This window comes from Pterocles gutturalis, unplaced genomic scaffold (genome assembly GCF_000699245.1).
Source record: "Pterocles gutturalis isolate BGI_N339 unplaced genomic scaffold, ASM69924v1 scaffold1403, whole genome shotgun sequence".
Lineage (NCBI taxonomy): Eukaryota > Metazoa > Chordata > Aves > Pterocliformes > Pteroclidae > Pterocles > Pterocles gutturalis.
The window spans coordinates 1-59,594 of NW_010117656.1; the positions used below are offsets into that span (position 1 = coordinate 1).

Genomic DNA, 59,594 nt, shown 5'->3' on the forward strand with positions numbered 1-59,594 from the left:
CCTTTCCGAGCAGGAGCAAAAGGCGCAGCTGGAGAAGGAAATATCCCGCAGCCGCATCCCCCGTTTGGTCCTTCGGCCGCAGCAGAAGGTGTCCCCCGCTTCCGAGTCGCCCTTTTCGGAAGAGGAGAGTCGGGAATTCAACCCACTCAGTTCCTCCGGGGGTTCCGGCAGGACCGTCAGCAGCAACAGCTTCTGCTCAGGTACCGCAAACAGACCCCCCGCATCCCCTCGACTCGGTGCTCCTCACCCTGGGGGTCACGGTGGGACCCACCAAGCCAAGCCCCGAGGTTTCGCTGTCACCCCAAAGGCGCAGCATCCCTGTGTCGAGCCCTGCTGAGCATCCCGCTTTGTGCATGAAGAAGGGCAACCATTGATTTTTTCCAGGGAAATCCAGTATCTGTTCTTTTCATACGCGTCCGTAAGTGACACCAGATGTTTCCACTTCGAGTTCTGCTGTCCGCAGCGAAAAAGTTGGCGGTTTTACTTGCAGCAGAATAGTTGCTTTAAAGAGAAAGATTTGCCTTAAAAACTGCAGAGTGGGTTTGAGGCATTCTGAAAAGCCCGTAAGCCACAGAGTCTGTAAAACAGGGGAGGTGCTATTAAGGGCATCAGATGTGAGTCAAATACTGCAATTCCTTTTGGGTTTTTGTGACAATGATCTCCATGCATGAACCAGAACAAAATATGTAGGTGAAATTTTCACCATCATATTGAAGTGAGTTTTGCTTATTAGAGAATTCAGACTCCTCCTGACAAACGTGTTGCTAGGCATGAATTGGGGATGATGTCATCTCTATAGAGAGGGCAATGGCTAGGTGACGTACCAGAAGTAAATTTCTACTCTCCAACTGCAGACTGCAGAAGCGTCATTTGCTTTTCAAAATGAATGTGTCCCTTTACATCAGGGACAACTTTTTATGTTAAATATTTGTCCTGTGTGGAGCTTAGCGCAATTTAAGTCCCTCAGCTAGCAGTGAATGACTCGGATACCTACTAGTGGTGAGTAATCCTTTAATTCAGTGAAACTCTTCACGGTGTATGACATTATGCACGTGGATAACAGCACTGAGGGTCACATCATGAACACCTTGGGCTTTATATGAGAGCGCTAATTTTAAACATATTTTTGTGACTAAAAATTTGGTTTTAATAGTATTTTGGAAAGCATAACATTCTCTAACTAAAAATTTGAATTACAACAAATATTTCTATAACAGTTAATATCAGAGCAAGTTCCTCAACTTCCCTTTTGTTTATTCATAAAGTGTTTAAATTACCAAAGGCTTTCCTGGGACCAGTCAGAAACATCCATATTTATCTTTGACTTCACTACAGTGGATCAGATTATTATTTTATTTAATATCTTTAACAAAAGCAGTGTATTGTACACTGTACAGTCAATTTTCCTAGATGAGAAACACATTATCCATGTCTGAGTCTACCATTTCCTTCTTAGCTGGGATAGATTTTGCAATTCAGGCTCAGTGGAATGATCTATTTGGTTATTATTTAATGAACAATGCAGAGCGTTAAACAAACAACATAGTATTGTAAGAATGATGAATTCTTTTTCCCATGCCTTTTGAATTCCTCCACCATACCTGTCTGAGTGCCTGTTGGCTCGCAAGAAACAAAGAAGTAAAACGTTTTGAAGTTCTCTAGAAATACATTATTTTTATGATCTCTCCCACCCGGCTGCTTTTTATCCTGATTTTTTTTCCCATGTGTGTTGACAGGCCTTTCATCTTGGTTACTGAAATTCTTTTTTATGATATCTTTTGGGTTTGTGTTGTGTTTCTCAGATCTACTCACCACAGAACTGCCAAAGTAATGCCCTTGCTGTTCCACTGCACTGCACGGGCTGTGTCTGGAGTCCCGGCAGCGCTTTGTGTTTACTCGGGGTGTGTCTGATGCCATGGCTTGACAGTTTTAAGGCGCTTTTCACAGGGGTATTCAAGAGTGCGATGCTGATCTCTTAACCTGCCTCTTAAGCACAACTGTGCATATTTTTTATTTCCTTTACACATCTTTTGTTCTTCCATGAATGCTGCATTGATTTAGTTTGATTTTTTTCCCCATACTGAGAGCTTTGTGCTTCTCAAGCTGCCTGCAGCAGCCAGACAGGTTTGCACCTCCCAGTTTGACTGTTGAGTCTTCAAACCTCATGCAGCCAAGGAAGGCACTGTCCTCTGTCCCAGCAGGCGGTTTTGCTGTTGATAGGATTGATGGATTTTTCACTGTGACACAGGTATGGTAGCAGTCACTGACTTGATTTCCTCACTCTCTGACGTCTCTTCCCTGTCTTCCACTTACAATCCTTCCTGATAACGGTGTGTCTGATTTAGACTGAGATCCCCCAGAAGCAGCAGGTGGCTGCTGGCTCCTGTTTCTGGGGAGGGGATGGTGACAAGCTGCGCGGAGAGGTGAGTGGAGGTACTGCAGCCTCTCCTGGTGCCTTGCTGGGCACTTGCCATCTTAAGCGAATGGCATGTGCACAAAGTATTTAAAATTAGCCAGTAAGGAATTTAGAAGAGGTGAGCAGATGGATTATATGATCAATGATAGTGTGATGGCAGTATGAAAGGCTCGTAATGCCTTTTTTGTAACTTCTTTGGAGCATTGAACTCCAAAAGGTTCTCGATAAGCAGCAAATAGTGTGAGTCGGCCCCTGGAATAATTCCTTTCCTCTTTACCCTTCTCTTGACAAGTTGCTGTCTAACTAACTTTATTATTGACACCAAGTGGTTATGATCAGTACATTTCTTTTTCCCCGGGTAGAACCATTTTTTTTCCTAGTCCATTTAAATATGTATTTCCTGGTTTGTTCCCTAGAACTTCTGAAGTTGTTTTCCCTGGGTGCTTACGTTGGTTCTGAGGCATAAATGAAGGCTTGGAGTTCTTTCTCCCTAAATGAGAGCAGCAGGGTCTTGTAGGTGGTGTTCATGTTGGTTTAGGTAGGGGGAACCTTTGGGAACCGTGGCAGTGCTGTGAGCACGGCAGCAACAGAAAAAAAATATCACTTGGCAACAGACAGGAGACACTGTGCTTTAATGCTTAGTTTCTTTTGAAGAAGTTGTTAGTTCTGTCTAAGTTTTAAATTTATGTTATCATCTCGCTCTCTGTCTTGTGTGATTGGATCAGAGACTCAGTCACGTTGGTCAATTATTTGCAGTTGACTTTATGTCAGTTTTGCTTTGTCAGTCCATACAGAATCATAGAAACATAAGATGGATTGGGCTGGAAAAGGACCTTAAAGATCATCCAGTGCCACCCCCTGCCATGGGCAGGGACACCTCCCACCAGCCCAGGTTGCCCAAAGCCTCATCCAGCCTGGCCTTGAACCCCTCCAGGGATGGGGCATCCACAGCTTCTCTGGGCAACCATATGAAACATGGTGAGACTGTTCATCTGTCTGTCTGTGATATTCCTGACAAAATGTCTTTCTAATATTCCATGTTTCTGCCAAATGAACATGGATGCTCTCTGGGTGTTGTGCAGCCACGCTGAGGCTTTGTATCAGTATTCACTCTGCACAATCCTTCCTTAAAATCTCGGCGCTTCTGGGATCCTGTTTGTCATCTGATACGGGAGCACTTCTCTTCCTTCAGCCGCTGCCCTCCTTCGGCTTGGATGTCAGCCACGGAACTCGCGTGATGTCAAACGATGAAAAACACTCTCCCGGCAGCTTCATCTGGCTCGGCCGCTGCTGAGCCCTTTGCCCATGTCACGCGTGTTTTCCTCATAAGCAGCTCTTGGCTTTGCAGGCACTTACCTTGCCAGCTGGGAGGAGAGTGTGACTTTAAACATCGCGAACAAGCCACCCGCTCACGGGTCCGTGGCTGCGCGGCTGCTGCGCTGCCTTTGGTAGTTCCAGCTGCAGGGTTTGCCTTATAAGAAACAAGACACTTAGGGCGGGGCATTATCCTTGATTTTTGTGTACGCGTCCTTTCGATACCAAGGCAGCTGCGTGTTGGATCGAAGGCAGCCTGGATGTGCTGAGCTCAGTAACCGTCTGTCGAGCTTTCCATTTTAAAAGGAAGCTAGTTTGGGATATACTGTTCTTCTGTTTTCTGCCTCTGAATAGCTCAGCTTTTACACTTCTCCTTGTGAAGATGACTTGAGACATGCTACCTTTGTAACGATGCCCAAGCTTTCCTTCAGCCTTTCTTCAGAAGCCAGCCTCCCGAATTTCTGCAGGTAATGCCGTGGTGCTTTGTTAAATGGGGTGCAGCTTTGCAGGAGGCACCTGTGCATTTGTGAGCCAGAGGACCTGTTTTATACCCATAGCAAATGATTCCTCTTTTCTTGGGCTTACCTGCAAAGCTCCTTTTTAACTAGACTGTGTTGTACTATGGGCTGTTGCAAAACAGCGGCGTTTCTGTAGATGAATGATTGTGGCTTGCTCCAATGAAGTTTTCAAAAACAGGAGTTGAAGCTTCTTTTTTGCTTTTTCTTTCAAATTCAAGATCTGGATTCGGTGCTTATTTCGTAACTTGTTCTTTTCTGGTGTCAGATTATTTTAAAATCTTGTTCTTTATGTGTGTGGCACAATAAATGCACCCTGGTACCGTGGCTGCACCGGGAGCCCTGGGGCGTAGGCGCTGCCACAGGAATCTCAGCGTTACCGTTCCCTGCTCACTTGCTCCTGTGCACTGTCCCCTTGAACTCTGAGATTATTTGCCAACTGGACCAGCTGTTGGTGGATGCTGGGGCTGAGTTCGCAGTGTGTATGTCAAAAAAAAGCACGTAGGCTTTGGGCAGGCTTATTTAAATCAATGTGAATGCGCTGCAGGTATTGCTGGGCACAGACCAGAGGAGAAGGGAATTTGTGTGGATGTCACTGGATGAAATGCTGTGCCTTCTCACGCGCCGGTAAATAATTCGTTTGCTAGAACATTGGAGTAGGTTGTATTGTAAACCAGCTAGCCTTGGAGGCTCTGCCGTTAAAATGTGTATACTTAAATATATATTTCTGAATAGAAGAAGGTAGAGGAAAACAAATTTGTAGTAGCAGTCAGCAGATTGAGATTGGAGAGTTATTATGAGTTACTGAAAATAATTACCGCTATTATTTGTATATGTGTATATATGTATTATTATTATGGAAACAATGAGCTCTCCCATTTTTCTTGTTTCTTGTTATAAGAAGAAGTATTTTGTTTAAATAGCTCCGTACTGGTTTATTTGTTGTTTTTCTAGTCTGAGTTTCAAATATCAAAGAGATATGCTTAAAAGTGCTCAAGCATATGATGCAGAAAGTTAGCTTCTCTTTCCTGCGGTCCTTTATGGCATGCTTTTCCACAGTCCTTTTGTGATTTTTTCAAACTTCTGAAGTGGAGGTGCACATTGGTTTGCAGCATTCTGTAAGGCAGTTCAGTAATCACTGTGATATTAATTTACAAAAACGTTGAAGCAAAATCCGCTTTCAAAAATGCACGGATGGCCTTTGCATAGGGGCAACACTGGTGACATGCTTCCTTTCCTCGCTGCTGCTTCCCTGGAGAATTTCCTGATGGTCTGCCTTACACGCAGTAATTTATATTTGCTTTGTGTTGTTAACCACCGGTTCTGTTTCTGCAGCACGGAGATCTGTTCCAAACATGGAAATGGGAAAAATGCCCAGGTACTGAAGAGCAAAGCCTGCCCGTTCCTCAGTTTTTGGCCTTTCCCTGCTTTCCCTTCAACTTCGCTATTTATTCTCTCTTACTAAGTAACAATCCTTTTGTGTCTGTGCCACACAACAACATCTGGAAGCCAAACTATTCAACCTTTTGAATGCTTGTTGTCACCTTTTCATGCATCTGTCAGCACTGTAAAGCTCTAAAGCCTGACCCAGAGCCTCCTGGGGTCAGCAGAAGGGTTCCTGTTCCCTCTGGCACATTTTGGATGGTGTCCTGAGAACAGTCAGTACCTCACCCTTTCTGCTGCCCTGTTTGTCGCAGCTTGCTGTGGACTACGGGCTGAATTCTAAATGGTGTAGTGTATTTTCTTCACCATCAATGTATAATCTTTTGTTTTAAAGTGCTTCTCGTGCAATTTTCTATTGAGTTGAATATTATCATGCATGCTGAAGAACATCACAATGTGCAGAAAACTTTAATCAGGAGTCTTTGATTTATTTTGTATTAAAAGAGAGTCTTGATATTTTAAAATAAATTCTACATGACATGTTTTAACCCTACATTTATAGGGCTACTGTATGTCCTTGAAGTTTTTGAGCAGTGTTTAGATGTGTATGTATCACCAAATACAGCGAGTGAGTTCTGTGGTGATGCTGAGTGCCAGTCTGGGTTTGCTGGCCATTAAGAAAAAAATAAAATGCATACATCAACAATGGATAGAATATATGTGGTTTCCAAGCATAATAGTAATGTAAACAGTGCACCGTTATGAGGGGATGTTGAAGCTGTGGGGGTCACAGTCATGTGCTGTCAGCCACAGAGGCAGAGCTGTGTGAAAACAAAGGAATATGATGTGTTCTGCCACTTGAGGAACAGGTACACATTTCTGTGCGGTCTGTTGAAGGTGCGTATTTCCGAAACCAGTACCTTCAAAATCAGATAGAATATCTAAAATTTCTTCATTTGCTGCACAAGTGAGTTACGCGTGCAAAACCACTCACACAGAAACCCATCTGTATGTACATACCTTTCACATAATGTTGGTATGAAATGGGCAGTATTTCTGACCCTTGGTGTAGGCACGGCTCACCCACCAGAGGAAGCAGCAGTGGCTCCACTTCCAGCTGAGGTCTCAGGAAAGGTTAGTGAGGTCTATAGAAGTGTTTAAAAAAACCTACCTAACAGTCAAGACTACTTTTGTCTCTTTTTCAGGCTCCTTCCTCTCCTGACCTTTAGTTAAAACTTTTCTTTAAAAATTTCAAATAGATTTTCAGTCCTTTATCATCTTAAACACCTAGTCCAAATGTTATCTGTGATGTGACAGCAGAACTCGAGGAGCTGTGCTGTTCCTGACCACAGCGCTCCCCTGGTAACCCCGCTATTTTTATTGATATTTTTACTGGGGGGCCGTGGTGCTCTTGTGCTGTAATACTGATACCATTAGTGGTGCTATCAATGCAGTGACAAAGCCAATGAGCCACAATTATATAGTCCTTTTTTCAGATGGTTTCCCAGAACACGCATCAGTCCTGCTTATTAGTGTAATGTTCAAACAGAAGGAGGATTAGTAGAGGCATCATTTGCTGCCAAAGTCAATTAAAATTTGCTGCTCCAGTGTCTCTCAGCTGTTGTACAGTCAGGTGTCACGAGCTGATGACTTTAAGGACATGTTTATGGGAAGCACTCCACGGTGAAGATGCCCAAGCTTTGGGAGTGGGTCAGTCCATCTCCTGTCACCTTCCCCTCCCCTCCTCTGTGCAATCCCACCCTACCACCATTGTGCCATGCTGTGTGTGAGCAGAGAGGACCTCTTGCTGAATTCAGTGAGCAGCTCCTCTACTCAATTTCCGGCAGGGACTATTAGCGATCAGCCTCTGGGTGTGACAGAAGCAAGGCCAAAGGTGCTGGGGAGGAAGAGGTGTAAAATTTTCCTGTATATTAATGATAGGAACCTCAGCAAAAACCAAAAAGAGTCGAAGATGTTTCATCTTGATTTTAGTGACTTCACTGCTGGGTTACATTTTGTGACGAGACCATTAAAATAAATAGTTCCAGCTTGTAAGATGGACTGGGAAAAACAGGGTGGTTCACAGCTGCGGGATATCTGAAAAATGTAAAGGAGAAGTGTGATCCTAAGCATGTGGGTTGTACGGGACCTCTGGAGACCCTTCCATCCAGCCTCTTTTTTGAAGCAGGAGTGTTTCCGACACTACGTCGCATCAGCCATGGCTTTGTCTGTGCCACTCTAGAAAACCTCCAAGGACGAGAGTTTGCACAGCCTCTCTGGGTGACCCCAGGGAGGGGTGGAGCTGCTAGCCTGCCTTCGTTCACAGGCAACGTGGAGCACAGTTAGTTCAGGTTCTGTCTGCAGAGACATAGAGATTAAATGTGGAATTAATTTTCTTAGCAGGATTTCATATAAGCTGGCCTTGTCAAATAAACCTCCTCTCTTCCTGGCTCGGCTGTAGTTTTGGTTGCTCTGCTCTGCTTTAGTGCGCTTGACTTGCCTCACTAGCACATGATATTCTAATAGATTTTATTAAATACTAACCCAAACAGATCTTAAAAATAGGTGTGAAATGAGTTTAGGATTGATCAGAAGGACTGAAACTAGTGGCATTTTTAGGACTCTACTTTTAGTGAAGTTTTAAAATATTTTTTTCAATGCTTGGTGTGATTTTGCAGGTTTGACAAATGAGTGATCTCCTAGAGTATATAAAATCACCTACCAGGATGGCTGCAGTAAAAATGAAATATTTTAGTACAAACAGGAGCTGAAGAGAATATTCCCACTTTTTACCTTCAGCTGTGCTCCCTAAATGGTTGCTGGGCAGGTGAGGGTGCCGGGATGGAGGAGGAGGTAGACTCCAGCCTACTGAGAGCCTGCTGCTGCCCATGTGGGTGTCCTGCACTTCTGCCTCCTCATCTTGTACTGCTGTGTTTCTTCCTGCTGCTTTTGCAGTGCTCTGTTGTTCCAGAACGGTTCGGTGAATCTCCAGCCAGCAATGGCTTCTGACTGGCGGTGGGCCCTTACACCCCCCTGGTTCAGCTGCCTGAGTCGGAATGCGGGTTGTCCTGCCAACGGGGAGAGAGGAGATCCTTCAGACGGTGACTCGGAGTGGTGGGATGGCTGGAGAAGCCTAACCTGGGCCGTCATTCGGACTCATCCTCCCGAGGAGCCTCTTTCTCTCAGTGTAGAGCAGGAGGCCCCTCGGCAGGTGGACGGGGGTGAGCGGTTCCCTCTGGGGTCTGTCAGTGACCTTCATTAATGCATCCAACACCCCTCTGCTGCAAGACCGGTCACGAAAGCAGACCGAAGCAACACGCAGGGGGTCAAAAGCTGTGCCGCAGGCAAGCAGATCGGGTGGTTGCCCTGAAAAACTCTGAAAGGCCCTTGGTGGTGCAGCAGGGTCAGCAGCCAGCTCGCGGGGCCTGGGGTGAGCAGAAGGGGAACCAGCAGGAGAGGTCAGGAAACAGCCTTTGCCCTGGGACACTGAACGGGTAAAAGTTCATTGGAGGCACATGTTCAGTTCTGGAATCTGCATTTCTTAGTGGAAGTAAAGGGTATGTACAGCCTGAGCACTGGTCAAAGGAACCTTGAAAGAGGATGGCAGTGGGGCAGTCAAGGAGGGATCGGTTCAGACCCATGAAAGCGTACAATGAGGTCTGACAGCCAGGAGTCAGGGTAAAAACGAGTCAGTGTTTCCTCAGTGAGAGCATCGTTAATTATTTGCATGGATTATACAAGGAGGTTGTAAATTCCCTATTTCTTGAAGTATTCAGGAAAAGGCAGTATTTTTGTAAAGAAAGCTCTAAAGTATATTATAGTGAAACCTCTAAAGACTCTGTGCCCAGAAAAATCAGTGAACATTATCAAGTCACAACATATGGCCTAAAAGTCTACAAGGATAATATTTTTGCCAGTTGTTAGAGTGTTATTATCTTCATCTCTGTTGTTTATACTTTGACTTTACTGTTTGAAAGTCTGTCAGTATATGCAAATGTCAGAGTGCTCTGAGCAGCTTTCCCATTTGTTTGTTTGAGGAGACACTACCTCGTGTTTGGCTTTGGAACTTGGCAAGCGTGGCTGATCTGGGAGAGGGGCTGGACATGAAGGTTCAGTGATGGGATCCAGCTGATGTTCAAAGGGAAAGTCCACTCCCAGAATGCTCTTAGGAGGCCACTGTGAAAAAGAGACACCATGTCTATTGCTAAGAAAGCATTGAAACTTGTGTGTTATAAAGTTGTGTGGTTTTCCCTCTTGTGTAAGCAAATAATACAGGCAAGATCAGAAGTATGGACTTGCACAACAATATTTGCCAGCTTTCTCTCTTCTATCTTCCTGAGGCTCATGTGTCTGAGGAGGTAATTCAGGTCTGTCTGTGTTCCTGAGAAGTCTGGACCTGAAATCTTTACTGGGGCAAAACTCTTGCTGAGTTACAGGATTGCATCCTTAACAGAACTTGCTGAAAACCCCATTCACATCATGTCTCCAGGAGAAATCGAGTCCCATCACGGGCTCGTCTGCCCCCATTGCCTACTTTGGAGATAGATTCCTTATCTTGGCCCATTTCTAGGCAGGTGGATGTCTTCACCTTCTTCCATCAGAGCTGTCAGCAGAGTTTTGGAGGAGCCTACAGGTCAGCGGGAAATACTGAACCCACGCTGCCGTGGTTGCATCCCTCGCTGTGCGGGCACGGAGCAGAGGTGTTCACTGGGGCAGCGAGCGGGGGGGCAGTCAAGCTGCCGAGTCATCAGCTTCACGCATGGTCGGGGTCCATGGGAGGGTCTGCTGCTCGTCTGCAGGGATTCCAGCTGCAATATTAAATAAAATTAAATGTCCCTTTAAGGCTTCGGGAGCAGGGAAGAACAAAGATAAGTGGAGGCAATTTGGCTTGCAGCGAGCAGCTGGATAGCACCCCAGTGCTCACCAGTACTTCTCCTTGTGCCAGAACGGGGAGTTGCAGGTCAGCTGGGAGATGCATCCCACCCGTGTACAGCAGAGCTTTGCTTGCCTTTGGTGGTGACCACTGGCATTTCGTGTGCAGCTGTTCCCTTCCGTGGTAGTAAACATTTTGATTCTTCAAAAGGCACTGCAAAAAGCTGATACAGAAAAATATTTCTCTGCAGCTTGCCCTAGACTTGGAAAATTTATAATTTTGTTCACATTTCTGACTACTACTAGGAAGAAGGAGTAGAATTTACACATTATATAAAAAATACCAAACAATCAAAGGAGAGGGAGTCAATAAAGTAATTAATTTACTTAGCTGGAGTGGCAATGCTTACCTGGTTTTTGGTGTGTCTAGAGGTCACAAGGGCTGTGAGTAGAGAAGAGCAATTGTACATTGTGCCACACTCACTTGTTCCTTTAACAGATGCCCTGGTGCAATGAAAGCTGAAGTCCTTAATGGTAAAGCGAGGATATGTAGATGTGACATAATCTGATCATACAGTGTCAGCAGTGTGATATCAGAGGCTTGGGGGGGGGGCATTAATTAAAATATTTAAATTTTATGCTATTTTTTGTATGCTTTCTTTAGCTACTCTATTTCCTTATCTCAATTTGTTTTACATAGTTGGGTTTTTTAATGCCCTAAGTCTTAACACTATAGTTTAGTTCTTTCCCTGTTTAAAGATTTTGTCAGCTCCTGAGGTTCTTCCCGATAGCATCCCCATAGCTTTGAGAGTTATTTGGAGATCAAGTCTCCTGTATAAACACATCTGTGAGGTCTGCAGAACCTGTCCAGCTGTTGCAGTGATTTTATTGGTGGGGAGATGAAACAAATAGTTTCTTATCTTTAAACACAAAGTGTTGAAAATAATGCCACACAGAGAAATATCCAAGTGGAAAGGTCATAAGAAAAAAAATAAACTGCACGAACATGCACTTTTTTCTGAATATATTTGATTATAGATGTTTGTGTGCTTCTAAAGAGAAGATGCTTTGGACACAGCTAAAGGAGCTCCCTCAATGCAGTTCAGAAGCTTACTCGGCCGTGCGGATCCCCTGCCCTGTACGCAGTATTCATTCAACGTGCAGGAGAGACTCTGGACCCCTGAGAGAAGGAAATGGGTGCTGATCTGGGAGGAAATCACCACCTTCTCTCTTCTCTCTCTTGTGTTCTATTGTGATGCTGATGGAGTTTTGTGGGGATGGTCTGAAAACCTTACTAGTGTTCTTCCCATTATTTTTCTGGGAACTAATTCTGAGTTGCAGAAGGCAGCAGCAAGATGGCAAAGGGAGATGCTCGTAGGCTTAACTGAGCTGGTTTGGAGGAATCAAATACGACTAAGCAGGGTGAGGTGCTTTGCAGCGTTACTGCCCCTCGTGCGCTGGGAAGTGATTCTGGCAGGAGGCTGGGCTGCCCCCGTGGCTCAGTGGCAGCGTGCAGACCCTGGGCAGCGGCACCGCAGGCTGCTGGCTGCGGTTACGTGCTAACGCATATAGCCAGCTTTGGGTGGGCACCACTTTTTGGTGTTTGCTCAGTACTGAAGGCCGGGCACAGAGAAATGAGAAGAGGGACATTGGCACAGGTAAGGGTGGGGTAACGAGCCAGGCAGAAGGGGAAAGTTGTTCGCATGAAAGGATGAGGCTGTTTCACTGTACTGGGGGAGCGATGGTCAACAATAGCAAAAGCTGCTCTTTCCTGCAGAGAGGAGGTGGGCAGGGAGGGGGTTGGATAGTTCCGGGAGCCCTTTTTGCCTGTCAATGCATTGTCCTATACTGGCTTTATTAAACAATCTGCCCATGCAAAGCTGATTGCGAGATCAGGCTTGACCTAAATTATGAACAGGGTGGAAGCGGTGAGTGCAGTGTGGTCATGCAAATGATTTAGCTCAGTTGCACGCACTTCTTTGAATTTCATATTAGGTAAAGATAATGCACCAGGAGCACGGTGCAATTGCATAATTAAGAGGGCAGCTCTCATTTTGTCCTGGGAAAGAACAATTACGTTTCTCCAGGAGGGTAAATGTTCAAGGTTTCCCAGTGTCAGAGCAGCCTGTTTGGTTTTGTCGTGCATCTCTAAAACCACCACGACCTTAGGGGAGCTGTGATTACTCAAGATTACAGGAGACGTGATTAGATGAAGGAGATGTTTGATATGTAGATTTTACCTGGACTCAGACTTCTTATGTTGCATTTAATGGTTAAGCGCTGGAGTGTTTGTGTTCCTGGAGGTCAGGAACATGGGTCTGTTGGCGAGGTGGCTGCTGATGCCACGAGGTGCTGGTGTGCCCGCAGGAGGAATTTGGCTTTCAGTCAAAGCACTCTGTGTATAACACACCCTCTTCAGAACTAGGTACCCCACAGCCACTTGTCCAGAATGGAAGAGCTCTGTGATCACAGTTGCTTTAAAAGGAAAAACAATTTTGAGAAACCTGTATTAATTCCGGTTAAGTAAAAATTCTGACTTTGTGCATCTGGCCTGTAGGTTGTTCCCTTGTTTTTCAGACAGGAATTTCTCTTGAAGGAGAGCATGTGGCTCCTGCTTGCTTTTCATCCGGTGTGCCCTACACAAGCCATTCCTTCATGCCATAATATTCCCTAACCTAGGTAAATCCAAAGAATTTATCTTCGATCTGGGTTTTCATTATGTAGCCCCTGATTTTGTATTGTCTCAGACAGTGAAACAAGCACTTGCCATTTCAGTCTGCTATAAAATTTCCAAGACTTCTTCACAAAATGGGAGAAACTAATAGCTTCTCACCAGGTTTCACAGCCAAGGTTGTGCATATCAGGTAACTGACTGTAAACAGTTGTAGTCCAAACACCTTTTTTTTTTTTTTTTAACTCTGCTAACGTTCATGTTAGTTAGAAATTTTGGTGTTTTCCCTTTTCTCCTCAGATGACACTGGCTGTCCTAGTAGCCAGTCAGTATCTCCAGTTAAGACTCCCTCTGATGCTGGAAACAGTCCGATCATTTTTTGCACTGGTAGCGATGGAGACTTCTCCAGGAAGAAATTCAGTCCAGGGACAATGAGTGAAGGGAACCTGCAGCTGTCTCGATACAAGAAGGAGACAAAGACAAGCCTTGTAAAGCCCGGTGAGTATTGTATAGTTCCTTTCATTTCTTTAATTACACTTTCTAATTGACTAGTACATCTATAGGTGTCTACATACATTGTGTTGTGCTGGCTGTGATACCAACTCGTGCTGATAGTAAATAAAAATGTAGTTGGGTTCTGTCTATGGAGCCACCTGTAAGATCTGAAAACACTATTGGCATTAGCTTTTTAATTAAATGTAATTAATTGACCTCTTCACTTTCTTTTATGAGGCTCAGTGGTGATGTCAAACAACTGAGATGGATTTTATCCTATTTCATGGTAATTGCACACATATTTCACTGGCAAAAGATAAATGACTCTTACTATCAAAGGAAAGAATTATAGTCTTCTGATGTTGTTAGATTTATTGTTGGATCCCGCTTAAAATTGACGCTGCCAGGCTGTGATAGCTCTGGGGCTGCAACATGCCAAGCCAAGGCAAGATAACGGGCAGGCTGCATGTGGGAGTTGGGCAGAGGCAGATCCATTCTGCTCTGGCTGCATCAAGAGCTTGTCTCCCATCGCCTCAGGCTAACGGGCCACCTCGGACCACTGGCTAAATCGGCACCTGCTTGTGCGCATCCAAGACTGAATATCCTCGTGTGCCACTGGCTGCTGTAATTTTAGTTAGTAGCTAGAAAATATTTTTCTGATTCATGTACAGACAGCTCTTGATTACAAATGGTCAGGATATTTGTGCTATTACTTAACTGATCATGGAGACAGAGGGGGTTTTGACCCCATACAGAGCCAGCTGCAGAACTGACACAGTTTATGAGCTCAGGTACCTCTCCTGGCTATCCTGTTTCCAGAGTCAATTTAACTCTGGAAGCAATTTACGTACTTTCACACGAAACCAGCTCGGATTTACCAGCACCCTGTTTAATCCAGAAGCAACAGAGGATCTGTTGCAAAAACACTGAAAGGGCTGATTAAATCTGATTTACCACCATCTCTGTGAAGTTCCTAAACTCATTTCATAGCACCCGTGTTACTTGGGGGCTCCCAGTCTCCCCTTATTCTGCATAATGGCAGATGATAATATATTTTCACTGTTGGTTTTCTGTTCCATTAAAAGCAAGGAGTCTAATGCAGGTGGAACGCAGTGAACATGGTATATGACAGTCAAATCCGCAGCCATGGCTGTCACAACCATTTTGTATGTGAATATGGATATAGCTTAGTAAAATGCGGATAAAGGATTTTGACAGTTTTTTGTACTGAAGAATCCTATACACATGGAAAAGAGTTATGCACTTGTTTCAATAAATTCCTTCATGGATTTTGATTATTACACTTAAATTGACCTAGAATATTGAATTAACAGCTTATTGCTGTAATAGTCCGAAGTCATCTTCATTTTAGTTGATGGTATTGTTTCAAATCTCTGAATTTAGTTCAGGTATTTTAAAAACTATAGTTTTAAAACTATGTTTCTTCCAAATATTAGGCTTATGTAATCATTTGACCTGTGTTTGCCTGTGTCTCCTTTCTTACCTCCATCACCACTAAATTCTTTTGAATTTCCTGAGCAATTTCAGCACAATTTGAAAAACAGTACAAGAGTCAGTAAGGTTGCAAGAACATAAGTGGAAAGGCTGAAAGGGAGAAACAAAGGGAAACTGAGTAGAATTTTAATATGCTTCAAGTGGGGAAAAAAGTCAACACAGGAGTCAAAAGCAACCTGCTTTATTAGTGTACTGCTTATGGAGCCGCCTTACTGCTATTCTTTGGGCAGACAGATACACTGACATCCTCGTCCATTCGTTTCTTATCTCTAGCTTTCTCTTAATGTGGCTTTATTCTTGTGGATGGGCCCTTTTCTGTAGCCATCGGTACCCCTGCATTGACTGGTCTCTACGGCTGGAACACTTGTCTCTAGAGCTCAAACGTATCGCTCCTGGGATCCATCAGGACTCTCAGAGCAGGAGCTGGGTCTGATTTACAGAGTACTTCTAAGCTCCTACTGACAAATATCTCACACCTCTTCTAGTGGGAAGTTGTCAAAAATATCATAGTCAGTGGAAGAGCTGACACAGGATGGGGACGTTCCCAAAATGGAGAGCATGCCAGGGGACAGCTGGGCTTCATTTTCCTCACTGCTGGCCACAGGGATTCGTGTCGTTCTCTCCCATTGCTATTGCTCGGCTTCAGGTGGATCTGGTCCCTTCCCTACTTGCGCACAAATTTCTGGTGGCTTGGTTGGGAAGATCCAGCCCTTGTGCAAAGAGGAGACATCGTCACATAGTGAAACGTGCAGGGGAGCAGCAGAAGGGAAGTGGGATGCGGGAGGAGGATAACAGCAACGCGCCCAGCCTGCCACTCTCTTCTACAGTCTCTGTTCTGCACGACGTTTTTGTAGGCGAGCACATCAATTGGTGTGCACCTTCAAAATGCCTGTCATTTTGCTGAAAATTTATCTTTTTCCAGGATTGTTTTCTTGGGACATGCTGAATCTCAGAAGTAACACTCACACAAATATTTAGATAATTCAGGAAATGTCAGAGTGGGATAGCACTGAGAATGAACCCTAAGACGTTTTCAGGCTGTTCCCAAGCTCTGATTCTTTTCTGCTACTCTAGCAACATCACTTCATCTTTCTTTTCTATACTTCAAAATATGAAATACAACATAGCTTTTTTCTCTCTGTCAGCCTAAGGCATTGCTATATGATCTAAGTCATCTTCACCTCTTGAAGTAGTAACAAACTAGATTTGGATATCATTCATAATTTATGTTGTTTTCATGGTGAACCTTTCTTAATCCTGGAATGCATTATCACTGTGTCTTGCTAAACATCTGAAAGATTTATAATCATGAAGAATTTGAGATGGTTGGTAATGGGTTTTATTGTGCATTAAGTCCAAATCACACCGGCATTATAGATGAATTTGGCTGAAAATCTGTGCGTGGTTTCCGAGGAAAGGATGGGGAGGACAGGAACAACATCCAATCCAGGAGAAAGTTGCAAGCCTTTTAATTTCAGGATTGGAGAAGTTGTTCTTCTTTTGGATGTGATTCATTTATTCAATATTAAAAGTAATAAAAATGTGTTGCAGAAAATGCCCTCGCAAAAAGGCACAAAAGCCTTAATTAAGTCTTAGTTTTGTATCAAGATGCTGTGCTGAATCCTACAGTTTCTGTAACTGAATAAACAGAAGCATAAACACGTCTACATATTCACACACTCCTCCTGCAAAGATCCATCCTGAATTCCTGCAGCTCCTGTCCACATCTTGCTGAGAACTGTGGGAACTGTTCTGCTTTCTTTGACAGTCTTTCTCATCTTGTTTTCTGACTTCCATCAGAATGCTTAGTGCAAGGATTCAAAATCTGGATCTGCAAGATGCGAAGTGCTGATAAACTTCCAAAGACGTGGATAAAGAAGGGAATCTTGAGCAACAGTTGTGTCAATAACTTCTAAAAGGCTTGCGTGTTTAAAGTGACACAGAGATGTGCTTATATTTAAATGTCTGTGAGCTTCTCGAGTCAAGAAGGGCACCTGATCGTGTTCAGCATTTCTGGCAAAAGTTATGGTCTTTACTTTCTTGCTTTTGGTGTCATGGGCACACTTGGGACAGTTTACTGGATGAGCTGAATGAATTATGAAGATATGAGATGAAACATTAAGAGTGTCCCAGACGTGTCCCTTCAGGAGCCTGCAGAGCAGAGGTGTGAGCACCGCTGCAGGGAGGGAGCCCTGGGCGAGCCACAGTCAGGGTCAGCTCCCAAAACCTGCGGTGACCGGCTGGCTGCCAGCCACAGCTCAGTTCAGCGATAATCCTCCCAGGGAGCAGCAGACCAGGCAAAAAAGTTATTTGTTTTCACTGCTGATAAAATATCTGGCCATCTATCACTGAACCTGGCTAAAACAGTGACATTTTGGATTACGTGGCAGTTGAACCGCAATGGATTGTCTCTCAAGGAGGGCAGTCATCGAGAATTTGGGCATTGAGACTTCAGCCTGTTCAAACTAACGGGCAAGCCTCAGAAGCTGCACCACATAGAGCACACGTTTGTTGGACAATAGGCAATGAGCAGAAATTAAGGAATGTGAAATTCCATAAGAACACTGTGACAGTGGTCAGAGACTGGCGCAGGTTGCCTAGAGCAGCTGTGGGCAGAGCCGCCAGCCATGGAAGTGCTCCAACCGCAGCTGGACACCGTCCTGGGCAGTCTGCTTCAGCTGGACTTGCTTGAGTGGGGAGATGGACTTGGTGGTCTCAAGAGGCCCCCTCCACCCCAGCAATTCTGAGATTCTGTGTTGTCCAGACATTTTTTCCTTTAAGTAGTACATCACTCGGGTCTGTAGTTAAGTAGTCGCGAGGCACCATTTGTGCTTTTCCTGCCCTGCCTTTCGTGTCTGTGTACTGCCATTCCACTTATAATGAGCTCATGGAACTGAAAGAATAAGAAAAGTGACTTTTAACAATCACTGTTCAATTCAGAATGACATTTAGCTTTGAGCTGTAATAAGTAATGCTGTATTCGGCATGTGTTGCCAGACGATCTTTTCTACTTCTTCTGTGTGAGTTTGTCACGTCACGAGTGAATGAGCCTTGGATGTCCCAGTCTGGACACGTTGATCTTTGATGGCTTTAGGACTATTAGGATTTTTAGGAGAGAGACAGGTGGAGCAAACTGTATTGGCCTTGAGTTGGTTGTGAGTACAGTGTAGGTGCAGGTGGTTTTTAATCAGCGTTAGAGCTGACAATAGTTATAAAAAAGGAGGCAAGGGAAATGACCCTGAGCAGTTGGGAACATTACGGTTAGAGCTAAATGAGCCAAACAGATTAGATAGGAAATACAGGTGTTAGCTGCAGATTATGTCTAGCTGTTAAAATGTAATGCTCTTCCTGCCGATTTTTTGTGCTGTCTGGTGTGTGGGGATTAGATTCCCAGGATACTAAATGTCCAGAAACTTTTTCTAGGAATCCCCCTTTGCACCAGAGAGCAGTGACTAGTTAATCCATTAGTGTAAAATTCACAGATACATTTATCTGTATTGCTACTCTACTTCCATATGTGTCTGTATTCTAAAGGCAGAGTTACTTTGGTTGTTTTAAAAACAAAACATAAAAGCTCTGGTTTAGGTTCTATTGCTGACATCTGGCTGTATGATTTTATAGATCTTTTTTCAGCTTGCTCCCTCTCTTCAGTATGACAGTGTGGGAATAACAGTGTCTGACTCTGATATATGCGTATGTGCTTCACTTGAAAACCAGATCAATAGGTGTATACATTCTGGGAAAGGATTGTCTTAGAGGTAATTCTGAAAATATGCTTCACGCTCAAGAACTTCACCTTCCTGATGCAGAAGGACGCCATGATAGGATTTTGTTTTATCTTGGGAGGGCTGACAAAATATTAGAAAGACGTGTTTTACCGATGCATTTGTCCAAGGACATTGTATCTTGTATTTGCATGGGTTTTGTTCGTTCTCTGTACTAAATTTCTACAAGCAGTGGGAAAAATAAGAGCACTGTTGTTCCCGTTGTTCAGGAACAACAGTACAGAATACAAACCCCAAGTTACAGAATGTGCTAACTTGAATAGGTCCTATGGCATGCAAAGAGGTTCATTGTTCTTTATAGCTACTACTGGGTACTTCTGCCTCTTATGTTGAAATAATTTTTAAAATGCTGCTAGTGTACTATGCATTGTAAGGCAAAGTCACACTGGTTGTTTAAGAAAAACAAAACAAAACAAATAACAGAAAACCTGAATTTAGAGGTAGTAGTCTGCCTTGACTGATGCTGAAAATAAATTGGCATGCTTTATTTTAAAAGCAGGATTTTGCAAAGGTGGGAGTGATGAGAAGCCTGGTAACCTCGGTGTAAAGTGTCTCTCTTTCTGCTGTGATTTATTTAGCAGTACTTCGTAACCCACATTCCAAGACTGCACCTTTTCTGGGGGAGGGATAATGAGGAACAAGGGTATGTCACAGAACATCTAACCAGGTTACAAGTGCAGGATTTAATCAGACTGCACCATGCTCCCACCCTGCAATCACTCATAACCTTACTTGTGCAGTGAAGTCAGAAGATTCGTGCTTCTGTTCCTGAGAATATTCAGATAGTTAAAGGTGTGGTTGGCGTCACGTGCATAAGAATGCTGAAATTGGGAAATGAGCTACACCTGATTCCATGTGCTGTAAATGGTTGGTCGCAGAACAAAAAAATGTCCTGAAGGTGGATCGAGTGAAGTAAGTCGATAACAAACGATGGAGCATCTTGCCTATGACCACAAGCTCTCCATATATTTGTTTGGTTTGTACCTTCTTAAAGCGTTTGAATTAATAATAAGCAATCTCTTGATGTGTCCATGTTTATTGATAAGTGTAAAGCAGACATTCTCTTGAGGGGTGCAGAGGAGCTTGCAAAGGAAAAGAGGAAGAGCAAAAGCCCAGATTCCCTGAGTAACTTAAGCCCGATGAGGATGGCTCTAACTTAAGCACTAGATTTTCACGCAGCTCAGTATTTGGCAAAGAGCAGAGATATACCGTGGTCAGTTACACGTGCTTCTGGAAGGCGTTCCATCTGCTTTTTAAAACAGCACCTTGGCAATGAAAAGGGAAGAATTACTTGAGTATGTGTCATCTGTCCTAGGTGTAAGCACATATTCGGAATGCCTAACTTCTGTCCCACACCTGACAGCAGACAACAAATGTCAGACATCCTGATGTTTGGCTCTGACAGTGCACAACATTTATCTCCTGTACAGTTTTAATCTCATTCTTCTCCCTTTCTTGTATGTGGGCTTCATCATTTTATTTGTGACAATAAAGTTTCTGAGATCTGCTCTAACACAGCGTCTAATAAACACAGTTGTGGCAGGTTTTGGCCCTATTCCTTTTTCTCACTGACTTTTGCTTTTCTGCCCTCTCTTCGCCTTTCATTTGGGGCTTACACAAAAGAGCTACTGCTGATTTTTTTAAATAAACATGTTTCCGGAGAATAATTCTGTATGCACTGAGCCCTCCTGCATATTTTGCTGATGGGATCTGCTTTTGAAGGTTTGCTGTGCTGTAGCAGTCGGTGCTGTGAGGTCTGGTGTATGGCGGTGGGGTGGAAGCTGTTTGGGGGTCTGTCATTTGCACAGCCCAGTCCCCCCCCAACCCGCTTCGGAATGTCGGGGTCTCCAGGGCAGTTTTGGAACCATCCCTCCCAGTTGGGTCAACAGACCCAGTCCAGCCAGGAGATACCGTTGGAGCTCCTCTGTCTGGCAAAAATTCCTGGGTATTTGGGATTCAGGAGAGGTGAAATTTGGATCTACAGGTCTCTTTAGATGACCTTCAGGAGCCGTGGGTGGCGGATGGGGACTGGCTCACTGTCCCTGGTCCAGTGACTGGTCCCGTTGCTCGCAGGAAGTGGAACATCTTCAGCACGTGAATCTGCCATTTCCCTTCTTCTGGGGGTTACGGGAGCTGCTTCAGAGGTGGGGGAGATGCAAATTCACAGTCTTAAGCCAAACTGGATAGAGCAGAGGTGGCTGACCTCAGTCCTGTGTCTGTGATGTAGTTGTAATCATCTCCACCTGCACAAGTGGACCAGGGTCCTGCTTTGTTTTAAAGGAGATAAATGGATGAAGTCAGTGAATCTAGTGTGTTGTCTTTCTGACCAGATATATAAGCATTTACTTTAGGGTAAGATAAACAGTACCTTGAACTCACAGGTTGTGCTGACTCACTCTCCGTTGCCTAAAACCAGGACCAAGGTGGGCTCGGACGGGAGTGTCCCTGTTAGAGACATCCACGGTTGGTCACCTGAGTCCCACCCCGGTCTCCCGTATTCCTCATCAGGTCTGTGACAGCTCTGCTCTCAGCCCTTACTGAAGCCAGGTACAGTTCCCATCTCTTTTATTTCTCACTCTCTCATTTTTTTTTTTTTTTTTTTTTAAACAGAAAGGAAAGTCAGTCTTAAACATTCAGTTGTGGAAGAAAGTTTGTGTTTGAAGATCACGCATGGATCTTCAAGTAGGTCTAATTAGATAAGTTTTCCTCTTCTGTTCATCCCTGACGAGCTGAGGCAGTCTTTGTTTGCCCTGTTTTGAGGACCGCTGCCCAAGGCACCTGGCATTGCCCAGGGAGGTTCTATATCTCATTTCGCACCATGAATTCAAAGCAATTAAGTATTTTTAGGGTGTAAGCTAACTGAATCACACTGAAGAGAAAAAGGTGCTCCGTAACTTCTGAGAGATAATACTGGAATATTATCAGAGTATGAATATTTTGAGCAAAAGATGCTTAGGAAGTTAGGTAAAAATTATTAGCATAGCACTATTTTTTTTAGTTTGGATTTTCATATATTTTAGATTTAAACTTTGGATTTAAACAAATTTGCTTGAATTGATTGGAAAACTTGTTCAGATAGCCAAGTATTTATTTCAAACAAGAATAAGCAAAGTAGCAGCTACAAAGAGTGTTTTGGCTTTAAAATGTTTCATATTTTTGAACCGAAATCTACAAGTTCCTGTTAAATTAAAGTGGCCTAGAATGCCACAAATTTTATAATCCAACCTCTTCTAAAAAATTATTTTAGATCTTGCTTAGTAGAGGTGTAGGCAATTAGTGGTTGGGCTGTGGCCTCTCAGGACGTACATCTCTCTCTGTTCAGAAGGCTCGCAGCCTGCAGCAAGCGCCCAGATGTCACAGAGAAAAGGGAGAACCCAAAGAAGAAGCCAGCAAGCTGCAAAGGAGGAATTGGCAAGCAAAAGGTGAAAACCTGGGTCCCACCTGTCCTGGTTAATGACCTGCCTGGCTGTGGGCTGGTGCCACGGGCCACCTGCAGTTCAGAGTCTCGGGCATAAATCTTCTGCAGTTCGGTACCTATCTCCTTCCTCAGGAAGGAAAAAAAAAAGAAAGAAATAGAAGGACATCCCTGCTACTTAGTTCAGTAGATGGAAAAGAAACATATATAGTTATATATATTAATAATATATATCCAGGCATATATAATATTTAGAAGAGTGCCCGGTGCCGGGCTGCTGGGCAGGCGGGGGTGCAGGGGCTCTGCTCCCAGGGCAACTGTGCCACTTTCTCACTGGGGGTTTGCAGCCCAGTTCCCAGCAGGCACACCGTAACCCCTTTCTGTCTCTCTCTCTGGCCCATTAATTGTCCCAGTCCTGCTCCAGACGTACAGAAAGTGGGACAGCTGCTGTTCGAGGGGGGTTCCGACCGGAGGAGACCTGCAGCCTCCAGCTCAGCCCAGCGCGGGGTCCGGGAGGGGAGGCAGCCATGGCTCCAACTGCAAATTGGAGCAAAGAGGGGATGCAGAAAGGGGACTTTTGCAGGGAGTGCCCAGGCTACTGGACAGGGTGAGACCGGTGCCAGCCAATTCATCTTTTAGCTCCAAACGCCTTTTGATGGAGATGCAGGTCTCCTGGGGACATGCTCCTGCGTCTGGAGGAGGTGGCTGAGTGCTGGCGTAAGAAGGGCACTGGGGTTTAGAGGACAGAGTTGAGGCAAGGACAGAAGATGGTAATAGCTGTGATATTTAGTTAAAAAAAATATTTTTTTTGTATGTTCAGTGAGGCTTTTTTCTGTTCCTCTACTAATCCAGAGTGGAATCTGAGCCAAAAAAGAGAAGCTGATGCTATACACACTGCACACTCTTAAGTCTTTGTTTGAAAATATGCATAATGTCAAGCTAGAACACGCTTTGCAATTTATATAGTTACTGCAGTGAATCTTCTGCTCCTCCTGGCTGTTTTCTGTGGTTTCCAGCCTGCTTCACCTCCATGGAAAGAAGTATTGTGCATACGGAAGAGGCCATTATGAATGCTCCCTTAGGAGATTTTTTTTTTTTTTTTGTGCTCTGCTTTTAAATTACAATCTGTATTATTTATGCCAGTGTTTAAAATAGCTCTCTGATTCCCTGGTTAAAGTATTCTGACCCTACTCCAGCTACGTTTTACTATGCACAACTCCCACCAACCATCAGTTTTTATTTCAAGTAATTTTTCATGAAATAACACACATGGCAGACAGAGTCTTGTGTTACTGTTACATGGTTTCCTTTATGGTTTTCCAGCTGTACTCCTCCTCTCCATGATGAACAGCATTGCCAGTATTTATTTTTATCTTAGAATACACAAATTGCATTCTCTTAATCTCCCTTCATAAACAGTGCCCTGTAATCCTGTTCTCATTATTGCTGACCTTTTTTTGGAATTCCTCCAGGTTATTAATGCCTTTTTAATGAGAATCCTGGGATGTTTTCTGAGCAATGTTTACTCAAGAATTGATAGATTATTTCCTTTTCTATTTTCCTTTACATCCTGTATTTCTTTTTTGTCTGACATCTTATTATGTTCAAAGTGGAGCTATGCAAATAACCGATTTCGGGGTTCGCTGCCAAATCAAAATGTTAAAGAAAACCTTTGTTTCAGACTGAACAAGGATTATATCCAATCTAAAATATTTAGAATGCTTGGGAAGACTTTTTTAGTGTTTTTACCCTCTTTTTAAAAGAAGAAAGAAATTTGACAGTTTTCAAAATTAAAATTAAAGCATCATTTCAAACAGAAAGTCAAAAATTCTGGTTTTCCATTTTCTGTTGGTGTTTGACTTTAAATCAGAAATTGTTTCAGTGTTCTCTGAATTTTGGTTTTTTTGGTGACCAAATTGCTGCCTAAAAGTTTTTGTTTCCCTCAGAGTGATTGCTTTAAATGCCTTTTGAGCAGTATTGAGTAGATATGTCTATATATTCCTTGTGTTTATATATCTGTATTTACATGTAGGCGTGGGAAGCCAAGGGAATGTCTTTATTTTAGTCATTTAAATCTCACTTATTTGGTCTCACTGTGGTATAAAGACATTGGGTGGGTTGGTGGCTCCTGGGCTCAAGAGCGGCAGCTCGAGCACGAGCAATGAGGCAGGTGTTGGCCCGGCTGGGCAGTGGTCTTTTGCTTGCTTTTGTGTACCTAGATATCTAAATCCTGGTGAAGCTGTGTTGTAGATGCCTGCACTCTCTTTTGGTTCTCACTTGCAGGTATGATCCTGAGCTCGGGAAGAGCCCAGGAGACGGTAGAAATGCACGTCCAGCCCCTGTTCCAATACGTAAACCAAAATTAAAAAGCATAAAATAAAACCCAGCAACCAGAAGAGCAGCTAGACAGAGGTTGCCCAACAGTGCCCCCAACTCGATTGTAGAGTTTAATTTCCTTGGGTGTGCTGGGCGCAGGGGTGGGGCAGGGGCTCCTGATGGAGGTGGGGGCTGCGGGAAGCTCAGCCTGTTGGGGTTCCTCCGTGGAGCAGGGGGTAATGAAGACAGGCGGGCATCCTCAATGGGGTGGATTTACGGAGGAGCTGCAGAGGGACATGATAAGCTGAGAGGATGGGAACCCGATCTGTTCATCCAGTTCTTCCTGCTGGATGCAGGGTGTGCTCCAGCTGGTGTGACGGGGAGATGCTGGGCAGCCTCCGCCCCGTTCAAAGCTCAGTCTGGCTCTGCAGTTCCCAGGTGGGTCCTTCCTCTCCCCAGTAAAGCTGACAGCAGAAGAGAGCTTTCCTCGGGCTGCTTTTGTGTGGACCCTGATGTACTGGGTCTAGTGTGAAATGCCCACCCTGGTCCTTAGACAGGAGCGAGGCACCAAACCGTCCGGTGCTTTTAAAGTCGACTTCCTTCCAGATGTGCCCAGAAACAAGAGTTTCACACATCTGAGGAGCTCTGCTGATGGGGAGCAATGGGAGGTATTTCCTGAGTGAGGTGGCACACAGGGAGAGTGCCCCTGCCAAAATTCCCCCCTGGGAGCGGGGGACCTGTCACCCTGCCATGAACCCAGCCTGCAGCCCCTGCGAGGCGGACATCGCTTCCCCAGGGAGCTTGAAATAGATCACCTTTAATATGACACAGCAAAACAGCAAACCTACTTTATAGCAGCGTATCATATATATACAGTTACATAAAATGTATTTAACGGAAACGAGAATTCTGCCAGGTTCGTTTCTTATTTCACCAGCCTTCCAAGCCCTGTCTTGCACCCACACTGAGGCACCGCGTTGCAGGTCTCTGTTCCCCCCTTCTGAAATTCCGTAGGTGATGGGAGGCTGTTGGCTTTTAAAATCCAGACAGGCTGTGACTGTTTGCTGGAGTTGGCAGAGTGCAGTGTGACCACAAACCCTCCAGGATTAATAAGCTGGAAAAGCACAGGCTTCGTGTCTGTCACTGGTGCTTCTTCATGGGAAGAGTGCTGTTGGGGGAAAAACCAGCAAATGGCAGCAGTCGTAAATGGAAATGCACTGCCCTGAGACCTACCTTGGCTTTGTTACTGTAACAAATACAGTTTGTGCAACCAGTCAATATACTAGGTAGGGCTTTGCTGTTCTTTTCAACAGATGACACTTGAACTCTGTTAGTTTTTTATAATTCTTTCAATGTGTGCGTTACAGTAAATATTTGATTAGCTTCTGACAAATTTTGCTTTTCGTCCTGGGGCTGCAGGGTTGTTTAGTCAGTTACCTCCCAGATATGTTTCTCATTCCAATGTTTTTCTCTTCCTTGTTGAAAACATGTCAAGCTTATTTAAAATGTTTTATGCACATTATAATTAGAACCATATGCCTTACATTAAGGATGACTGTGCAGAAGCTTTCAGCTGAATCAGGTTTAGTGTGGAGTTCATGTGTTTGCACGTCTGCTGCGGACGCGTGCCGGCACGGTTCGGTGCTGTGCACTACCCGGCCTCTCTCCTCCTCTTGCACAGGAACCAGATTTCAGAGATGTGCTGGAGCGGCCTCTGAGCGCCCTTTGTTAAACTTCTGCCACCAGCGTGACAGGAGGGCTGGGCTGTTTTCCCCGGCTCTGATGGAGTTCGCTCCCTCTCTGTGTTCTGCTAAGTCATCCCTGACAAAGATGATATTTTCCAGCTCTTAAAAATACTTCTGACCAGCCTACCCATTTCCCTTCGAGCCGACCAGTACTGCCAGGTGTACGAAGGATCTCCTGAGGTGACACTACGTGCCTGCTTACAAACATCCTTGTCCGTAGGCGGGTTTACACTTGCATTTCATAAAGCTGCCGTATGCAGTTCAAGTCCAGTATCACGCTATACAACCATCGGTGCCTTTTTTGAACATCCAGCCTCAATGTTTCTGTTGAGGTTGGTGCAGCAAAGTAGCATCCCTCTGTCCCTGAGCCAAAGAGCCTTTTTGTTTGAACAGGAAGATCAGTTCCCCAGACTGTTCCCTTCTGCTCCCTGAACATATGTTCCCCCGACAAAGGTCATGCCAGGCTGAGAAGAGAAAATTCATGGGAGCCATTTTTAAGGTGTTGTTAGAACAGCTTGAACCGCGTACAGAAGCACAAAAAATAATTAGGTCAGGCTGATTTTTGTATGAAGAATTTCCTTAAGATATATAAAGCAGAAAAACCCCAAACCAACCTACGTGCAGTGCTCTTTGTCTGTTCCAGCATCCACTTGTGGCTGCTCTACAAACCCCTGAATGAAAAACAACTAAGAAAAACACAAGCCCAGATCACAGTGATACGCAGAATATACACGATGGCTCCCAGCCAAGACCAGTAATTAGTTTGTAGTGACTGTGTTTAAATTTAGAGAAGAGCTTGATCGACTGTGGTTTCACAGCATACAGAAGTCACATTCTGAATTCATTTTGAGATCTGCAGTGCTTACAATTTGCATTGATGTAGTTCAGATCACTAGCAAAACTAGAGTATTGAATGAGATCAGAAAACTGCTTAGTGAGATAAATGTTGATTATTTGACAAACCTTCTTCCAAATTAAGAAGAGTAAGAAAGCAAAATGAGCCAAAATCAAGGTACATAGTTTAGATCACACAGCCAGCAGTCTGAATTGAGGAGATCATTTGTAAAATCGAGTTTGGATCCAAACGCAAGGAAGCAGGATCCATGTTGCAGTTCTTCCCCAAAGTCTCCTGCCTGGTTTGGAGCTGCGGGTCTCCTCACTCAGCAGTTTGAACAATTTATGGAGAGTCCCACTGAAAGTCTTGCTCCACATCCCTTCTGACTGTATCTTTGCCATCTGCCCAAGGCTGTTACTGCACTGTGCAATCAGCTGAAATGGGGTGAACAAACCTGTCTGGGGGGGGAGCACTGGCAAGCAGATGGACGTCCACCCAAGGGTGGGGAGTGACGGCTTCACTGGCCGGTGCAGTGGGACAGGGGAGGGGATGCCCGTTGGTACCCTTAGGATTGACTGTGCCAGGCATTGCTGTGCCCAGCTTCCCACCATCATCCTGGGAGGGCAGCTCACAAGCCTGAGCTCGGTGACTAAGCTGCATATAAAATCAGAGGGGATGGTTAGGTACTGAAGGATTCATAGCAGAGAGCACACTAGGCAGGAACACACCCCCACCAGTCCGCAGGAGATGCCAGAGAGGAGTGCGTGTCTCCAGCCTTAGCCACCTACTTGCAGTCCAGAGTGTGCCCATGTGTCCTTGGATTCACTCTGAACCTCCGTGCTGGAGCTGGACCACCCTGTGAGTGCCAGCGACCAGCATGTTTCGTTCACACAGTCACAGAATGTCAGTTCAGTGCCCTCCTTGGACTGAAAGAGTTCAAATCCACACCTCTTGTAAGAACGCTGCGCCCTGCCAGGCATCCTCAGCTCCCTCCACTGGCTCTAGACCTGGTGGCAGTGGAGAGGATGGGACACGGGCAGAGGCAGGGCATGGGGGAGTAGCTCGTGTCACCCAAAGACTCGCGCAGTCCACATGGGGAGGAGTTCTGTGTCCCGTTCCTTGCTCCCAGGATTATATCTGCTTTTACCCAGCGGCTGTTTGGTGTGAAATATAATAGTGAGTCCAAGATAAGACACTGGCTCTAGACCTGGTGGCAGTGGAGAGGATGGGACACGGGCAGAGGCAGGGCATGGGGGAGTAGCTCGTGTCACCCAAAGACTCGCGCAGTCCACATGGGGAGGAGTTCTGTGTCCCGTTCCTTGCTCCCAGGATTATATCTGCTTTTACCCAGCGGCTGTTTGGTGTGAAATATAATAGTGAGTCCAAGATAAGAGTCTCACCGATGGAACCAAACCACTGTCAGCTGTGGGCTTGAGACTGTGAATTGAGGACATTTCCCACGGGGAGACTTTGCCCTCGATGTGGGTCATTGCTGATGGTGTTATCTGAAGAAAGCCTGAAATGCTAAAGCAAGACTTCATCACTTCTTTGCAGCTTCTTTTTCTTATGTTTGTCAGTGCATGTGAGCAGCATGGTTTTCTTTCCCAGATTGCTTGTGATGTACAAAAACAATCTTGCAGGACCAACCACATGTTAAATAGACAAGCAGCATCATTAGTGTTTTGTGGACATGTATTGCTTATGCTGTTAAATATTGGAACTAGACATGTGGCTGTGAGTTAAATCTTTATAGATAAATGAAACCAAATCTCTTAAAAATAGAGGTCCTTTCAGAGTGGGCATTACAGCTGAACTCTCTCGACTTTTCCAGCTGCTCCTAATGGCTTTGCTGGAGTTTTTTGCACACTCAGGCTCCATCTCTTCCCCTGGGGTCTCCAAGTAGAGCTATCTGCAGATACAGCATGCCAAATGTTCCTCTAGCTGCTGCACCAGAGTGGTGAGCACATATTTTGCATGCTTTGGTCTCTCTGCTGTACAACAGGATGCTTTTGAAGGCAAGGAAGCTCAGCAGATTTAAGTGCTTTACATTTTGAGGACAAGCTGTCTCTGTCAGCACTGTTTTATTTGCAGCCTTGTGTCACTGGGTGACTATATGCAAAACCTAACATCAAGAGTGATCTATATAGAGACAGGTCATGTCTGTGGTGTCAGAAGATAGGTAAGCTCTGTGGTTTACATACTGTGGCAGCTATGAAACAGTGGCGAAGTTGCAAATAGGAAAGACTTGCAGCAAAAGATTAAATTTCAATAAGCTCATGTGCATCCTGAGTTTTGGGAATCCAGTTCTGCTGCTCAGCTGCCGTGTTCCTGTCACAGATCTCACTTGAACCTTTTCCTTCTTTCAATATTTTAATCTTTAGATAGCAAATTTTCTCCACTTAGATAGAAAATGGACAATAAAAAGCACACAAGAAAGTCTGAGCTTTATTCTTATAGGAGGAAAAAGATGAGATGCTAAAGTGCAGGCAAAATTTTAACATCCAGGCCAGCAGACCGCATGACAAGGCATCCAACCATGTGCAATGGCTGGGAATAGCAGAGGGGGATGCCATAGTCCAGGTGTGCATGTGGGGTGATTGTGTGGCTCTGGGTAAGAAATGGATGTACTGTCTCTATAACCGTACATACATACCTGACATGGTATGTCTGTGCTCGCACACTGTCCTGGCTGGCCCAATGTACCTGGGCTGCTCTACCTGCAAAGGCTGTGACTGCAGCGTGCGGCACGGTCACTGCAGTGGGTCATTGTCCTGCACTGTGGCTGAGGCGGTGCGAAGAGCAGAGTTAAAGGGGGGCTCTGCTATGCCCACAATGTCGGCGCGGTGGCGGCACGGCACGAGTGGGATGAAGGGGCACGGTGCCAGCTGGAGGCATACTGGCCCTTGCACAGGCAGCTCCCTCTCCCTCTGCTCGATCCTGCCCTGACATTTGCAGTAAAATGCAGGGATGGCACGAGGCACTGCGTGATTTCACTCCTGCTGCTTAGACACCATTCCAGGCAAGGAGCAATCCTGGAGATTTGTTTGTGCTTTGTTGGCCATCCTTGTGTTGTTCTTCCCGTTGCACAGAGCAGTGCCCAGCTCTGCTCCCGCGGTGTGGCCGTGCTGCTCCTGGGAGGGCTGCAAGGCGAGGGGGGGGGACCCAGCATCGGGTGCTGTACATGCAGCGTGAGCATTCCCATCGGAGCACGTTCCCAAGCTGGCTCGTCTGCGGGGAGGCAGTTGGTGCTGTGACACCAAGTAGCTGGAGCATGGAAAAATATGGATGAATTTCAGATGACATCCCTCTGAAGCCGGCAGCTCAATGTGTAGCATCTTTCGCAGGAAGGGGTGGATAAGATGGTCCTCTTAACGGGGAAGCCTCAGATCAGAGCTAAACAAGTGTTATGGCTGTTTAGGACGAAAGAGTATGTTTCTGAGAAATGTCAGCCTCTTATCATGGCTAACGCTGAATCCGTGGGCTGTTCTGGGGCTCACATGTGTGGCATTGTCACAGCCTGGGGAATGGCACTAGGAGGGATGAGAGGCCATGTTCAGCTCTGCCCGCAGTGCTGCTGGACAAAGGCTTTCACCTCTTTGTTAAGATGTTTGCAAGATAGAAGTCACGTTACCTGGGAGAATATGTTGCAATTGATATTTTATGGGTAGATGCCATGTTATTTTGCTTAGAGATGTGTACCAAATGGGAGAAAGTATTTTTTAAAGTCTCCTAGTAACACTGCTGTCGAGCTCTGCTGTACACAAAACCAGCGTGAACATCACTAACACAGTTGGAACCATTGCTAGCAGTGACCCCTTTAATTTACCAAATGTTCTCAAAGATCCTATAAATAGCCACACGCCTAATTTTAAACATAGTCTCCTGTGCTCAGTGTTAAGTTTGTGTGTGGCTGTTATCAGAACTGGGGCCAGAAAGGTTAATTCCTGCTTTGCAGACCCAGTTCTTGGTCTCAGATGCAGTTCAGCCTTTCAGGAAGCTCAGCCTTGGGGGCGGCTGCGTCTCAGGCTCTGATGACTCTTACCGTCAGTGCCTAGCTCGGCAGCCCTCCCCAGCACTGTGCTGCGAGCCAGGCGGGTCAGGGAGAGGCGATTCCTAAGCCTTGATTCCTGGAAATGCTTTCAATAGCGAGACCTGATTGTGATGTGGTCTGGTTAACCAGGGATGAGCCTCGGCTAGGGCTCCTGTGCTCCGTGCTGCAGCCAGGACCTGGCTTTGGGAAGCTGTTGGCGTCTTACAGAGGCAGAAATGTTCTTGGGGGCCGAACACCGGAGGTATGGGATCTGTGCGATGTGTTTGCCTGTTGGGGTCTGGTTTGGAAAAGCAGCTTTGGGAGTGGTGCAGTACGGAGACAGTGTTCGGAGCGTGCTGTAGTCTTGCAGATGGGAATGTTTTGTTTATCAGGAAACCTCTGTTGCAGCTTCAGACATCGTGTCCCACGGTCATTTTAGTTCCCCAGGGAGAGTGTCACTGACATCTACATCTGCAGCCAGGATAGAAATCCTCTGAAGCCCAGCGGCTGTGCCGCTCTCCCTCCTCCCCGGCAGACCTGCGCTGGGTCCTGGCGCGGTCACAGCGGCGTGACCAGGGTCTGGTTATCAGGGGCATTGCACTGGGGGTGGAGCTGGGGAGAGGTGATGGAGCTGGGTCCCTGAGCGACCCTTTTGAAGAGCTACGCCTTACCTCTGAGTGCTTTGAAAGGAGGACTGTTCTGGGCTAGGCTGAACCAGAGGCACAGAGAAAGGGGGCTGGTCTCAGACCTGCTGGGGACCGGGAAGTATTGGGTTAAATTCCAGCACCAGACGGGTTGCTAAGCGTTGCTGGATGGTGAGGATGGTTGCTGGCTGTGTCATCCTCTTTCAGGCTGTGCAGACAGGCTCTGGCCAGGCCTTTTCCCGGTCCCGGAAACTCAGCTCAGGGGTGCGAGCTGCCCTCCCCATCAGCCCTGCGAAGGATTTCGGAGGTTTGTCTGCCCCTGGGGACGATGGTGGCTGCAGCTGCATCTCCCCCTTGTGGAAAAGACAGAAAAAAGGGGTTTGTGGTGAGGCTGCAGCCGCTGGCTGGGGGGTCTGTGCGTGGGAGTGCGTGGGATGGTGCCCAGAAACTCTCGGCTGAGAGGTGTCCCCCCGCCCAGCTGCTTAGAGATGCTGGAAAGCTGTTTCCATCCCCGCAGAGAAAGTCACCATCCATTCCTGTGGCTCTGTGGCTTGGGACCTGGGCATGGCTTGGGACATTTGCCATTTGAGTGAGAGACTGACCTAACTTAAGGGTGGGGTTTTTTCCAGATGATAAGACTTCCATAGTACATCTGCCTGCTGCTGGCCCTGGCAAAATGAGAGCAGCTTTCCTTGTGTGTGCCAGGGCTTGGAAAAGAAAAGCCGTGATCCGTAGAAAGTCAGTAATCACGCAGGTGCTTAGCATCTGAGAAGCCCTCGAGAGCCACACGTGATTATTGGATTATTTTAAGGCTATTGGAACTGCCTTACAGCGCTTCAGTGCCACGTGAAAGCCTGCCGAGAAACGTACAGAGAGACGTGTGTGTGCGCCGTTAGCCTGTGCAGTCATACACACATACCTGTGTGTGCACATCACCCCGGGAACCAGGACAGAGGCAGCTCTCCTCTCAGCATGCTGGATGTCTGTGTGGTTTAAAGCAGGAGAAATCTCCAGGTCCAGCTGCGTGCTCCTGCCGCCGCGCTCCTGTGGGAGCCACGTGAGCAGCTCGGTTCATCTGCTGGTGGCTGTGGGGAAGCAAACAGGTTGTCACAACAAACATTCCCAGCCACATCCTAAAATGGCTTCTGTAGCGTGAGGCTTTTGTGTCCAAATGCTTTTCTCTGCTCTTGTTGAGGTGCCAGTGCTGAAGAAATGTCGAAAATCTGGAGCAGATCCAGTGCTTGTCCTCAGGGATGTTTGGAAACTCATGGAACTTCTGAAATTCACACAGGACAGACAAAGGAAGGATGCTCGTGATTCATTGTTGTTTTGAAAACAGCCTTTGAGTTATAATTTCCATCATGTTTTCACTCTTCCCTTTTCCTTTCCAGGGAGTGAAGCCGATTTTAGCTCTTCAAGCAGCACGGGCAGTATTTCAGCGCCTGAAGTCCACATGTCGGCTGCTGGAAGCAAACGATCTTCTTTTTCTCGCAAGTAAGCAAATCAGTTTTTCCTGAATGTTGCAAGTGTTGCTAGAGCAAAGATAGACTGCCGTGCAAGGTCTGTCAGGGGAGACATACAACACCAGTACTATGAGTTTAAAACAGTTTGGGTAATGCTCAGTTCTGGGGCAGCACTTACACTGATGAGAACTGTGATATAAGAAAGAAAAAAAAATGCTGTATTCAGAGCACAGAACTTACCAATATGCCAGACCAGCTGACTTGTGGTTTTTTGTTATTTATTTATGACAAGTATGGGAGATAGAATCAGGTAATGCAGAAAAAGCATCGGCTGGAGCGGAGGAGGAAGCAGCAGGGTGCGTTACTTAACAGCCATACTCCCAACCAGCTAACCTTCACCTTCCCATCTGATCACTTTGTTTTCTCTCTGTAATAAACTGTCAGCTTGGCATGTGCCTTTCCAGATCACGACCTTGTGTTGTGTAGGAAGGAGCACACTGTACTGCCTTTGGCACTTTCTTCTTAAACACCCTTGCCCAGCCTTTATGTAACTAGAGCTATATGCAAATAGAAAACCCATCATAGTCCATCTAAATGAACCTTTAATGGCAGGTTTCTGTAAGATTTCTCCCTGCCATGGGGGAAGTGCAAAACCAGACGGCCTGCACTGGGACAGAGCTGCGCACGCTGTGCTCTGCCCACGCCATCCCTGCTGCTCACGTTTTCTGGAGGGGGAGGAAAGAGTTCAAACTGACAGGAGCTGTTTCCTGCCCTTTGTGAAGAGCTGGCAGGCAGGCTGGGACCGGCAGCAGGGTACCCGTGTGCTGAATTCACACAGACCTCTCCGGGGTCGCAGTGTGCCCAGTGTGCAGAGATCGGCAGAGTGATGCTTGATGAGCAGTTTCATATCTGTGTCGTGAGACTGTCAGAACAATAAACATTACTTGAGCACTCTCTAGATTAAATCTGCGAAAAAACAGTTCTAAGTATAATATGAAACCCTAAAATCACCTTACTTTCAGTAAGATTGTGTATTACTTTATGTATTATTGTGGATTTAAATATAACTTCAGCGTATACTGACCTACTTAATGGGACAGAAGTGTTCTGTACCAGTGCTCCTTCCAGCGCATTGCTGTGCAAGTTCTGCCTCGCGCCAGCGCTGATGCTGTGCTGTACAGAGAGGAGGGAGATGTCTCCTTTGCGAGATGTTCCTTCTTAGCGGTTTGACTTAACTCGCTGTGAAAGGTTTCAGTGTTGTCACAAACCACAGTCCTGCGCTTCATTGTGAAATAATTATAAAATCACCCAAACCACAGCAGCGTGATGGAGGTTCACAGCAGCCACCCAACCATCTGTTCCTTATAAACTGTTCCATTTTCAGAGGAGGGAGGAAACCAAGTCAGACAATTTTAAGAAGAGATTCTGCTTTATAATTCTGCGGTATTTACATTTTTTACGTTCAAGCCTTCTCTTTTCCTGGCTGGATTTGCCTTTTTCCTGTATTTTTGTGAAACCTGCCCTTTCATTAGAGTTTAGAAGAGCAGTTTCCGTGGGAGGATGAAGGCAGCAGCGCAGCAGCACAAAGCAAGTGAGCAAGCGGGGAGCACAGCCCGGGAGAAGCCATCCTCAGAGCACCCGGCCCCGGGCGGCTGCGGGCAGAGCAGGCACGGGTCGCTTTCCAGCACAGGCTGCCAGTCAGATTGTTTAACAAAAAGTGGGAAAAGAAGGGCAGATATGCATGGGGGAAACTGGAAGGAAGGAAGAGAAGGCTGTGCTTGCCTTTGGGTGTTTCAGTGCCGTTTCAGCCTGCTCTCAGCGGGGGTCCAGCCGTGTCCAGCAGATGAAGGGCTGACAGCGACAGCGGAAGAGCCCAGCGTGCCCAGGGCAGGGAAGAACAGCGGCTCAGACACAGTCTATTCTCACTGCACGCTGCGGTCCCTCGGGCTGCTGGCTGAGCAGCGTGAAAGCAATCTTACCATGGGCAACCCTGCGCAGCCTGGCTGGGGAAAGCCCAGATGGGTTCCTCTGGTGCTGGTCCGGGCTGCAGCCCGCTCGATACTGAGCAGTCAGGGGTTCTGGGGTCGGGGACAATCTGATGGAGTCTCTGGGAACTGTGCTGTCCACAGGGAAATGTGAAGGTGTCTGAGGTTTCCCTAACACCGTAATTCAGACCGAGGGCCCCGCAGTCAGGGAAGGAACACGCAGGGGCTGAGGGCTTCAGGGCTGGCTTTCTCTCCAGCTACTCAGTTATCTGTCTGGTTCGGTGTTTAGACAACTCTATGTGTAAAACAAGACACATAACGGGTTGCATGGTGAGGACAATCCAGTATGACTTAACCATCTTGGTTCCCCTCCAGCCGTGGCCCTCATGGTCGGAACAATGGATCCTCATCCTGCAAGTCGGGAGCCAGCCCCCCTGCGTCCCGGGAGAAGGACCCTCTGTCAGCGCTGTGCAGAAACCAGCTGAGCCCTGCGAGCATCCACCAGAGCTACAGGGCTTCCTCGGCCAGCAGCAGCAACTCGGGCTCCTACAAAGGCAGTGACAGCAGCCCGGTGATGAGGCAAGTCCTTGTCTCAGCTGCTCAGCACCCGACTCGCCTGCTCTGCCCGTGGTGCGGGACGGGCTGTGGGGTTGCCCAGCAGGTCACCTGGATCCTCAGCAGAGGTGTCACTCCTCGTGTTGGTGGCTCAACAGTTGACAGGGCTCCCCATCCCCTGGGAAAGGTTTATTGTCTCAGCACGGTGACACTCAAGGTCACTTTTAGTCACAGCCCACTGCTGTTGACTCTCACGCCAAGGCAGGCTCTCTCACCTGGTTTCATGCCGTCAATTCTCATGGGGGTTTGCTGGTTTTTTCCTCTAAGGGTCCTTTCGCACTGGGGAGAGCATGGCCTCGCCTGGCCACATCTGCCCGGGGTGCCCTGGCCACCCGCCCTGCTCCAGGGCACGCCGCCCGCTGCGGGTGAGGGATGGCTGGGGATTTTATGGAATCACAGAATGATTTGGGCTGGAAAGGACCTTGGAGATCATCGATTCCACCCCCTGGCCGTGGGCAGGGACACCTCCCTGCTCAGAGCCTCACCCAGCCTCACCCAGGATAACTCTTACAGTTAGGTGCCTCTTTTGGCACAATGGCACTGAAACCAAGTGCGATAAACAGTAAATTCTGCACGTAGCCACAAGGCAGCTGTTTCCTCAAACACTTTGGTTAGCCAGGGGCAGTCCTGTGTGCGGAGCCCCACGTGAGCCACGCTCTGTGTCAGTCAGTGCCATGGGGTTGTTGGGGTTTTTTTGGCAGGACTGAAGAACTGTGACTAAGGTTATGTGATGGTTTGGGTTTTCTTCTTTTCAGGCGATCAGGGAGATACAATTCTTGTGGTGACAATCACAGCATTAAGCCACAAAATCCAGAGCAGTACCTGACTCCTCTGCAGCAGAAGGAAGTGACAGTTCGGCATTTGAAAACCAAGCTGAAGGAATCTGAGAGCAAACTTAAAGAAAGGTATAGTTCACTCCAGAAATCAAAGTTAGAAAGATTTATTCAGGAGCATTTAGGGGTGGGAATCCTGGGCATTTTTACTCATTTCTTGACCACGTAAGTTGTTCATTAAGAGATTTGAAATATGATCGGTCTGACTCGGTTGTTTTCAGGTATTTCAGGTTCACAGCATGCTTAGTCAATACCTATCATGCAGTTCAGTTATGAATATGGCTTTGTTGAACTTTCCCAATAGAATATTTTTAAAGGATAACTTTTTACCAGCCTGATTTAGCACTGAGACGTGTTACACATAAAACAATTACCTGCCAGCATGTATTACCTCATCTCCTGTTCTGCCTCACTCAGTGGAATGTGACTACAAACCTCCTCCTCCCCTAACGAAAGAAAAGCCCTGACACAAACCAGTGTGCTGCTTGGGGCTTTGCCGCTTAGGTATGGAGTTTTTCACCACAGCCCGTTGTGTGGATGCTGAGCAAAGAAGCGGCAAAGTGCATGACACAGCACCAGGTGTCGTTTCTTTCACTAAACCGCCCCGAGAGCTGGCTCCAAGGGCTGTCTGCACGGAGCCCCAGGGCAGAGTCCCAGGGACCCCTTGGTCCAGCTCGGGACAGTCCGGCCTCTGCATCCGCGAGGCTGGATCTCACCAGGGGCCCCCTCTCCCCACCTGCTCGCCGGTCAAGGCAGCAGCAGCCTTGGGCAAAGGCAGCCCCGCGCTGCATCCCCGGTCCCTGCTGCTGCCTGGGGCCAGGGTGGGCTCTGGGGCAGGGGAGGACGTGGCGGGCGGGGGGATGTCTCCAGGCGGCTGTTTCTCGTTTCCTCCGAGGCGAGGCAGGAGGTGAGATGCTAAGCGCTGCGCTGGTTGGACCCAACCCAGCGGTCACCACGGGCGCTTCAGAACAGCCAGGATCGCGGCACAGCCCAGGAGGCTGCTGGCTGCGTGGCGAGGCCGGTGGCTCCCGCTAGCAGCTGGCTCGCGTCTCTGCCGGCTCTCAGAGGCAGCGGCACACGCTGCAGGAGGAATTTGCTTCGTCCTTGGAGCATCTCTGCAGCAGAGCCATCCCAGCGCGGCGGAGCCCCGCGTTGACTCTTTACTGAGCAGTCAGCAGAAGTGATACAACGTTTTTATTTTGCTACAGGGAAACAGAAATGGAAGAGCTCAAATCTCAGCTGGTACGGATGAGGGAGGACTGGATTGAAGAGGAGTGTAACCGTGTGGAGGCAGAGCTGTCCTTAAAGGAAGCAAGAAGCGAAATTAAACAACTCAAGCACGTTATTGAAACTATGAAAAACAGCTTGGCTGAGAAAGACAAAAAAATTCAGAAATACTTTGTAGACATAAACATTCAAAACAAGAAACTGGAATCTTTGCTGCAGAGCATGGAGATGCCTCAGAGCAGCTCTGTGGGGGATGAGCAATGCCTGGAGCACACGTGTGAGTCGGAGGGGAAGCTGCTGTCACTGTGCGCCGCGATGCCAGACAGCCTCAGCACAGAGGACCAGGCTCTGGAGGAGGTGGCAGATAGCGGGCTGCTTCTCAATTCGGACACAGCTAACGGGACTGCCTCATCTGAAGAGAGTTTGCTCACCACAGCTTCTGAGCTGAGTGATCCATCTCCCTCCAGCCCTGCTGTGAATAAAGAGATGCTCGACAGTGTTCTCGATGAGGAGGAAAGCAGCACCATGACGGTGGAACAGGCCATCCAAACTGATGTGGTGCCATATAGCCTAGATGTGGAGCAGCTCATCCAAAATATCTTCAGAGCTCAAGATGCCCGTCCTCTAAGCCCACCTTCTTCACTGAAGGAATTGGGTGAATTTTCTCTTGGGAGCCTCAGTGATTCCGGTATCATAGTGGACTTAACTCCAAGTGATCCAAACTCTGCCATCCTTTTGTCTCCTGTGGAGTCTCCGTGCAGGGAAGTGGAGCACAGAGTCAATGAAAACCGTTTCATGAAAGAACTTGATTTTACAGAACCTCATGATGATGAAGCCTTTGGGTGTATCCGTACTTTCTCTCAGACAGGCATAAAGAGGAGATACTGGAGCAGCAGTCTTCTCAGAGATGTTCTGGCTGTAGCAGCCCCTGTTGTACCAACCATCATGTGGGTGTTCAGCACTCAGAGAGGAGGCACAGATCCCATTTACAATATCGGAGCGTTGCTTCGTGGTTGCTGCCTGGTGGCCCTGCACTCTTTGCGCCATACACCCTTCAATATCAAAACCTAAAGTCCACTCTGTCCCTGGGCACCAGCTGTCCAAGGCAGAGAGAAAGAGGGACGAGACAGAGCCTAAAAAGTTACTGTATATTCTGGCAGAGTCCCTAATTTTGCTTTTGACTATTTGATTTGCACTATAAATCGGTTTGAAAATGTTCCTTGTTTCAGAATGAAAAAGCTGAGCTCTGTAGTTCCACAAGATGTTTTTAGCTGTTGTTTTCAACAGAACTGCTGCCTACAGAAACAGTCCTCCTGTGCCCAGGCACCGTGTCCCTCGCCCGGGCTGGTTTCTTTCTGGTGCCAGCACATCTGCACGGTGAACATGACCAGGGAGATCAGGGAGATCGACAGCTAGCACTCGTGTGTGTGTGTGCTGGGTTACTGTTAGTCTCGGTTTCCCTGGCTGGTTCACAGAGCAGACGTACGAGCACTTTGCGCTGGCTCCAGGGCAGCGTGAGATGCGCACCGGAGCAAAGGGCCGGAGGAACGGGGGTGCTTCTTTAGGCAGCCCCAACCGAAAACATCGGTGAAACTCCAGCGTTGGGTGGCTGACAGGGAGACTGGTTCCCGCTGTATCCAGAAGGCATGCTAGCGCTTTCCATTTGTTGTCTGAAGTGTGAATTCAGTTTAGAGGTGACACCCGCATTCCCCAGGCAGCTTCCAGCACATCGTTCGTGCCTGTCTCGTGCAGTGCTCTTCTCAATCGCACAATTGCTTCAGCATTTCACTGGTCTTGTGTGTATAGGGGGACTGCAACCAAAAATGTATGTTGTCGGGAGTCTTGAGACATGTTATAATGATAAGTGGAGGTGTGGATACACATTGAATATTAATGTTGTTTTAAAGTCTTAATGTATTGGAACCTGATAGTCATTGGAGTCCTTTGAAATACTGTGTATAAATGTATTGTGTTTTAACTTATTGTTTATTTAATTGTTTTACTGTAAATTACCTTTATAATCACAAGTTCAGTAAAGCATGTTAGAAATGTTAATGGTGTGTGAGTGTTTTGTTGTAGCAGGGCTATAAAAACACCCTGTCTCAGCTGAGCTGCGAGGCACAGGCTGAGCACAAGGAACCATCAGGACCCAGAGAACAAGGTTAGACTGAGGAGACCCAAGTGCAGCTCCCAGCGTAAGCACTCAGCCAGAGGAGAAGGCTCCAGTCGGTCTGTGGGTGCGCACACCCCCCACTCTGCTGCACACACACGGCGTCACCCACTACAAGTGACCCAATCTGTAACCCCCTGCGATCCTCTAGAGCTGGGATCTTCTCCTTTCTGCACTGCCAGGAGAGCACCAGTCCCGCTGGCACGGGAGCCCAGGCGGCCTCGTTTACCCCAGCCACGAGCCAGGCAGTCTCAGCGTGCACATCGAGGTGCCACTGGGACCACCAAACCACCAGTCCTCCGGGTCCAAACCTTGGGGTCTGCGCACAGATCAGAGGAGGGCAGTGTCACCTCGCAGACTGTGGCAGGAGCATTCTGCCCCCAGGAGCTGGCCCAGCAGCACGGCAGAGGGGAGCGGGTGCCACCACCTGGGGGGTCACCTACACCGGGGAGACCCCCTCAGCCCAAGAGGACACCTTGGAGACCGCTCCACCCAGGAAGGGCCCTTAGGAGTATACACGAGCCCCCGTCCACCTTGGGTATTGATGTATCCCTGCTGGTGGCCTCCTGGAGTCCTCCCTGGAGCAACAGGTCTGCGACACAAGGTCCTCCCCGCGGCAAGGGACACCTGCCACCGACACTCCTCCCGGCTGAGAGCCCTCGCACTAAGGGGCGGGCGAATGCATGCTGCGGGGTGCTCTTCCCCCCCAAACCCTAAAAGCTCTTAGGCAACCCTTGCATTTCCCCAGTGGGGAGGAGGACACGCGGCTCAGAGGCTGAAGGGTAAGAGCAGATGTCTGTGTGCTGGGGTTTGTGCTGCTAGCGCAGGAACCAAGTCAGCTCCTCCCAGGGCTGAAGCAACGCTTGTTGATAACCCCGCTGCTCATTTTCCTTTCTAACCCAGGAACAAAGCAGCCCTTCTTTAATATTCAGCTTAAGAACTACCCAACATGCCCCTGAGGGGCTGAAAACGTTGAGGCACAAGCAGTGTCCCCCTCCCCTCCAGAGATGTAGCCTTACTGATGACCACCCTCCCACAAGGCTGTTCTTAACTTTCAGTCCCTCATTTCTCCTTGTTTCCCCCAAATGCCTACCTCTGCTAAATTCCACAAACACAGTAAAACGAAAGCACTGTTTTATGTTTGTCTTACACGAGAAGAACAAGCAAGGGTTTTGCTCCCCAACCCTTCAGACAGATGAACACGGGACGTTGCAAACATGAGCAACCACAGCACAGCCCAGGAAAGGATGATGTTTTCAGTCCTGGCAGGTCGATCCTCTGTAGTCAAGAATAACAGTGAAGGTAATGACGGCTAGCCTTCAGTGAAGAAAAAGACAGTGACTGGCCAAGTATGAGAGGGAAAAAGAGGAGCCTACAGCAGCAGGACAGGAAGAAAACAAGCATGGACGGTGGGTGTACGAGATCCCTCGAGAAACTCAAACCAAGGGAAAAGATTATTATGGAGCAGCAGCTACACAAAAGGTTTAGCAAAAATGTTTTCACATTTGTTGAGGATAAAAATCAAGATATAGGAAGGAGGAAAGAAGATACAGCACAGGAAAAAGATGAAACAGGTACCAGTACACGGAGTTTTCATTTGGAAGATGCCACCTCTAGGAGCACTGTGTTCTTGCTGTCACCATGTCAGCACACGGTACAGGAGCCGGGAGCCGCTGCGCTCAGGTACAGGCAGATGGAGGGACGGACACCAAAGCAGCATGTGGGAGAGGGAAAAGCAATGCAGGAGCGCTGACATGCAAGGGAGTGGCAGCACCTACCAGTTTTTAAAATGGCTGGAGGCTTAAAAACATGTGCTCTCCTGATGCATTCAGAGCCTTTGTTTCTAAGTTTTTATTAGCTAGCCCCTGTTTTGTTATTTTTAATAAATAGTATTTATTTGCATCTATTTTACAGTCTCAGAAATAGCAACAGTAAGCTCTAAAGTATTTTTTTAAAATATGAGATGCAGCTTCCAACAGGTTTTACCTTCAACAGGCAATAGACGGGAGGTTTCCCCGCCCTGTGTAAGCAGCAGTGAAAGAACTATGACTTGTACCTACTCCCTTCCTTGCTGCGGGGAGGACAGACATGGATCATTATTAAAGTCTATTCACAGCAGTTCTCCTTATCTCCCACCCACCATCTGATATGTCAGAGGTGTGTACTAGGAGCAGAGCTGCTTGCTACGCCACTGTGGAGTCTGCACAGACTGCAGTCATCCATTCTACTCCCGCCAGAAGAGTGGTGCAGAAAATACGCACAAAAGTGCACACTGTTGCCTTCTAAAGTGTATTTTAAAATGTAGCATTTCTCAAAAACTTCTTTCACAGCTGAAAACTGCTGTCAAACCCGTTGACTTGTGCAAGATTTTAAGTGATATAAGTGTACTTAGCATTTTAAAAAATAACTTTTCTCCATTACTAAGGCCATTAAAGGTAATTCTTACCGTCTTTCTTTCTCAATTGCTTTTAAGCAAAACTTGTGTCAGAATCTACTTACAACTTGGTTAAAAAGTCTGTTTTTCTAGGCAGAGATAACGTAGTTAGATAGCCCCCCCATCTCTTCCCATTCTTTTACAACTTCACTGTTCCCTGTACGCAGAGGGAACAAGTCTGAGGCACAGAATGTGCTGTCTTCACTCCTCTGTCAGAAGGTAAGAAACCCATACAACCCCAGGATAACAGCATCCACACTACAGATGATGGAGAAGGTATTCACTGAAGCTCTGAGCTGGACACAAGAACCACATGGACTCTCTTCCCGTACACCTTTCCTTCCAGCAGACATTAAACTTTTCTTCTTCATTAAAGCACTGTTGTCTCCTACTGCATATTTACCTAGCACACTTTTCCCAGAGGAATTCCACTGTAAATACACACAGTGAGTGTACACAAATGGAATCTGAGAGTGCTGTTAACTGAGAATTTTCACACTAGCTTTATTAACAGGAGGACACTTTTTTTTTTTTTAATTACACTGCCTACACAACAAGATAAAGTGTAAGGATTTTTTTTTCCTAACTGGAGGAATTAAAAGAATTTTTGCTAGAAATAGAAATTCACCAATACAAGTAAGGGATTAAATTGCTCCCCTATGTTCACAATGTCAGCCTTCATAAGAAGGGAGCAGCATGAACCACTGTTGTGTAGTGATGCCACTGCTGGTGGCCACGGCAGAGTTGTAAATGGGCATGGTAGCACAGGGAGCTGCAGGTGACAAAGGGACAAGAAATCCACTGTAGTGTTCAGCTGTAACTTGCACTCTACTATAGGATGCTCTACCATAGCATATTCTATCAGGACTACACTTAGAGTTACAGGTCATCCATAAAAAGTAATTTACTTCTGCACAGGTTGATATGATCTCCCACAGAAACCTGTGAAGTATTTATAAAAAATTGTATAAAAAGGCAAAAGCAGACATTCTTTACCAGGCAGGAAGCAAAGGGTTCTTTAAAACTGTTTAATTACATGTTTCAGGTAAGCACAGACCATATAGATTTCCCACCACTAAATATTTACATTCTTTTCTCTAGGCTCTCTTGAGCTGTTCATTAAGAGTGTCTTTCAATCAACATCCTTGCTCAATCACTTTTGCTGCAGAAAAGGGTCCTGGAAACATAATTCCATCAAGGCATGATTTTCTGTGGTTTTTTTCCTTCTTTGAGAACCACCTACTAGTAGTTCAACATGTTTTGGGAGAATCCTGGCTTCCAAGATGACCTGAAGAATGCATGGAAATCAAGTAGTTTGTTGAAGTTCTAAAAATACTTAAATCAATACCAATATATATGCTGTAGAGCTGAAATTCTCTTTTTTGCTGGCACTGCCATTGATGCCTGGTTTCTGTTAGGACAGTTTTACACCAATTTTGTTTTGTTCCTTTTTCATTAGCCTTTGGGCCTCTTTCTCCATTTTCTTTCGTTGTTGTTCTGCTGCTCTTTTTTCCCTTTCTGCTATCTTCTGTTGTCTGTAATTAAAGAAAACATTCATTGCTTAGTAACAGGAATACAATTTTCTGCATAGTCATATTTTAAGTCCCTGTCAATAAATATGTTGTTATAACTAATAAAAACAGAGCTTCAGTCTGCTGTAGTTAGGCTCAGAAGAGTTATTCTTTCCTTGTACTGAAGTACTCTTTTTTACAGATTAATCTAGTCTTAGGCAGTAATATTTGTTCAAATATTTTACAATCTAAAAGCCACTCAATTCTCAAATATTCAGAGTAAGTGAATTAGTGAGAGTGTATGACAGTTATAAGGCCTAGAGCCATTTAGGAAAAAAAATAATCTAATACTTTGAGTAGTAAGATTACCATCTTTCCAAATTCAGACCAGAGCAGTTTGACTTGTATAGAACACTGACTTGTGTCCCCACTCCCTCCCTCAGCAGAGGCATCAGTAGTTATCCTCTTCGTAATGCAAGTACTACAAACATTTTCCTCATGATTAGATAACTTCCAATATCCCCCTTTCAGGTGTTCAGTATCTGTATTGTACTCTATTGTTCAGTAAAAATATAAACAAGAGCCTTTAAGGAAATAAATAATTTAAAAGTCTTCAGTTGTATATCCCTTTAGCATTATTTCTAATCACTGCTATAAAATCCCAAACATCACTATCTGCTAGCTCAGAGAATCTGTCTACAGAAATAGGTTTCCAATTTCAACAAATAACATAGCTGACTAGAGTGAAGGGAAAAAACCAACACAAGAATCCACCCATTTTGTTCCCCTGCTTCAGCTAGAACACGTAACTTGAGCGGTGCAGGGGCCACACGGATCTGTACTCCCAGTGGCATATTGCAGCTCTCAACTGTATTTGGTAAGTAGCCACAGAATGACATAAGGGGGTCACTCCTGCTTTGGATTCAGTTTATTAGATAGGAAAAATCTACTAAGTTGATTGAAAGAGGACTTTAAAAATAAGAAAATGAAGCTTCATTACCTTCAAAAGGTGAAAATTAACACAGATTCATTAAGAATAAAGAATTGCTTATTAAAAGAGAATAAAGACTTCTCATTGACCAGGCAGTAAGGAGTTAACTCCAGAGGTATCTAAATCACCTGTGCACATCCACTTAAGCTGTAAAACATACAGAATTAAAAACTATCATCACCTGCAGCAACCTTCTTTGGTAGATTCCAACCATGGACAACATCTGAGGTACAAAGACTATGTATCATCTTTGTATTGGAGAGGAGAGGGACTGCACTTACCACCTTCATTGTTTCCCTGGACTGACTATTGATGGGTAGAAGTTTTCTTACACTCTGGTAAGCTGCTTTGCTGTCTGTCACAGACAGACACAGTCACAATCACTCACACCAGGATCTACCTCCCAAGTTAATGGAAGCCCAAAGTTTTTTTTTTTGACATCATGACCCGCTATTCTACATTCCACCAGAAAGCCAGATAGTTGACAGCACTGTCAGTCCAGCACATGCAGAGTAATGTTTGCCACTTTACAGCAGCAGATTTTCTTATATTCCCCACACGTCTGAACTGATGCAGAAAGGAAGCAGCTCTATGTACACCAGCCAGCACGTAGAGACAGAGTTCCAAAAAGCCATGTGAGGTGTTAAGCAACGCTGCTATTCATCTGCAATTCTCAAGTGCGGAAAGTCAGAGCAGATCGTGTTTCTTTTCCCCCTTATAAGCCCCCCGACACAGAACTCCTCTGCACAGAGGAGTGGTTTCCATGCCTTCTACTGGTTGAGTAATTTTATTAGACTTCAGCTATGCCCAAATGAGAAGAGACCTTCACCTCAAGAACTGAAGTCACCAAAAAACACAAGGAAGTAGCTTACCACAAAGTGATTACCTTTGCACTGCTCTCGTACTTCGTCATTATTCAAAACATTGATCTCTATTCCAAGCTTCCTGAATGTTTTCAACATAAACTTACTACCCTTTAGGCTCAGAAAGGTTTAATTTCTCCATAAAGGAAGAGCCTGTCACAAGCTGCAGCCGTATCTGATTCACTTTTTCTGGGTTCCAAGGCAAGGAGTTCAGCAGAGTTTGCATGGAATGATGTAAGCTCTTTAACCCTGAGAAGGATTCATTCCTGATGTCAACCTCACTTTGCCTTACCAACACAAGTTATGTCCAAAAGACCTAAACCCCCCTCAGTGGTTAGCAGAACATTAATTATAATCAGAAAACAGGTAGCAGGTGTTCTCATTCCAGGATGTTTTTATTTACTGCACACATACTGAATAACTGTAATAAGAATGATTTCATACCACTTGGTCTTTTACTTCAACACAATCAAAAATGCACCAGCGTTTTATCCAGCGTTCTCACTGGGAAAAAAATTTCATTGGTATTAGAAAGTCTAAAGGTGCAGATAGATGTCTACGCTTTGCAGAAGAAACCAAATTCTATCTTCAATTAACTGAAAATCCAGTTTATCATCCACCATGCCGATTCACCACTGCAAAGTTTAAGTGCATCTCAGCCCAGAACCTGCTGGGGTGTGTGAAAAAAAAAAAAAAGATTACAGGAACTTCTCAGGCACAAGTAGCCTCCTCCCCAGCACTGTCTTTCAGCACGCTTTGATTCCAGAAGCATTTGGCTTACTCGACATGCTTCTTTCCACTGTCACACATCCGTGTTAAGTCACCAGAGAGGCCACAGGATAAATCTTCTCTGCTATGTAGCTGGCCACAGCTCATTTTTGCATGACTGATCAGCACTCCATTACTAACCAAAAGTTATTCAAGTCTAAGACACGTGTGCGTACCAACGGAGCACCAGCAGGTACCCAGACACAGCTAACCAAGGGAGATCCTTACTTTTCTGCACACTCATTTCACCCTCGGTAAGCACTGCTGAAGCAGAGTCAGCATTAACGCTCTGGAGGGTTAGAGGCAGGGTTAGGAGCACTTCGCCCCCCATTTATCAGTCTGAAGTCTTCAGATCATTTTCTGGACCAAGATGAAGTCTTCTAGCACTAAGAAGAGACTCTGTAACGCTTCTTTACTATGGTCTGGTGAAAACAGAGCCAGTCCTGTCAAGTACTAGACTTCAGTTTTATGCTAAATGTCAGAAGTTAATTACACCACAATGTATGCTGCAAGAGAAACTGTAAACCCAGATAGTATTTCCTATCAATCTTGATAAAAATCAGCCATTGCTTTCCTCAATTACAGAAAAACATCGTAATTTGATGTGTCACAAATAAACCAAAGGTTTTACTTCACACAGCTGGCACAGAGCTTGCACAACAATCAGCTGTGCTGAGGCAGCCATTCACAGCTGGCTAAGCAGCATGCAGTACAGTTACAGTTCTGATCATGTTCCTTCTATTCACTTGAAATATTTGGACACATACACATTCCTTTCAAAACAAGTAAAGTTTGATACTTTCTAGTGGGGCCAGGGAGGAATTCTGTGAAAATTAACCACTGGAGCTGATGCCTTTCAACAGCAAAGATGCCAGGCTGAAACCTTTACAACAGCTTCAACCAAGTAAGATGACACTTTGAAAAATGGAGTTTGTGGGAAAATCCCACTGCTATTCCCATGTGAGAGATCTCTCTTACCAAGAATTCTAGACCATGAACCCCAACTGGCAGACGATATGCCCTTGACCATCTGGGAATATCCACTACACAAGTTTTACACTCCTGAAATAAACTGGCATATGCACACACCAGCTTATTTTTAGTAGCTAATTTGTATAAGACAAGTCCCTGCTTCAGAAAGTTTGAGTATTTGAGTCCTAAAAGCATCTGTAATGGAATATGGTAAGTGATAAGTAAAGTACAACGTGGTCTCTGCAGTTAACAAAAGTAGTAATTTATTTTCTCAGTTCAAAAAAGCAGTATTTTTCATTGCCTTTCATTTTCTTTGTCTGATGCATCATAGATTACATCTCAGCAGAGTGCACTTTTACTGAGCCTGCTGATACTCTTTATGGGAAAAGGTGCTATCCCTGGAACAAAACCAGCCCAAAGGCACGTCATTCATATCACAAAGCTTGTACTTCTGTGATACACTAGTGAAAGAAAAGCCCTGAAGTTAAAAAAAAACCAAGATATTGACCAGAATGTACACATACAGATATCCAATTAAGTTTACAAAAATACTTGCATTACAACCCTATTCTCACATGTTAAGCTGCTGCAGAGCAAGACTGATAGAATTAGAATTGGTTGAATGTCTTATCATTAGCGCATCTAAAGTCTGCTGATGACTTCCCTTCTTATTCTACTGGTTGAAAAAAAGTAAATTTTCCCAAATTATAATAAATAGTTGACGAGAATATATATTTTTTTTAAAATACCTTTTTTTCCTTTAAAGAGTCCCAGCTCTAGAATGATTTTTTTTAATATATCATGTCCTTATTTCGTATTACCACTATTGTCTTACTGCAGTCATTTACTTGTGATTTCGTGAGCTGAATGAGAGCAGTTTAGGAATCTGGAGCCACCTGAGGCAGGTTATCTGATGATGTAGCAAGCGATTAAAGTTTGATAAAACCTTGAAATTAAACAGGTTAACATAAGTCACTGCCAATTCAAATGTGATTAGCTTAAACTCAATCTGCATCTCTTTACCCTTCATACTCCTTCCCTGTGTTCTTAGGAGAAAAAAAAAAAAACACAAATGGAAGAGATGAAGTACTCATGTTAACTTTGTGCAAGATGCTGATTTTACATTAAAGCCTTATCAGCTAGTTTAGTAAGGTAGCTAGAAAAACATGGCTCCTACCTATGAGGATTCCAAGAACATACTTATAACTTCACCTTCTACGCTGAACTATTTTTACTTTACAGCATGATCATGATCCTTTTTATAAGGGTATTATTCACTGCTATTTTACTTAATGAAGTTAAAACATGTTATTTGTACATAATAAATTGGGGGGGGGGGGGGTTTTATCTTTTCTGGAGAGAGCTTAATGTGTGTTCAGTGATTCTGAGATTCCCCCCACTATCTCACCTACTAAACTGACTGGATCCAAAACGTATTCTGCCAAGTGTACATAGAGATTAGATGCATAAAAACAATTTGTCTTAAGAATTGTTTAACAATTCTCAACACTTACCAGAAAGGTATTGCAACAAACAAACCTGTATTTAATTCTTTTACATTTGAAAATTCACATGGTGTTACATTATTTTCAGTTACCTAAGAACTTCTTCTGCTTGCCAGGCAGCATCTTCCTCTTCTTCCCAAGCATTGGTATTTTCTGGCCAAGTATCCAAGTCTCCCAATTCAGGCTAAAACAAAAGAAGAAAAGCTCTAAGTACATGGAAAAATTGATAAAACACTTATTTTTAACTTTGATGCTTCAGACTTCCAGAGATATTTGAGATATGACTGCTTCTCAACTGGTTGTCCACATGTCTGTCCCTGCTATAATATCAACTTTTTCCAGTTAATTGTTGGATAGTTTTTTGGATTCTATTGGCTGGTATTGAAGGAAGGAAGGAAGTACTGAAGTGCATTTTTAGGAAGGAGAAGGTAAGTTGATGGTAGATAGTGGAGAAGATTTCTGGAAATTGCACGGACAAACCAACATGGACACACCAACATGTGGATGTACAATATCACTCGAGTGCTGCTTTTTACTCACAAGTCCTTTCCTGAATTATTTTCATTATGGACAGTCTAAGGAAGTGGTATGACCAGTCTGTGCTGCTTTCTGCCTAGACCCTTTCGTGCACTATATTCATCAAAGCAGAAGTGTTGTTCCAGAAGGCACAGGGGGAGAGAGAACATCTCCTTCTAAACACTCAGGCTATTAGGTAACTAGACTATTTTTTCAAAGGCTAAAGGGCAAAAATTAGGAGACTGTTAGAATACAATCCCTAAAGAAAGGAAGGAAGAAAGAGAAAGCTAAAAATGGGTCCAAGATAATAAAGGCAACCCAGAGGCTTTAAAAAAAGCCTACTCTTTTGTTAGGACCTTACTGTGTAGAATACAAAAAAAATGTAGTCCGTTGCTTTAGAAGATTTGCAGGTATACAAGTGTTTGGAAGCATCTTACCTTTTTAATCACTGATCTGTTAAGTTTCTCAGTAGAATAAATTAGTTAAAATTAGATTAACTACTAACTACTTTGAACAAAATACTCAATTTTAAAACAATTTAGATTATTCCACAACTGTTCCTCTTGCTCCTCACAATGCAGACCTTAGGTAGAGTATTCCTGCTCCTACAGAACAGTCATTTAGCTGTCAAATACAAGATCAATACTTAGAGCATACTTACAGACTGATGAATAAAAGGAATATCTTGTGTAGCTGCTAATCTGCTAGAGAATCCTGTGTTTCCCTCTGGAATCCCAAAATTTAAAGGCTCTCTTTTTTTAATAACTATCTGAAAATATTCAAAAACAGGAATGAAAAGTGTTAAGTCAAAGCACTGCACAGATTCCTTGGTGATCATATAACTCCGTGCCTGTGAAGGTAAAGCTACACAACACCATACTGCGTCTCCAACCTGCTCAGGTTCTGGAAGCTGGACAGCCAAAGGAACAGGTAAGTCAGAGAAGCTAAATGCAAAAGACACAAGAACTCTCCTCCCCGCCCCCCCCCCTCCACTTGCTTTTTGTTGTCACAGGAAAACCTACGACTGTATCCAGACAGAAAGGCCACAAAGAATTACAGATCAAATAGCCACAACTCCGAGTAATCACAATAAGCTACCAATTACATGACATTTTCCTTGGAGAAACCCTGCTTCCACAATAGGTCACTGTAAGATAGTCCTCTTGAGGACAGTGCTGGCTGCACAGCTGTACTGCTCTGGAACATGAGCTCTCCAAGCTACTTCAATAGCATATCCATGCAGACAGATTAAGTTTCAGCAGTTGAAAGGTAATTCACTATCACATCAACTGGTAAAGCTCTGTACTGATTTGGTTGAAAAATAGGCACCAATGATTCTCCTAAAAGGCTTATTAGCAAATTGAACATGGTTGGTAAGATCACATATCCCTTATTTGTCTTGACCTCAAGATATGAACTTAATTGCTTATTTCGTTCAGCCTACGTTAAGTCTCTTCCAAAAGAGGCAGATTTGCTGTTCCACCGACTGTACCAATGCAAGAAAGGAAACAGGACTAGACCATCTTATTTGCAATGACAGACTCTGCTATTTGACTGAAGTTCCACTTCCAGACATTGTAGATATGAGCAGTAACACTATAGATTGCACCTCAGATCTTGGGATTCATATTGAGCCCAGATTCAGTGCAAACACAAATACAAATTCATACTTAAGGGTGGTAACAAGGCCAAGCTAGCAGGAACGTTCTTTAGGGTGCCTGCAGTCCTCCCTAGAGATATGTTTGAACTAAACCCAATATGCAGTATTCAAACAGTACAGACTCCAAGCTTTGTTCTGTACCTGAAGCTCAATCTATTAGGTAAAAAACATCATTAGATACAAAGGAGAAATCTACCTCTCCCCAGTCCTCCTCTGCCCCCCAGATTTTGGGAGACCAAAATCCTTAGAAGAATTTAGTCCACAGAATACTGCAAATCCTGAATGTACAGAAAACTGACCCCAATATCATCTCCAGTTCACGAAGGGGCCGCAGGAAGGTTCAGGCCGGAAGGGGCCTCAGGAGGTCTGAAATCCAACATGCTCCTCAAATAGCTGCCAGCTCTGAGGCTGATGAAGGTACTCAGGGCTTATCCACTTGGGTAGTGAAAACTTTCAGAGATGGAGCCTGCACAACCTTTCTGGTAACCTGTTCCAGTGTTTGACTGCCTTCGTTGTGAAAAAGGTTTTCCAACTGACTCAAAGCCCTGCTAAGTACCCAGCTCAAAGATTTCCAGAGAGAAACAAAACTTCTAGTTACCAGAAGAGTAATTAGCATTTCTTTACAAGTGTTGATGCTTTTGTGGATATGCCCTTCTGTCTTGTCTCCATAATGAAAACAGACATTTGAAGAGCAAGCTGTTTTGAAATATCAGCTCCCTAATTCCAGCCTCCCCACTATAACTTGGTGAAACAAGTAACCATTGTTTTCTGAGACTGAAGATGTAAACATGAACTAACATCACATTTGGTAAGATCTCAGAGTCAGTATTTTTAATTGAACATGTTAGACTAGACCTCAGCACCTATTCTAATTTCAGTAGGACAGCTTAGTTTTACCAGAAGCACCTTGTATAAATTGCCAATTTAGTTACAGACTATTTTAAAGCATGGAAAACTCCGGAAGTATAGTTGAAAGTGCAATAATACCTACTTTTTGAGTTTTTCTTATAGTTGGTGTCATATCTTTGAAATAATCGGGTTCCATTTGTTCCAAAGGATTTTGCTGAGCAGCCACATTACCATTACCACCTTCAATCTTCACACTGGTAGGCGCATCTTCATCCCATGAAGACCAGTCTTCTACTTCTGTCTGAATAGATGTATATGGTACAAGTTAATATTATCTGCAAGTAAAAAGTTGTCTTCTTATATCTTGCTAAGATAGATACTTAATATTATATAGCACATATAATAATATCTTTCTAAGATATATACCAATCCTGCTGTAGGACTAGTATAGCAGATATTCAGAGTGGTTATGTCACTTAGCACTTAAGCAATTACCTGTTTAGGAACAGATGAATAATCCACTGTGGTTGGCAAAGTTATTTGGTCTCCACTTAACTTTCGCCCTCTTCCAGACCTGAAAAAAAAATGTAGGATTCCTCCAAGCTCTGAAAACATGAGCACTAAGTTTAAAAGAAAACAAAAAGGAAGTCTGAGAACAGCACTACTGAAAATAGTCATGGCTAAAATAGTAAGTGCTTGAACTACCTTAATGTTAACTACTGCCAGTAAAAGTCTGCTAAACGAAGGCATTTTATCATGAATTTAAAGTGGTGTTCACAAGAATTTCAAAGTGCAATTTACTTTTCAAACGATAGCAAAAATAGAGGAGAAGCAACTCTAAGAAATATGAAAATGGACAAATTAACTCAGTTATTTGCATACAGTCAGATACAATTTCAGGATTATCCGTGCTTCTGAAGGAAACACTATTGGTCTATGTTTGTTCAAAGATAACCATTTCTACTGTAAGCAGAGAAATCTTTCTACTTGTCTTAGATGTTAAGCAGTGCCTAACAAATAATTTTGAGCTGCTGGATTTGAAAGTCCCGCTAAAGCCCTTTTTCCCTCAAAGTCTAAACAGAGGTAATACAAGGTTATGTGAGTCAACACCTTCCGTTCAATACATGTTTCTACCTAAATAATACTATTTCAATTGAAGCATTTCAGCAACTATATAATTTTAATTAAAAACAAACACTAGTGCATTGCAAATAAACCACCTACATATTTACTTAATGACAGCGCTCAAAGATGACAAAAATAATTAAAATATTCTCAGCTGACATTCTCTGTATTTTAAAACCTTACAACACAAGAGAACGAAATTCAGGCTCATGCTCATGTTCTCCCCAAGGAATGTAAGCTTCTATAGCAAGATAGTCACGCAATTGACCTTAAGCAGCATGGAAAAGTTAAGTTTCATTTATTGCTACTGATGAGACTACAACTGGAAAACTACAGTTTGGAATTTGCATCCATTAGTTTTACTGTTCTAGAACATTCTACCATCAACTCGGAATAGCTGAATTGCTTGCAATACCACCTCTGCTCCATGCTGGTGAGGGATTGGATATATTTTTCCTACTTTAAGCCTAATAGATTCTTCCTTAGGTACAGTCAGGTGCAATTATCATATTTTCAAGCTTTGTATAATTAACTCTAGCCCCTTTAAACTGTTCCTTTAAGATGAAAACAAACAGTTTAGAGGTACAGGAAGGTGAAAACACTGCTCCCTCAAACACATTAGCGACGTTTGGTTCTGGCCAACTAGATTTAGTTCATGTCTCTAAAGGAAATGCAAGCTTGGAAACATCCTCCTTCAGACCTGTACAACACACATATCTTTAATACTACTCCAAGTCATCACTTCTGCAATTACATGTATTTCCCTATCAATATGATCTAGAAGACTCCAGCAAGTGGCTTATAACAAACACGCATCTAGCCAAGATAATTACACTGACCAGGGTGAAGGTGGGAGGAAACAGCTCCTGTCACACAACATGGGAAACAACATGCTACACAGGACACATTCTGAGGAAGGCTACATATCTCCACTTTTTCTACAAAGGGAAAAAGACCTTTATAGGAACAGCTGCTTCACAACCGTTGTTAGACAGATATTGATCACTGCTCTGAATTCCAAACGCCTCAAGAATTCTTGGTTTTGTTTCTCCTTACTAATTAGCAGCATCAGACTACTCAACTGGAGAAAATAACTCGAGATTTTAAACAGAATGAAGTTTCATCTCTTTTTATACTTACACCTTTTGTTTCTTGGAAACAGTGAATTCAGGCAGGCTGTTTATCAAAAAAAGTTTTAAGGCTTTACACTGACTAGAAAGATGTGTGATCTCTACAGGCACTTGTATAAACTATATACTCTAAATAATACTAGCTCATATCCATTGAATTAAAACGCTAATTTAATTAAATCACATTTCCTGGCTATCAGGTACACTTGTATGCAGGGGTGCATTACAGGAGAACAACATTTATCAAGCTATGCTTTGCACCTGACATTAACCAGGAGAAACACTTGTAGTTGAACTAGTTCGATCCACTGAGTTGCTCATGTAAAAGATTTTCATTCGTTCAACTAACTGTTATTCACAGAAGCAAAGTTTTCCTTCTTTTTACTCCTAAGCAGTTCTCCAGCTGTTCATTTCAAGGATTCATTTCATCCAAAAGTTGAAAAACTGAGGAAAATGCTGTCATTACACCTACTAAACAATTATCTGCTTATAAAAGCTATTTTAAGACTTAGAGAGTCTTAAAATGATGAAGCGTCCACATAATATAGAAGCTATCACCAGCTTGGTGTTTTGACTTATTTTGGAACTTGAACAGCAAGTATTCTTAGTCTAATTTGGAATTCCAATCACAGGACTAAGGTTGACATCTCCCTAGTTGTATGCAGCATTAAAATGTATCTTTTCAAAGCTCCACGAGATCTGTAATGAATTTACCAACCAGTTGAGAGCTTCCTCTTCTTGCATGAGTAAAGGTGAACAGGAAATAAACAGTTATTTTGCATCTACATTTTCTGCACATGCTTTAACCTCACTGGCAAAGCAGTAGTCATCATACACAAAAGGAGAATACATTTCTTCAGATTGCTATTTGTTTACATAAAACGACATTCTGTAAGAGTGGCAAGAAGCAACAGTAGTTCAAACGACAGCACAGTGATGAGATGATATGCCTTGGGTACTCTGCTACTGTACTACTAAACTCTAGTATTATAGAGCCACAACTCCTGAGGGTTTTTTGAATGCTTCTAGGTACTACACTGCTGTGTTCATGGGGCTACAACTCAAAAGAACACTAAGTATAACTCACAAGAGCAAGTAGAAACAAGTCAAACATATTAAAAAAAAAAGTTCCCTTGAATTTAATCACTGTCCTCCAGACTTGTGAAAGAATGTCCAATAGGCAGAACAATCTGAAATCTCAGGCAACTGCTTCTTGAAAAAGCAGGATGAGAATCACATGTATAATGAAAGGCTACTGACCGATGACTGGGTGAATGCTGCCATTAACTGAACCTCTTAAAAAAAACCCAAAAATGCCACTTGCAAAGTACTTCTAGAACAGGCAGAGAACAAATTTTCTTCAGGTTTGACACAGGATAGTTTTAAAAGGCAATTTTAGAACCCTGTCACTGATGTTTAGAAAATACTCGTCAGAGAGATCTTACCGCAAAACACACTCACAACAGCAGGACAGAGACTGTTGAACTCAGAAGGAATATAAAGATTACAGAATGAATTTGACTTAGTTTTCATCTGTCTTGATTGTTTTGCAATTAGTAAAATCAGAACTGCGAAAAGTGATGGGTGGGTGTTGGGAGAAGGAAAGAAGTGCAAGAATGTGTAATTAAAAAAGAAAAGGTAACCAAATTAGATAAGACATGTTTACCTGCATATTAACTTTTTAATGAAAGAAAGCACTGCTGCCAGGCAAGTGCAGATCTTAAAGAGTCGAAACTGTGTTATGGCCATGGTGAGAAACCCTTCCTGCAAAAGAAAAAAAAGGTTAGATGGAGAGGATTATACATCTTTACACAGTTCTTAAAGTCAATTTCCTTAGTTGCTTATAAGCAAGGAACATTCTGTGATACTACATTAACGCAAGAAAATAGATGAGGTATGCTACCTGCTTACTATTGGAACATTTCACTGATGTAAATAATAAAAGGACCTAATGTATATGACCTTTAAAGACACAGCGCATGATCACAGGTGAAGTCACAGTTAAAGACACCTTTAAAGGGAAAGCGCAGGCCATCTATTGCAGTGATTGTACAGCTGATCTGTTTCAGATACTAACAATCCTCGGCAAAGAACGACTTTGTCACCCTGTGCGCTACAGCACAAGTTAACCCCTACATCTGTCAGCATTCCTGTGCCAGACTGGGTCACGCTAGCAAACCCAGCCAAGCAAAAATTGATCTGTGGCTGAAGTCACGTACGCTGACAGCTTTTTTTCAGTGTCAAATTGATAATCTAGAAAATTTACACTCAGTATACCACATTATTCCAACAGATCCGCTCAAATAGGTACAGACTGAGTCAAAATAATCTGCTATAATTCAAGGATCCCTTTTCTCTCTTCTACAGGTGAACATTTCAGAGAAAAGAAGAGGCGGTTAGGCTTCACAAATAGTTTTTCATTATATACATCTACACTCGTAACAACATTTTCTGTTGTAAGTTTAACATACCTCCCAGTGAGAAGAGAAGGCAGCCCTGTGACATTTTCCTCAGGCCATGAGTACTCCATGGAAAGACAGCTTGATTTCAAATATGCTATGGCATTTAAATCACTTTTTATATTCCAGGCTTTAAGTTAGGAAGAGTCAGGAAGGTGGATCATTAGGTAGGCTGCTCCAATACTGCCCTGAGGATTTTATTAAAAAGTACACAATGGGATTTGTGAGCTTCATGGAGCTTAGATGTATTTTTTATTGGTGTTCATTTACTAGATAATGTAACTAGCATTAAACACTGCAGTAATACAGTACTGGAAATATTGCTTCACGTACAGTCCAGATACGGAATTTCTGCTACTGAAAAATCACACAGGGTGGCTGTTAAACAAACAGGTCCTTTTACTGTAAAAGGGAAGGTGAAGTCAGTAAGCACCCGCCAAATTACAGACCGTGCTGCAGCTCCGCAGAGAGGCCTCCCAGGACATGGGCCACCTCTACTTCAACACTAGCGTTGTCTTAACCTCATGTCATGGGAAACTTCAAAACGCAGAGAACCCTACACAACAGTGGGTATTAAATGAGCTTTGCATCCAACAGGAACGGGGAACAGTCAAACCTTCCACAGGGCCACGAACAGCAGACACCACCCAACACATTTAGCTTTGGGTTTTCAGGACAGGACTATCCTTTCGTATTCTGCTCCAGCACTTCCTCACCTTCTAGAATAAGCGATTTTGACAATATCTAGGTGACAGAAAAATGCACCAGTCAAGAACGTGAAGGATTCAGGAATAGTGGAAGTTAGTCAAAAAAGAGTGGATAGCAACCAGATGGGCAGTTCTCTGTTCCGAAGGTAGAAATTATCGCAAACTAACGTTGAATTGGTGAAATAAATAGTTACTTTTGAAAGAGGCAGCTAGAAAGCTATCTAACTGGGATCTGAGATATGAAGAGCAGGTGAACTGCTGACATGAAAATAAAGGTTCATCTTTTCTGGAAGGAAGCTTGTTTAGAAGCTCACTCCCCTCTTCCCTGTTCACTCTATCAGCTTGGGGGACAGGAGGGAAGGAGTAGAAAAGTACTCCATGTTAGAAAGAGTAAAGCTATTTTCCCTGCTGTTTAGCCTACCTAACTGCCACGCTGGACTGTCCAGACAGATTCAAAATTAAAAAGTAAACTATTGATTGAAAAGGTTATTTAAGGAAGCAACCATTACTTAAAAACCTCTGCAGGCTCAGTATTATTTGCACCTAAGTCCAAAGGACTGGGAAGTTTACCACCTAAGTGCAAAACTAAAAGCAAAACAACGTTCAGGTGTGTCAGTTACATATATATATATATAACCCCAGTTTTTCAACTCATCTCCATTTTTTTTTAATACATCAAACTGCATACTGTATTGACTTCTCAATATGAAGTTACACAACTGAAAAACAAGAATCCACAAGCAGTGTGGCTTGCAAGCTTGTGAAGTCCACAGCTGACAAGAGCTAGCCACCAGAATTAATCCATTTTTCCCAGGTCACTCCTACACATGAGTGACTACACTTCCAATATCACCAGGATGCCTGTTTGGCAGGTTCAATAGCTATTGTCGTTCCACATAACAATCAGATAACTTGTTCCTCTCCATTTCATGTGCCATGCAAAAATGTCAGAGTTATGATGAGAGAGACACACACGCAGGGACACACCGTATGTGTGCTAGAGCCGCATTTTACTTCAACAGCGTTAGCGCCAGGCCCTTCAAGACAGCAAGCACCGTTTGCCTGCCTCTTCTCCGAGCTTTGTCTGGAGTCTCCCCAACGAAGTTAAGCTCTGTACACTACAAATTGTCAGATGCACACCCAGAATTTTGGCAACAATATGCTATCAGCTAGCCCTAGTAATAGTAGCAATCATCCACCTTCAAAAAGTACTTTCATAAGTGTACTTTGTTTTTTTACTGCTAATTAAGATATGAAGCAGTATATAAGCATTAATTTTAGCAATATGCTAAAAGCTGTTCAAAATAGAATCTTGAACCAATTATTGGCTCAAGATTAGGACAAGTCAAGCATTCCCCCCAGTGTCTGAAACAGCACTTGCAGCGTCTGCATTGCTGCAGCAGTGGGACAGCACTACCCAAAAAAAAAAATAAAGTTAAAGGTAAGCTAAAGGTTTTCAGTTTTGTTTGGTGCCTTTGGTTTTTGGTGGGGTTTTTTTGTGTTTGGATATTTTTTAATTAGTCTTCTCAAAGGTAAATAATCCTATATTCTGAAGCGGTTGTATGAATACAAATGTACACAGAACCTTAATATTTCCTAAGTTCACGGGACATGAAACAAAGCGTTCTTTCTCAAACATTGGAAAGAAGCACAGCCATGTAACTTCCTTATCACATAAACAGGAACAAATGCTGAACAGCGTAAAGCTAAATGGCAGGGCCACAACCTTCTTTCTTCCTTTTCTTCTCTTAAACCTTTACTTGATAATCAATCCCCAAAGGACCTACAGTTGTATCAGCAGCTGACTATGACACAGAGACGTGGTACAAAGCGTCAGTGCTCCCGCAGGAATCCCAGACC

At 44.5% G+C, this 59,594-nt stretch overlaps 2 protein-coding genes across 2 annotated transcripts; one reads left to right on the top strand and one right to left on the bottom strand.

The window, feature by feature from the left end:
• Positions 1-4: 4 nt before the first annotated feature.
• SYBU (syntabulin (syntaxin-interacting)) lies at positions 5-39,312 on the top strand (the record flags this gene model as incomplete). The annotated part of the gene is made up of 6 exons (XM_010075841.1): positions 5-200; positions 13,472-13,669; positions 33,343-33,445; positions 35,775-35,978; positions 36,770-36,919; positions 38,056-39,312. Coding segments are annotated over 6 exons (1,941 nt in total), but the record flags the coding sequence as incomplete, so codon positions are not given.
• A 4,380-nt stretch (positions 39,313-43,692) lies between these two features.
• Positions 43,693-56,330, bottom strand: EBAG9 (estrogen receptor binding site associated, antigen, 9). The gene is made up of 6 exons (XM_010075840.1): positions 56,235-56,330; positions 52,809-52,887; positions 52,456-52,614; positions 50,466-50,573; positions 49,381-49,472; positions 43,693-44,213 (listed from the first exon to the last, which is right to left on the bottom strand). Exons 1-6 carry the CDS (start codon positions 56,315-56,317, stop codon positions 44,093-44,095), a joined length of 642 nt encoding a protein of 213 aa, XP_010074142.1. The 5' UTR covers positions 56,318-56,330; the 3' UTR covers positions 43,693-44,092.
• Between the last annotated feature and the right edge of the window lie 3,264 nt (positions 56,331-59,594).

Bases quoted from the DNA above. Each gene is read 5' to 3' on its own strand.
- EBAG9 (XM_010075840.1), bottom strand. From the start codon at position 56,317: ATGGCCATAACACAGTTTCGACTCTTTAAGATCTGCACTTGCCTGGCA. The intron at 52,615-52,808 runs GTAATTGCTTAA...ACATCTATTCAG, and splicing joins ATTCATCTGTTCCTAAACAG to ACAGAAGTAGAAGACTGGTC. The intron at 50,574-52,455 runs GTAGGTATTATT...GAATATTTTCAG, and splicing joins CTATAAGAAAAACTCAAAAA to ATAGTTATTAAAAAAAGAGA.